The sequence below is a fragment of the Prionailurus viverrinus genome, chromosome B4 (assembly GCF_022837055.1).
Source record: "Prionailurus viverrinus isolate Anna chromosome B4, UM_Priviv_1.0, whole genome shotgun sequence".
In the NCBI taxonomy this organism is placed as follows: domain Eukaryota; kingdom Metazoa; phylum Chordata; class Mammalia; order Carnivora; family Felidae; genus Prionailurus; species Prionailurus viverrinus.
Window position 1 is genome coordinate 86,079,627 of NC_062567.1, and position 72,089 is coordinate 86,151,715.

General features: G+C 38.9%; 2 pseudogenes; both read right to left on the reverse strand.

Annotated features, from left to right (window-relative positions):
- Positions 1-18,537: 18,537 nt before the first annotated feature.
- On the reverse strand, positions 18,538-19,352 carry LOC125170646 (60S ribosomal protein L7a-like; annotated as a pseudogene).
- Positions 19,353-28,546: 9,194 nt separating this feature from the next.
- Positions 28,547-28,941, reverse strand: LOC125171172 (40S ribosomal protein S24-like; annotated as a pseudogene).
- Between the last annotated feature and the right edge of the window lie 43,148 nt (positions 28,942-72,089).

Genomic DNA, 72,089 nt, shown 5'->3' on the forward strand with positions numbered 1-72,089 from the left:
ACATTTGCAAACTCTTCTTAAACATATTGAATAAATACTAGGCCAAGTAAGATAGTAATAAGTCTGAATACATTAAAATATTTAAAGGAAAAATATCTCACTCGGAAGAGAGCTAGGATAACAATAGAATCAAGAAAAATGTCATAAAAAAGGCACGGGCAGTGCCTACCCAAGCATTTTTCAGGGAATGAGTTATGCTGACCCAACAATAAAGTCTGTCCATATCCTTTTATTCATTCAGTCGAAATAATTTGTTGAATACCTACTATGTTGCAGGCTCTCTTCAGGTTCTGCAAATGCAACACTGGGAAAAAAATATATACACACACAAAAACCAGACTCTAAACTGTGGCTTCACAGGGCTTGCATTCTAATGGGAACATGAAAACTAATTTTTCCAAACGGTTCCCCAGTTTCTGAACCCAAGGCCACCATACAATCTCCTATGTTTAAAACTGATTTCAATGTAGTTTATCCAGGAGAAAGTAAGCTCCAACTAGATTATCCAGATATCCTTGTTAGCTTTAGTTCTCATTGTAGTAGCTACTACTTTCCGAGCTAATAGTGAGCTGATCCCAATCCTGGTCTAACTGATCTCTAAGCCCATTAACTATATACTATTCAACAACCTAATGAATGGTAACGATCACATCTCTATAGCAGTGGTTTTTAGGGAAGTAAGGTGTTGAGAGTTTTTGTAAGAATCATTTAGAAAACTTATTTTCTGAAATACCTGCATGCTCTGCTCTTTCCTCCTCCGTGATCTTCTCTACCAGGGTGGTAGTTCATTAGAAATGTAGACTCTTCTTCTTGCAGTCTACAGATAGACTTCCATTTTTCGAAAGGAGTTCCTATATGTTGGACACTGGTTGGGCACTCGATATAATCATGATCATACTTATACAGAAACTAGTACGTGCCAGGAACACTATTCTAAGCACTTTGCACGTATTGATTGGTTTAACCTTGAAACAACTTGGTGAGATAGGAGCTATTATTATTTACTCTTCCTGGTTGAATAAACTGAGCCTTAAAATTTTTAGGTGATTTATCCAAGATCACATACCTAAGTAGGAGAGGCAGGATTTGAACTCAAACAAGTCTGGCTCTAGGGTTCTTGCTCTCTGTCACTAGCGTCCCTGCCTCTTATTATTGTGTCATTTCATGTAATCCTCTAGTTCTGTAAAATTAGCCATCATTATCTCCATATCACAGATAGGGAAATGGAAACTCAGACAGAAAACCTTTTCTAATGTAATTCTAACAAGTTGTGGAGATGGGATTTGAACCCAGTTAAGTTTTCGTCCAGAGGATGTATTTAGCATTCTTGCTTTTCTATCAGTCTCACGTGAATTAGGTCAGTATGTCAACTCTTGCCAGTCAAATAAACTCTGGGTACTGATAAGATTAAGTCTGTGGACTTGCAAGGCTGTGCATTATATGGAATTTGTACTAGTAACTTGGAGCATTGAAGGCATCCTCAAATCAACTTTGTAAATTTCAACTTGTTATTGTTGTTACAGGTGGGTATTATTAACAGTGATATTTTAAAAGATATACATATTTTTAACTGTGTATTCCTTATAGCTAAATAGTAAACTCTCATGTTTTTCGAAGGCTGGAAAAGTGCTTGACTATAACTTTTAAATGTTAAATGTTCTTAAATTTTACAACATGAAGCAAAATTGAAAGATTTAGTATTCTAGGGGCGACTGGGTGGCTCAGTCAGTTAAGCGCCTGACTCTTGATTTCCATTCAGGTCATGATCTCACGGTTCATAAGTTCGAGCCTTATGTTGGTGGCACAGAACCTGCTTAGGATTTTTTCAGTCCCTCTCTCTCGGCTCCTCTCCCTCCCCAAATAAATAAATAAACATTAAAAAAAAAAAGATTTAGTGTTCTAGCCATCATAAGGTAATTGCTCAAGATTGCTCCCTGTAATAAACAACTAGAAACCTGGACAAAACACCAGAAACAACTATTTCTGGACATGGGACAATAGGCAATGTAGACCTGTGATCCAGAAGAGAAGGGGGGAAGCAAATGAGGTGAGGCTTACCACTGTCCAGGCTTTCTGCTTGGAAGTAATTGCTGGATTGTGTTGCAGGGGCAAGAAATGAAAACAGAGTCTAGAAGTTATTTGAGGAGAGATTGGAGAATATCCTGGAGAAGCCAAGGTGGCTAGGATTTGTGGGGGGAGTACCCAAAAGGAGAAAAATACGTAGAAAAAGACAGTTACAGCAATCTGTATATGGGCCACCTTGAGCCTCTGGTTGGAAATAGTCTGCATACATGTGAGGGAACTCTGTTGCCTTGAGTAAGAACACTTTCAGGGAAAAAACTAATACCAGGGAGCTGTAGGCTAAACAGTTGTCAGGTTAACACCAGGCAAGAATCATTCAAGTTTCCCTCCCAACCATAGTGGAGAAACATTTTGAATCAGTATGATTACAATACACTGGCAATGACCACTTTTACAACAGTATGTGAAAACATGAAATACTGAAGGATAAACTCATCAAAATATATGTAAAACTGTGTGCAATGAAGACTATAAACACTGCTGAGAGAAATTAAAGGACACCCAAATAAACAGACAATTGTTCATGAATTGTAAGACTCAATTTTGCTAAAATGTCAGTTCTCCCCAAATTGAGTTTAATCTATAAATTCAATACAATCCCAAAGAAAATTCCATCAAGAATTATTTGTAATCATTGGCAAGTTGGTTCTAAAATGTTTATGGAAAGTAAGGATATAGAATTGTCAAAACAATTTTGTAAAAGATATCAAAGTTGGTGGAGTTATACTACCTGATTTTGAGGCTTACTGTAAAGCTACAATAAACAAAATTGTGTGGTATTTGGCATGAAAGTTGATACATCAATCAAGGGAACAGAATAGAATAGCCAAAAATAGATCGACAGATATATGGTTAAACGATTTGTGACAAAAATGCCAAGTCAACTTTATGAGGAAATAATAATTTTTTAAAGGTAACGGTAACAACTGGATCCAATAAAGAAAAAAAAGTTCTTATCTGACATCATACCCCAAAATTAACTGAAAGTGAATCATAGACCTAAGTATAAAAGCTAAAACTATAAAACTGTTAGAAAGACAAATACAAGAAAATTTTGTGACCTCACTGTTGGCAAAACTTTTTACAGGGAAAACAAAAAGCATAAACCTAAAAGAAAAATAAATTGATATATTTCACTCACACAGCCCTCTACCCCAAAACCAACAACTTCTGCCCTTTGTTCAAAAGAAACCACTAAGAAAATAAGAGTAAGTCCCTGGAAAAAATATTCACAATTCATGTAACTTGTAAAGAACTTGTATCTAGAACACATAAAGAAAATTTACAACTCAATAACAAGAATACAAATAATGCAATTTAAAAATTAAAAGCTTTCAATCGAAATGACGCAAAACATATTCTGAAGGGCCAATAATCACATGGAAAGATGCACAATATCACGAGCCATTTGGCAGATGCAAATTAAAACCACAGTGACAGATCACTCCTCCCACTAGAATGGTTAAAATTAACACTATAGACAATACCAAGAATGTAGAGCAACTGGAATGCTCATACTTTGCTGGTAGGAATGAAAAATGCTACAGGCACTTTGAGAAACACTTTAGTCATTTCTTACAAAATCAAACATGTCCTTCCTCACCATATAGACAATAGAAAATAGAAATTCCATTCGTAGGTAGTTATCCAAATGAAATGAAAACTTATGTCCACACACACACAAACTCACACATAAATGTTCATTTCAGCTTTATGATGAATAGCATAGCCCCAAATTTGAAATACCCCAAAGGCCCATCAACAGGTTAATGGATAACTAAATTATAGCGTATCTCAAAAATACATAGAAAGAAAAAGTTTCAAAAACATTATGCCGAACAACAACAACAAAAGACACAAAATAATAAATACTGTATTACTCCACTTATATGAAATTCTCAAAAAATAAATCAAATATTTTCATTAAAAGTGGATTCGTAGGGGGGCCTGGGTGGCTCAGTCGATTAAGTGGCCATCTCTTGGTTTCAGCTCAGGTGATGATCTCACAGTTCATGAGTTCAAGCCCCACTTTGGGCACCACACTGACAGTACAGAACCTGCTTGAGATTTGAGATCCCCCCCCCCCGTCTCTGCCCCTCCCCGACTGGCAAACACACACACACACATGCTCTCTCTCTCTCAAAATAAATACGTGAACTTAAAAAAAAGTGATTAGTAGAAACTGGGACTGGAGATGGGAAGAGGATTGAAATGTTCTGTCTCCTTTATTTATTCCTTTATTTTTTTATTTGTTTATTTTTAGTGCTTACAATTTTTTTTTTTCTTTCCAGGATTTTATTTAAATTCAGGTTAGTTAACATATAGTGTAGTGTTGGTTTCAGGGGTAGAATTTAGTGATTTATCACTTACATATAACACCCAATGCTCATCCCAACAAATTCCCCCCTTAACGCCCATCACCCATTTAGCCCATCCCCACACCCAAAACCCCTCCAGCAAACCTCAGTTTGTTCTCTTATGGTTTGCTTCCCTTTCTGTTTTTATCTTATTTTTCCTTCCCCTCCCCTATGTTGATCTGTTTTGTTTCTTAAATTTCACATATGAGTGAATCATATGGTGTTTGTGTTTGCTTAGAAATTTTTCAAGAGGGCAGGCATTTACAAAGCCACTGTTCTGTCTAGTGAGAAGTGGGTTCATAAGTGAATCAAAGTGACTCTGCTTCCAATAACAAATTGTTTGCTTTAATTTTCTCACACTTTTCACAAGCCAAGCTTACCCTTCCACTTTCTATTAGGGCTTTTCCTTACCAGCTCCTACCCTTATAATTTCCTAGCTTCTTCCTGGGGAACGTATTTACCAATGAGGAAGACTGATTCGTCTGACAATCCAGTTAGGTTTCCCTCTGTTTATTGTTTTTCTGTATGCTCCTTGGATCTGGTTTTTTGCATGCTTGCTTTTTTTTTTTTTTTTTTTTTTTCCCTTAGGTTAGACTTAAACTGAAAGGAGGCAATTGGACTGTGCTCTTCCTAAAACCTTCTGACTACACATTAGATCTGGGTGAGCAAACAATAGCTCTGGGGCCAGATAAGATTTCAAAACAGACCTATCAACTGTTTTACAAGTAAAGTTTTACTGAAACACAGCCATACCTGTCTGTTTATATATCGTCTATGGCTGTTTTCACACTACAGAGCTGAGCAATTGCCACTGACACCACATGGCCTCAAAGCCTAAAGAAATGTCCTGTCATTGAGTTTTGCCAAACTCATAAAAGTGTACCGTCAAAATGTATTTCTTCTGTGAGTTTGACTGTTTTAGATTTGGCCTGTAAGTGGTACCATGTATTATTTGGGCTTTTGTATCAGGCTTATTTCACTTAGTATAATGTCTTTCAGCTTCATCCATGGTGTTGCAAATGGCAGGATTTCCTTTTTTAAGGCTGAAAATTATTCCATTGTATGCATATTCCACTCTATGTGTATACGCATAATTTCTTTATCCATTCATCCATCAGTGGATGTTTCCATCCCTTCCGTGTCTTGGCTATTGTGAGTAATGATACAGTGAACATGGGAGTGCTAATTTCTCTTCAAGATCCTGATATCAGTTCCTTTGGATATACAGTAAAACCTTGGATTGCGAGTAACTTATTCTGTGAGTGTTCTGAAAGATAAGCAAGCATTTCTAATAAATTTAACTTGATAAACAAGTGATGTCTTGCAATACAAGTAGTGCGTGATGCTGAACATCACATGATCACAACTGAGCCAATGGTTCTTCTCTCTCTGTCTTGCTGTGGGATTCTGTGTGATCGTCCCCATGCTGGGATGCTTCATCTCAGGCTGTGGTGTTTGGCAGAAATCAATGTTTTTTCAGAATGTTGGAAGGTGCCCACGACTGGCACTAGTGTATTTTTTGTCGCTTCAAAGCACCTTTGCTTTTCCATACAACAGCAAGCTTAGAAATGCTTCACCTCTTTCTAGATCAGGCTGCCTGCATATATAGACCCTTTCCTCTGCTGCCTTATTGCCAGTTACATTAAATACAGTATACGAGAAGAGTTTATTAATACAGTAGTAGTCAACATCCGTGTGATCATATACAACGGCCCCCATGCAGAAAAATGTTGAAAAGAAAGGTGGTAAGGAGATGATTATGGTGGAAGTCAAGAAGGAAATCATCGAGAAGTACGAACGAGGTATGCAAGTGGCCAAAACTGCAAAATTTTGTAAGAAGTCTACGTCTGAATCTGTCTGCAAAGGAAGAGGAGAAAAACATGGAGGAATCCCTCACTTCAAATGAGATTAGGGAGATGTGTAAAATGTGGGAAACAGTGCAAGATTTTGTAGAAAACACCACCCGAATAAGACTGTAGCAGTGTAAGCAATAAATCTGTTTAATGACCATGCAATGTCACATTTCCACAAAATCCTCAAAAGGAGGCAAAAGCAAGTGACATTGGATAGATTCCTTGTTAGAGTTGCACAAAGGAAGAAGATTCCATTGAGCCAATAGATAGCAGTGATTCCATTAGTGATAGTGAAAGTCGTCCTACACAATAGCCCTCCTCTCTTGTTTCCTTCACACCAGCCACAAAGGTTTTCAAAGGTCAGTACAAGCTAATTTGTTTATTTTTCTTTGTTAAAATTTTACCTTTATTTTTTAAAATGTTTATTTATTTTTGAAGGAGAGAGAGACAGAGTGTGAGCAGGGAAGGGGCAGAGAGGGAAACACAGAATCTGAAGCAGGCTCCAGTCTCTGAGCTGTTAGCACAGAGCCCCACGCTGGGCTCGAACTCACAAGCTGTGAGATCATGACCTGAGGCAAAGTTGGATGCTCAACAGACTGAGCCACCCAGGCACCCCTACATTTTGTATTTTCTTTATTATTTTGTATTGTATTACATTATTGTAATCATTTTATATGACTATTTTGGGTTGTGGAACAGACCATCTGAGTTTACGTTATTTCTTATAGGGAAATTTGCTTTGATATACAAGCACTTTGGATTACAAGCATGTTTCCGGAATGAATTATGCTCACAAACCAAGGTTTTACTGTCTATCCAAAAGTGGTATTGCTGGATCATATGGTAGTTCTATTTTTAGTGTTTTAAGGAATCTTCATACTGTTTTCTATAGTAGCTGTACCGATTTACATTCCCACCAACAGTATACAAGAGTTTCCTTTTCTCTACAACTTCAGCATTTGTTCTTTTCTTGTTTTGATAACAGCCCATCCTTACAGTTGTGAGGTCGTTTTGATTTGCATTTCTTTGATGGTTAGTAATGGTTAGCATATTTTCATATACCTGTTGGACATTTGTATGTCTTCTTTTGGAGGAATGCCTATTCAGTTACTTTGCTATTTTTAACTGGGCTTTCATTTGTTTGTTTTTTGCTATAGAGTTGTAGGAGTTCCTTACATATTTTTTTTTTCAACGTTTTATTTTTTATTTTTTGGGACAGAGAGAGACAGAGCATGAATGGGGGAGGGGCAGAGAGAGAGGGAGACACAGATTCGGAAACAGGCTCTAGGCTCTGAGCCATCAGCCCAGAGCCTGACGCGGGGCTCGAACTCCCGGACCGTGAGATCGTGACCTGGCTGAAGTCGGACGCTTAACCGACTGTGCCACCCAGGCGCCCCATACATATTTTTGATATCAACCTTTAATCAGATATATGGTTTGCAAATATCTTCTTCCATTCTGTAGGTTGCCTCTTCACTATGTTGATGTTCACTCTGTAGTTAGTGTGACATCGACTAATTTGCTAAACTTCTAGGAGATTTTGTTTCCTTCTCTCTTACATAAAGGGAATTGAAATAGATCCAAAGGTCCTTCTTGGTGTTAAAATTTTGTTATACAATTTAAAATGTTGCTAAATATTGGAAAATACCCTTATGATTAAAACACATCATTAAGTCTATGGTTCATAAATGATTACACTTGAAACCAAAACACCATAATTTAATTTAGCACTCATCCAAAATCTAGGGAGGAGGTTGGAAATGACAAGAAATATAATTAAAATATATTTCTATTTTACCCTGGCAAATAACAAAAACAATCTTTATTTAAAATAATAGAATAATAAAATCTGAATGCAGTAATATTCTCATAATTTCTTGGACAGAACATGGTTTAGAGAATGTCTATTTGAAGACTACATGAATATTTGAGTCGTATACAACTCCTCAAACAACTTGAAAAATTTTAGACAATTTCATGAATGAGTATTTAAACTTATAGCAAGCCAAGGAAAGATCAGACATAATGTGCAACTAAACAATTTGATAAGACTCGTGTTCTCTCTCTCTCTCAAAACAAATAAATAAACTTAAAAAAAATAGAATAAGGCTGAAAAATACTTAAATGAGGCATGATAGTAAATGTGTTCTAAAGTTTACCTTAAATACACTACTTCACAATTTTTAGAACACTTAGAGAAAGAGACATTTTTTGTTTTTATGCTTTCATGAAATTAAAAGCTTGATAACACTGTAATTGCGGTCTTAGTGGCATACATCTTATTCTTTTGTCGTATCTTCATTAATAAATTTCAGAGTCGATAATTCTGGAAATAAAACAAAAGTAAATTACCTATTTTCCCTCTTAGATTCAGCAGCAAACATTAAAATGAAAAAAAATCCTAAGAATAATTACTGGATAACCTAATTCCATTTCTTGGAAGAAGTTGCTTTATGCATTCTTGAGTGTTCTATTAATCATTGAGTAGCATAGGAATGGAGATAAAAAATGATCCAGAATTGACAACTAGGTGGTTTTTTTTAAGTTTATTTATTCATCTTGAGAGAGAGCACACATGAATGAGTGGGTGAGGGGAAAAAGAGAGAGGGAGAGAGAGAATTCCAAGCAGGCTCCATGCTGTCAGCACAGAGCCCCATGCAGGGCTTGATCTCACAAACTGTGAGATCATGACCTGAGCCAAGATCAAGGGTTGGACGCGTAACCAACTGAGCCACCCAGGTGCCTCTCAACAACTAAGTTTAAGTGTGTATTTGGGGGTCTCTTTGAATGCATTAAACATGAGATAAATTCTGGTAGAGTTTACAGGAAAGTGCTTTTGATGTGCAATTGTACTGATGGGGGGATGGGAAACCCATTATAAAGGCCATGAATATAAAATCATTGAATCATGCCTTGGTGATTGTCTTTCTGTGTGACCTTTGTCTTAATCTCTATTTTCCAACAAGAAATTAATTATTAATTCACTTATCCACACACATGTATTAAGTGTTTACTAATAATTGTGGTCAACTTCTCTCCCAGCATGCTCTGTGGCTTAATAACTAACCTAGTGGTTATAAAGGTCTGAATAGAAGTTATATGTAGGAGAAAAACCACAAGGGAGAAATTGAAGGTGAGTCATCAGGAGAGGCTGACTGCCTTTAAGGCCTCACTGGGTGAGGTGAGCCTGGTGATACTATCAAGAGTCTAGCATGTGGTCCCTAGCATTTCATGCTCTAAAACTAGACATTTCAGCATGAGTTGATAACCAATCTCTGGTCAATGGACTGATGCTAACCAAACCTGACTCCAGACTTACATGTAAACCAGAATGCAATTATTTCTTTTGTATTGAGGCTGGCAATCTTTTATCAGTGACCAATTATACAACTCCAAGAATCTCCTTCCCCACATATTAATCAGAATGTGGCTCTCTTAGCAAAGAATAAGGCAAAAGGGCTTAGATATTCCTGAGGAGGATTTGACTAACTGAAATATGCTAATCTCACAGCAAAACACGCTGTAGAATTCTCAAGTTCTCTAACATCAGACACTGCTTCATTTTCTTTGCTTGTCCCAAAGTTCTACTGATGCTCTTTTATTTAATATAAACACAGGTATTCCCTACTCTTTGAAAGTTTGTGTTATACCACTTCTTTTATGAAAGAGTACCTGTTCTCACTAACTGAAAAAAATGCAAAGAGGGTTTTTGTTTTTACCAAAAAAAAGGTGAAAAGCAAAACTAGTTATATCAGCATTTGTTGTACAGGGAGAGCCATGACAGAGGCAGTGTGCATCCCCAACAGAACAGCAAGAGGATCCCCCAGGGTTTCCCCATAACAACACTCAACATCTCAGCATCAAGTGGCCATAACTTTGAACGGTATCTGTGAGCATCTGCCCTTTATCGCAATTTATATTCACTTAGCAAGATGTGTCCTATGGTATCAGAAAAGCCTAAGAGAGGGTATTTTGGGGGGAATGCTCAAAAATTTTTTCCACATACATTAATGGTAGTTGCTTCTTTGCTTTACATCATTTCAACCTATAAAAGGTTTCATGGGAATGGTATACTTTTGGATAGCAGGGAAAACTGTATTTTGGATTAAGCCAAATTAGCTGTCCCTAGTCAAGAAGATGATCTGGGGCTAAGAAACATTCTGTCTCTTCCCATCATGTTCTGATTTAAGGCATTTATTTTTCAGAAGACAACCTTGTCTCCTTTATCCCTACCTAAGTTTTGGGGGCATCTCATTCTTCTCTCATGTAATGTCTATAATAGCTCTCAGTATACCGTAGGAAAAAGTTTAAAGTATAATTTTTCTAGAATATTTTTAGAGCACCAAATTATGTAAAAGTATAATTTAGACAGAACATAACATTTTGTGAAAATAACCACTAAATAAAAATCAAATAGTTTGCAAACTGGTCTAAGTTTGTTGGAATACTTAAATCATGAATGAAGGTAGAAAAATATCTGGATTTAGGCTGGGCAATAGCTTTCAAATATTTCAGGACTGAGCTTTAGAAGCATAGGCATATGGTACTATTACTTCTTGAGACCATTTCTCTTAGTTGAAATCAAAAGCACAATCTGAATCAAGTAAACTAAATGGCTTTTGCACCTTGTGATTAGAGTAGGACTCATGAGTATTGGATTATAGTTATATTTTTTTGTATTAGGAAAAGTTGTAAGATCCTCCATCCTGTAAGGATCATGTTGCCTGATTGTCTTTGGAATTTCCATATCCGTGTGGATTCCCGCACATATGCTATTAAATTTGATTTTTCTCCTATTAATCTCCTTCATGTCAATTTGATTCTAAGTCCAGCTGGAAGGACCTTGAATGGAAGAGGAAATTCTTCTTCCCCAACACTAGCCTACTCTTTCTCCCTTGCTAATTACATTCAGTCTCAAAACTTTAAATGTCTGTATGCTGATGGTTCCAAATTTATATCTCCATCACATTTTTCACTCCTATCGATTTGTATATCCAACATTTCTATCTGTATTGTCTAGTTGATGTCTCAGCCTTAACATGTGAAGGGGGGTTAGAACAAGCCTTTCCAAAATGTGCCACTTTGGCATATGAAATAGTTTGAGCTGAAGTCAATAAAGGCCCAAAAGACTCAGAAAGAGCTTTTACTTTCCCCAAAACTACCTGAAAGAATCGAGAAAGGGAGCCCAGACTAGAAAAAGAGCTATTACCAGAGATAAATTTTTATCTAAAAGACCTAGCTTTTAGGGCAAACACCTAATTACTAATTAAACATCTGCTCTTTTTATCATCCTATGAATTACCCTCCTCTGCTTTGATGCCCCAGGCCCCTATCCCATTCCTTAACTCAGGGTGGCATATAAGTCTCAACTGACTAACCGGTCCTTCAGTCTCATATTCCTAAGGGGCTCCTGTACATACATAATTACATTTGTGTTTCTCCTGTTATTCTGTCTTAAATCAATTTACCAGCCAAAGAACCTAGAAAGGTGTAGAAAAAAATTTTCCCCTCAACACATGGGTACAATGGTTTCCTGATACACTGCCTCCCCACAACCAGCAATTTTTTTCCATTTTCCTATTTCTATAAATGGCAATTTCATTCTTCTAGTCATTGAGGTGAAAAAAAAAAATCCTTGATATTATCTTGGTTTTCTTTCACACTCCGAATCTTATCTGTAAGCCAGTTCTGTTGGCTCCAATTTCAAAATACAGAATCCAACTATGTCTCATAACTTCCAATGTTACCAATCTGATCCAAACCACTATATGTCTCATGTACATTATTGCAATAGCCTCTTGACAGATTTGTCCTAACACAGTAGCCAGTGATCCTATTGAGGAATCCTGGTTCATTCATTATCCTACTCTGCTATATGACTATTTCATACCTTCATCTTTCTCCTCATACCTCCAATATACCCTCTTACATTATAACTCCTTCCTAATGACCCTGCATGTTATTAGATCATGTCACTCCTCTTCCCAAACTCTCTAATGGCTTTCCATCTCATTCAGAATAGAAGTCACAGTCCTTACAAAGACCTACAGAGCCCATTTCCTCTCTGAGTCCATCTCCTGTGATTTTACCTCCTTACTTATAGTGTTCTAGCCACCCTGCATGCCTTCTTATTCCTCAAAAATTCTATGAAAGCTGCTACCTAAGTCTCCTTGTACTGGTTGTTCCCTCAACTTGGAATGTTTCCCTGCAGGTATCTGCCTGGCTCACTTCCTCACTTTTTTCAAGTCTTTAAGTGAGATGACGCTTTTGCAGTGAAGCTTTCCCTGAGTGCCCTACTTAAATTGCCCTACTTAAATGCCTTTCACTTTTTTGTCTTTGTTTTTCTCCATAGCAGCTGTCACTCTCTGACATACAACTGTAGGCGACGAAAAAAATGTCTTAGGTTCTCCAGCTGTGGCCCTGTAAATTAGACTGGCCAAGGACACATTAACAAGAGTAAAACAGAAGTTTGTTATATGTGCCTTATGCATGTATACATAGGAGCACCCAGCAATGAGTAACCCAAAGGAGTAGTTAGAACTTGGGTTTATATACCATCTTACACTGAAAAAATGGGAAGGAGCTTTGGAGCTTCTGAGTGGAGGGGGACTTGTTATGGGAAGGTGACCAGGGAAGGTAGAGTAAACAAAGGTTTTAAAAGGAGGCTTGTTATGCAGATTTAAGCAATGTCTTCTCCATTGATAAGAGTTGTTAAGAATCCTCCTCTTTCAGGTACAAGAGAGGGAGGAATCTTTACAAATGGAAATATCTTTTATCAATGTAAATTTCCTTTACAAAAGGAAAACTTTTGCCCTGTTTTTAGAACTTTTCTTGCAGCTGCTGCTTCTCAGTGGACTTTAGCTCAAAATAATCCTTATGCCAAATAGGCATCTTTAGGGTGGCATATTTTGGTACCCTTCACAACATATTGTCCTTATTTATCTTTTTAAATACCTAAATGATCTCTGGAGCATAGTAATTCTTAACGAATATCTGCTGAATGATTTAATAAACATTTATTATCCAGCAACAATGGAAAATGCAGCTTAATGTTTCATATTATTTTACCCTAGAAACATTATCCTGGAAGAACCATGCAGAGCACATTATGTTCATTTTTTATTTTCAGCATTTTTGTAGGTTTAGATTCCCCAAATCCATTATTTTTCCCCCTAAGGGTAGAGTCTAGTTAATGTCTCTTATGACTCCTTCAATAAAATTATGCCTGCACTGATTGACCCAATTCATTTTCCTATGCTGAGGACAGAGAACATACTGAAATACTTGAAAGCACTGAAAGCATTCTCCAAGTCAACAAAAATTCCTGGAATGCAAAGATTTGGTAAGAGGCATGAGGCAGCTTTATTGCTGTGTAGTTTGCAAACTGAGAGGGACTCAGCCTTTGGCTACAAATCGAAAGTACTCCTAAGGGGAAGGTTTAGACTCTGGATTAAATAGGCAAAACCCACAAGTACTGTGCCCTTTATCGAGATTGGTCAGACTCAGGTCCCAAACTGCAAACTTCAGGAGCAGAGTGACAAGCAGGATACAGTTTGCTATTTCTGGTAGCAGTTTCAGGATGTGGCAGCCGCTGAAGAGCATGATAAGATATGTTGCAAGGGTCTTTCTGCAAATTTGGCTGAATTTTGTGCAAGCTTATCACCTCAGGCTGCGATGACTGGTTTTATTCCCCATAGTCATTCGGACTGATTAACCTTTCAATTTCTCGCCCTTGAAATAAGGGAATCCATCTTGTCTGTTAGCCTTTGCTGTCTTCTGTTCTCATCCACAATCTCTTGTTTTTTATTCCCTTATAATCAGAGAAACCTCATTAATAAGGTCTCTCTAAATTAAGCCCAACCATTCATTCAACAAATATTTACCGTGTGAGACTACCCTGGGCTCTGTCATATAAATACATAAATGGATCCTGCCCTCAAGTAACTTACACTCCAATGGAGGAAATGGGATATCTATACATTAGAAAGAAATACAGTATCATCTGCTACAACTCAGCAGATGGTATCTTGAGGGATGTAGAGGTTAAGCAAATATAAGCATTAGAAAATTTGGATCACAGGAGAAAGAAAAAAGAGTAGGATGAATGCAATATGCGCTAGTTGATTTTTAGAAGCACATTCTATAGCAGTTGAGTTTAAAACCAGGTAACTTAGCTCTTTATTTGTAAGATGCTTCCCCCATGGAACTGGTAGTTTATATTATAAAAGTTGGGCCATGTAAGTTGTATTAGGATTCAGTCTTTATATGACAACACTAGAGAAAAAAGTTCTATTTCTGAGGAACATGCTGTGGCTGATTAAGGAAAACAACTGCAGCCACTCAAGATTATTTTTGGTCTCATATTTCTGAGGGGTTGACAAACTCTACATTGAGACTCGAATACAGCTAACTACTTGATTTTGTAGATAAAGTTTTATTGTAATACAGTCATGCCCATTCATTTACATATTATCTGTGCTGCCTCCACACTACAACAGGAAAGTCGAGTAGTTGAAATGGTAATTGGAGGTCTGATGATCCATAACGTCTAACATAACCGCTAGCCAGTTCATTACAGAAAAAGTTTGCCAATTCCTGTTCTATGGGATCGTCTCCATTTACCTACTGACTCTTTCCACTGGGGACCCAAATAAAGATCAGAAAAATTCAAAAAGTGTGAGAAACAACGACTAGTGGAATCTTACTAATCTAGGGCTTGTTAACTAATTAAAACATCTTGAGCTTTACTTATACTAATTCTAAATCAATTAATGTTGTCCTGACTTTTAGCCACATGAAAAGACAGCTATGATGCAATAAAAATGGCACTCGAGGGAAGCCTGGGTGGCTCTGTTGGTTGAGTGTCTGACTTTGGCTCAGGTCATGATCTCACACTTCGTGGGTTTGAGCCCCATGTCAGGCTCTGTGCTGATGGCTTGGGGCCTGGAGTCTGCTTCGTATTCTGTGTCTCCCTCTCTCTCTCTCTCTCTCTCTCAAAAGTAAATAAATAAACATTAATAAAAAAAAGAAAAAATTTAAAAATGGCACTTGGAATTGATTTTGAAGATCTGGACTCAAGTTCCCCTCTTCCAGTTACAACCATAGACTAAAAAATCAAAATCTCTAAAGTCAAAGGATAAATGATGGGAGAGATAGTCTTTAGGACTAGTTATAAAAATTGAATGAGATAATAAAAATAAAAGAGCTTTATGAATTAAATCATGATATCATTATCAAATATTGTTCATGATCCTAAGAACATATACCATATTTAAAAGGCAGGCTCTATCATTAGATCGATTTGAATGATTTTATTGACAAATATTTAATGAAATAATCCTCAAAAAGCATATAGCACACGACTTGGCAACATTAGCTATTATGTATTTTATTACAGTTATTATTATAAATCAACTAGCACTTGTCATTCATAGATAATACCCTTCAGTGCTGTCAGCTGTTATTCAATCTTTGAGTGCTCTAACTTGGATTAGTGAAAGGCTGAAGACCAGTGAATATAGAGGGCTAATACTTACTTCTAGAGCTTAGACCTGCTACCATTCCCTGATACTAAACATGACCTAGTAAGTCTGTAATCTTAACCTTCTGTCCACTGTTAACATGTTTCATACATTTTATTTGTGTTTATTTTTATGATTATAATATATCTCTGTTTATTATTTTTCTATATCCACTGTTTTTCATTACTACATGGGAAAAATGAGTAAATAAACTTTTTCACGCAAAGCCATATGCTATAACAATTCATAATTCAGCCTGATGCTAATATTATTTACTTTGAACAAGACTAAGGAATACATATATATATATATATATATATATACACATATACATATATATACTTTCAGCAAGACTAAAGAATATATACACACACACACACACACACACACACACACACACACACATATATATATATATTCCCTTAGTCTTGCTGAAAGTAGATACATGTATGTGTGTGTATATATATACATATACATATATATGTGTGTATATATATACACACGTACTTATATTTACTTTCAGCAAGACTAAGGGAATATATATATATATATATATATATATATATAGTTAGGATGTGGAGATACAAAAATTAGGCCATTAATTTAGGGAGAGAAAAATATATAAATATTAGCATTCTGAGGAGAACAAAAGACTATATTTTAAGCTCTTCCCTGGGAAGAGTTGCAACTGTAATGTTAATTTTAGAATTATTTTGGAATTTGTAATAAATTGAAGACTAGTATCCTTAAGAAATTATTTTGATCTTGTCATAAAAGTTGAGTTTAACACATGACATTGACTCTCTTCTCTTATTTCTGAAATATAACTTCCACTGCTTGCCACTAGTAACTTTCTATCTCATATTCCACCTCAAGGAGCCAAGGCCTCTTCACTCCCTTTACCAGGAGAACTTGAAAAGTAATAGAAGGAATCTGGCTTTGCTCTTTTTTGGCCAACATGCCCAGGTGGTCTGGTCTGACCAAACGTTAGCAACAACTATGTAAACAGAAAAAAGTTTTTGCATTTATTTTTGCTTTTTATTGAGGGACCAGGGAAATTTCATAAGTTTTATGTGAGAGAGGAACAAATATTGAGATTCTAGTTAACACACTTGTGTTAGCACAAGAGACAATTTTTTGTGTGTGGGTGAGAGAGAGAGAGAGAGAGACATGAAGAGTGAGCATGCGAGGGGCAGAGGGGAGGGAGAGAGAATCTTAAGCAGGCTTCATGCCCAGTGTGGATCCCGATGTGGGGCTCCATCCCATAACCGTGAAATCATGGCCTGAGCTGAAATCAAGAGTCAGATGCTCAGCTGGCTGAGCCACCCAGGTGCCCCTGAGATAATTCTTTTAAGACTTAGAATTTTGAATTTTGAAAATTCTTCCTCTGCTACTAGCCTGTATCATTCTCTGGTGTCCTCTACGTTAGTTAGACAAATGAGAAGTTAAAGGAAGCAGCACTGTCCCTGCAATAGGACTATTCTCTCTTCTGACACGAACTACAAGTTCAGAAGGTCCCCAAAACCACCCTCAAGATTGATAATTCACTAGAAGGACTCACAAAACTCATTGTAAGTACTTATACTTACAGCTATCATTTATTACAAGGAAGGTATACAGATTAAACTTCGCCAAGGGAAGAGTGGACTCTGGATAAGTACCAATGGTGGGGTTACCATTGTTCTCTCTCTATGCAGTCAGGACGTGTTACTTTCCAAGCATTGATGTGTTGACAATATGCATGGAGTATTGCCAACTAGGGAAGCTCACCCAATTCTCTGGGTTCAGAGACTTGACTGGGGCTCCATGACATAGACATAATTGATTGATTACCCACATGCTTAATCTCAGTCTTCAGTTCTCTCCTTGAATCACTATCTGATGCCCACAACACCCCACTTCAGGTTTTCTCTTGGATGAAAAAGATAGAGAGACTCCATCTACACCTAATTCTTTCTCTCTTCTCCCCCTGTTATGGTCTGAACTGTCTCACCTCAAAATTCATATGGTGACATCCTAACCCTAATGGGACTATATTTGGAGATAGGGTCTTTAAAGAAACAATTATGATTAAATGAGGTCATAAGAATGGGGCCCTCATCCAATAAGATGAGCATCCTTATAAGATGAAGGGATACCAGAGATCTCCCTCTGCATGTACAGAGAAGAGGCCACAGGAGAGCACAGTGAGAAGGTGGCTTTCTGTAAGCCAGGAAGAGTTGACACCAGAAACCAACCCTGCTGGCACCTTGATCTCACACTTTCAGTCTCCAGAGCTGTAAGAAAATGAATGCCTGTTGTTTAAGCCACCTAGTCTGTGGTTTTTTGTTATGGCAGCCCAAGCAGACAAATATATTCCCTCTCTCTTTCTCTTTAGGCTCCTCTTTGTAGCCAAGCAAGATGGTGGGTTTTTTTTGCTCCTGACCTTTCTGTGCCAGACACTACTCATACCATATCCTTCATTCCTTCCTATGTTATATTTAATTTTTAAGAAATCTATGCTTTAGTTCTCTACACTTTAGCTTGGTTTTTCAAGCCAGATCCCTGTGGATTTCAAAATATAATTATTTCTTCTTCTTCTTCTTCTTCTTCTTCTTCTTCTTCTTCCTTTCTCTTCCTCTTCCTTTTCCTCTTCCTTCTCCTCCTTCTCCTCCTTCTCCTCCTCTTCTTCTTCTTCGACACTGGCTGAAAGAGAACTTTTTATTAACTTTATGTACAGAAAATTCAACAGCATCCACTTTCCAGTTTGATGGCCAGTTCTTTAGCCTTTGCCTTTTCCAGATTGGCAGTGGGAGTCCTGGACTTTGGCTGTAGGACGTTGCCTCCCCAGTAGCAGCAGATCTCATGATATCTGCCATTGTCGTTAGTCCTGATGGCTTCTACCAGCTCAGCCAGAGCTCCTTTGTCTTCCGAGGCAACCTGTGTGAAGGCGATGGTGGTACAGATCTTCCTGTGGACCAGACGCCCCAGCCTGGCCTTCCCCTTGATGTTGCAGTAGGGAGCCTCTATCTTACCACACAGGACAGGCAGAGAGATGGCCAGCTCAGTGGGATCCACAGCATGTGCAATCACTACCAGGTCAGGCTTCTTGTTCTCCACTAGGGGTGACAGTATTAACCCCAGCTTGAAGGACAGGCAATCTCTCAGTGGGGACATCCTCTTTCTGGCAGCTTTCTTCTCAACCTGGGCCAACAAACTCTGCTTCTTCTTTTGCTTTGTCTCTGGTCTGTATGTGTGGGCCAGCTTAATAGTTGAGTAGCTGTTTGGCGGTCCAGGGCCTAGGTGAACTGGTTAATCATAGGAGGGACTTTTAGACGTTTATAGAGACTAGCCCTTTGCCACTGCAGCCGGATGTAGCAGGGCCATTTGACAAAACGGGTAAGGTCCCTTTGGGGCTGGATGTCCTGTCCGATGCCAAAATTCTTGGGCCTCTTCTCAAACAGGAGATTGACCACCTTCTTGTCCTCCTGCTTCTTCATAACAACAGGGGCAGGGGCCAACTTCTTCCCCTTAGCTTTCTTTCCTTTTGGCATCTGGGATGGCTGGAGGAGAGGCCTATGATCGCTTCTTTTTAAAATTGGTTCTCACAAATCAAACGCATCTTCATTTAAGATGAGTGTGCCTTCTGTGAGTTTTAAAAAAAAATCGACTAAGGACCTCAGATAAGTTCTTAGGTCCCAGACTCTATCTGACCTTTCCCTTCCCCCTTCATCAGAAGTGAGCAATGTCAATAACTCATTAGATGGGAAGAGCGCCACAGAGCAGCTAAAATAATTAGTTACCACATTAGCCGCCAAAGTTTGTTCTGACATTCTGCTGATATCAGAAATAACGCCATTCCTATGCACCAACTCTGATTAAATTATCTTTAATGTAGTGTGCTTCTAATAGAAGGGAGCAAAGAGAATTTTTCTAGTCTATCTTGTCCCAAATCTATACAAAGTTTCCCATTATCGTGGAATTATTGCAAGGAACCTGTGAATTCATATACCATTCCAAGCTTTGACTGTAGATTTATTAGCAGAGTGGTTCACACAAATGTAAGCATCTATCTTTCAAATGTATATAGGCCTCATTGCAATGAACAAAATGCTAATCATTGAAGGTATTACTGAATTCATGAAAGTTGTTTATCACAATGCATTTTCTTTTTTTTCTTAATGTTTATTTATTTTTGAGAGAAAGAGAGAGAGATAGGAAGAGAAACAGAACACGAGTCAGGGAGGCACAGAGAGAGGGAGACACAGCATCCGAAGCAAGTTCCAGGTTCTGAGCTGTTAGCACAGAGCCCGATGTGGGGCTCGAACTCATGAACCGTGATATCATGACCTGAGCCAAAGTCGGATGCTTAACTGACTGAGCCACCCAGGCGCCCCAACCATGCATTTTGTAAATCAATGGATACCAGAACTGCAATTACTGTCACATGGGAGTTCAATATTTTGTTGTTGCCATTATTACTAAAGTCATTTTCCTAAATGAAAATTTCAGTACCCTTATCTATGCTCTTTTCCTTCCCTACCTGAAGAAGCAATTCTAGATTGTGCCTTATTAGAAAGTCTCATTTATTAAATAATCTTATTAGTCCTGCATGTTACTCTTTTCTAAATCTTAGTTCCAGTTGCGTGATTCACCTTGTCTATTTTGGCAACCAGAACATTCTCTGGAAAAGCAATCTTGGAAAATTTTTTGCCCAAAAGGAATTCTAGAAGAGGCTTTTTTTTTTTTTTAAACCAGATTCCCAGTCTGCCCATTTTTACCACCAGAATGTTTTTGTATAGTACCGTTTTTATTATAAAAATAATACATTGGGCACACTTTCATGCCTTATTAAGAACATAATCTTTAGGGGCGCCTGGGTGGCTCAGTCAGTTGAGCGTCCGACTTTGGCTCAGGTCCCGATCTCACAATCCTTGAGTTCCAGCCCCACCTCGGGCTCTGGGCTGATGGCTCAGAGACTGGAGCCTGCTTCCGATTCTGTGTCTCCCTCTCTCTCTGCCCCTCCCCCGTTTATGCTCTATCTCTCTGTGTCTCAAAAATAAATAAACGTTAAAAAAATGTATAAACAAAATTTAAAAAGAACATAATCTTTAATGCCTGTGTAGTATGTTTTTGCCATATGATTAGATTTAATAATTTTTATCACTCCATTAAGCTATTTTTCAGCTTTTTACTGTTGTAAATAAATAACGATATATATCCTGGTATACAATTTTATTATTTCAGATAAATTTATGCCAAATTTACTCAGTCAAAAAATATAAACATGTTTAAAGCTCTTAATACACATTTCTAAATTAGTTTCCCAGAAAGGTGGTGCCTATTTAATTTTTTTTTTTTTTCAACGTTTATTTTATTTTTGGGACAGAGAGAGACAGAGCATGAACGGGGGAGGGGCAGAGAGAGAGGGAGACACAGAATCGGAAGCAGGCTCCAGGCTCCGAGCCATCCGCCCAGAGCCTGACGCGGGGCTCGAACTCCCGGACCGCGAGATCGTGACCTGGCTGAAGTCGGACGCTTAACCGACTGCGCCACCCAGGCGCCCCGGTGGTGCCTATTTAAACTCCTAGTAGGAGCTAAATTCCCCCTGTGAATTTTACCTCCTGAAAAGCAAAAACTGATCATTTTCCTTTTTTCAAAATAGTTGATAATTTGGTGACAATTATTTGGAAGATTGGATTTTTCCTTTTTTTATTACACATTTATATTTTATCTTTTGACAATTGTTCTTTTTAGCACTAGAATTTGGTTTTCTTTACACCACTTCCTTTTTATAGTATTCCTTGTTCCATGTAATTTGCAGCTAATTTTCTATGTACTTGCACTAAAACTATCAATTTTATCTCAATTATAGAGAGTCTCTAGTCCTTCTAGCTATAACTGCTCAGAGTTCACATATTAGAAGATTTCTCCTCCTTGCCCATACTTACGTAATTTTCATAATATAGTGCAGGATTGGGCAAATGCTGGAACTGCTCTCCAAAAATCCTTGCTGGCCCCATTTTCTCATGGAATGGCTTTCCCATCTAGACTGGATCTCTGCTTCAGGTGCCTTTAAATTCATTTAAGTCATTACAGGTGTAAGTGAGTGGGCAATTTTCCCTCTGCACAAGGTCATCAATTCTTTGTTGCTGCCTTTCACTATTTTTTTAACATTTATTTTTGAGTGAAAGAGAAAGAGCACACACGCACACAAGTGCAAGTGGAGGAGGGGCAGAGAGAGAGAAGGAGACAGAATCTGAAGCAGGCTCCAGGTTCTGAGCTGTTAGCACAGAGCCCAATGTGGGGTTCAAACCCACCACCTGCCAGATAATGACCTGAGCCGAAGTCAGACACTTAACTGACTGAGCCACTCAGGCTCGGGACTATCTCAGGCTATTAAACATACCCTCTGAAATAGTCACTTGAGGTTAGTATGTATCATTTCCTCATACGCTTACAAATGCAGTCCAACCTAGCTTCTAGCCACTGCAATTCACATTGCAGAAAGAAACAAATCTGCAACAAAAATTGCTTTAAGGCCCATCATCTCTACTTTTGAATCATCTGGCTTCTTTCAAGAAACAATAACATTTAAAACTCAAACTAATAAAGATGAAGTCAAGCTTTCACTTTTTGTGGATGACATGATATTATACATGGAAAACCCGATAGACTCCACCAAAAGTCCGCTATAACTGATACATGAATTCAGCAAAGTCGCAGGATATAAAATCAATGTACAAAAATCAGTCTCATTCTTATACACTAATAATGAAGCAACACAAAGACAAATAAAGAACTGATCCCATTCACAATTGCACCAAGAATCATAAAATACCTGGGAATAAACCTAACCAAAGATGTAAAAGATCTGAATGCTGAAAACTATGGAAAGCTTATGAAGGAAATTGAAGAAGATACAAAGAAATGGAAAAACGTTCCATGCTCATGGATTGGAAGATTAAATATTGTTAAAATGCCAATACTACCCAAAGCTATCTACACATTCAATGCAATCCCAGTCAAAATTGCACCAGCATTCTTCTCAAAGCTAGAACAAGCAATCCTAAAATTCGTATGGAATCACAAAAGACCCTGAATAGCCAAAGTAATATTGAAGAAGAAGACCAAAGCAGGAGGCATCACAATCCTAGACTTTAGCCTCTACTACAAAGCTGTAATCATGAAGACAACATGGTATTGGCACAAAAACAGACACATAGACCAATGGAATAGAATAGAAACCCCAGAATTAGACCCACAAAAGTATGTCCAACTCATCTTTGACAAAGCAGGAAAGAATATCCAATGGAAAAAAGACAGTCTCTTTTACAAATGGTGCTGGGAGACTAGACGGCAACATGCCGAAGAATGAAACTAGACCACTTTCTTATATCATTCACAAAAATAAAATCGATAAAGACCTGTATGTGAGACAGGAAACCATCCTAGAGGAGAAAGCAGGAAAAACCTCTCTGACCTCAGCCGCAGCAATTTCTTACTTGACACATCTCCAAAGGCAAGGGAATTAAAAGCAAAAATGAACGACCTCATGAAGATAAAAAGCTTCTGCACTGCAAACAATCAACAAAACTAAAAGGCAACCAATGGAATGGGAAAAGATATTTGCAAATGACATATGGGACAAAGGGCTAGTATCCAGAATCTATAAAGAGCTCACCACACTCCACACCTGAAAAACAAATAACCCAGTGAAGAAGTGGGCAGAAAACATGAATAGACACTTCTCTAAAGAAGACATCCAGATGGCCAACAGGCATATGAAAAGATGCTCAACATCGCTCCTCATCAGGGAAATACGAATCAAAACCACACTCAGATACCACCTCACGTCAGTCAGAGTGGCTAAAAATGAACAATCAGGAGACTATAGATGCTGGCGAGGATGTGGAGAAACGGGAACCCTCTTGCACTGTTTGTTGGTGGGAATGCAAACTGATGCAGCTGCTCTGGAAAACAGTGTGGAGGTTCCTCAAAAAATTAAAAATAGATCTACCCTATGACCCAGCAATAGCACTGCTAGGAATTTACCCAAGGGATACAGGAGTGCTGATGCATAGGGGCACTTGTATCCCAATGTCTCAACAAGAGCCAAATTGTGGAAAGAACCTAAATGTCCATCAACAGACGAATGGATAAAGAAATTGTGGTTTATATACACCACGGAATACTACATGGCAATGAGAAAGAATGAAATCTGGCCTTTTGTAGCAACGTGGATGGAACTGGAGAGTGTGATGCTAAGTGAAATAAGCCATACAGAGAAAGACAGATACCATATGTTTTCACTCTTATGTGGATCCTGAGAAACTTAACAGAAGACCATGGGGGAGGGGAAGGAAAAAAAATTAGAGAGAGAGGGAAACAAAACATAAGAGACTCTTAAAAACTGGGATATGGGTATTGAGGAGGACACCTGTTGGGATGAGCACTGGGTGTTGTATGGAAACCAATTTGACAATAAATTTCATATTAAAAAAAACTCAAACTAATAATGTACTTAAACTAGTTAAAGGTGTATTAGAAAGAATGAAAACTTTGGAAATAAGTAGACATGAACTAGCTGTGTAACTTTGGGTTGGCTTTTGAACCTAAATTTCTGTCTTTTCATTTACAGAATGGAATAAATGATACCCAACTTAGAGGTCGAGAGAATTAAATAGATAGTATAAATGTGCTATCATTCAGAATCAAAATGTCCAATCCAACTCACATGTAAGGGAAATATCTAATACCAATATTTGCTAATCATTTCAAAAATACTGACAATGAAGAGGCACAAAGAAAGCAGAGAGGTCTGGGGTGCACTGTGTGGTCCTTAGGTCCTTTTGTCCCCAGGCCAAACCTATACTTTCTCCCAGAATAACAGATGAGGTCTCCAAGTCAGTTTTTGTGAGTTTTTAACCTGATAGGGAACGGAGCATTTAAGTTATAAAATGTCTTCATTTTATATACCAGAGACATTGTCCAAGGAGAAGTCTCATAGATCTATAGATTCTGGGTATATTTGGTTTAATTTTTTCTAACTTTTGTGGGTTTTTTTTTTTTTTTGAGAGACAGAGCAAGAGCAGGGTAGGAGCAGTGAGAGAGGTAGACACAGAATCCAAAGCAGGCTCCAGGCTCGGAGCTGTCAGCACGGATCCCAACGCAGGGCTTGAATCCACGAACGATGAGATCATGACCTAAGCTGAAGTCAGATGCTCGATCAACTGAGCCACCCAGGCACCCCTGGGTATACTTACTTTAAAAGATCCTTTAGCCAAGGACAGACTACTGAGAACATGTTATAGCTAAGGACTCTTCTCACTAGCAAATAGCGCCAATCTATTTGTCAGGAACCCTTGGCAAGGGGACTAAATCAGTCAGCTGCCTTCTTTTCTTTTCCCTAGAAGAGTCCCTCAACCCCACCCCTCCCCATCCAGTAAAAAAAAAAAAAAAAGTGAATGGCTCACAGACAAGCTACTTTAACAATTTCCTCCAAAAAGATGTAAGTCATTGATTATAGTGCCTCACACAAAGTACTTGCTTGATAAATTAACCTAAGATTTTGAAGGCTATATGTATAAAATAGTCTTTAATGAAATGATTGATAGTCTCAAGTCAATAGCTGGTCAATTTCATCCCACAAAATAATACAAATGATCTAATAAGTCACTTCTTGATAACTGATACTTGAAATTATCTCCTTTGCTCAAAGTATTTGCTACAGCTGAATATTATGTTGGCATAAATATTATCAATTATCTGTAGCCCAGTATGAATGAGTTAATTTACCTGCACAATCATGAAACTTGGTGAATATATTGAGTAAATAACCGATCTTCCAAGCTAGGAATTAATTTGTTTTTGATATCCAGGATTTACAGAATTTTCACTAATTGTGATATGCTGTGAAACCACTTCCTTAGATGGCAATGTACCATCAAAGAGAACATTGTAGAAGTGAGTAATCTCAAGGCAAGGTTATTGGATACAGGGTCTATTAGTTAACTGTTCCCTACACAAACTGAGATCCAGAAGGTTTCCTCAGAGAATAGAAACTTTGTTGGCATTTCTAAAAGAACTGCGAGTCTTCAAATTAGGAAGACATAGGAAATCTGCTTTAGGTCTTCAGAGGGAAGTTATTAGGAACATGTAGGCTCCAGGGAAAGAGGGGGGTCTGCCATCAAGGCTATATGACTGCTCAGTGAGGCAGTGCTTAAATGCTAGGTAAAATGAAATCAAATTTCAGTAGAGGGATGACTGCTTTGGACTATACTCAAACTGACTAAAAATCAAGTGGGTTACTGGTAGATACTAGATTTCCAGGAACTCAGAATTGCCCAGAAGAGGTGAAGGTACTGACTTCAAAATAGAAGCAAGATGCCTAAGGCTCAGAAGAGGCCAGATAACAAGCCTCTTCATCACCCTGCAGTTGGGGTCCAGGCTACAAGGCAGGGATCTAAGAGGCTCCCAGCAGCTGCACAGTACAGCACAATTGGATCCAGAGAAGGTAATCTAGAAACACACAAGCTGGAGGAGAAAAAAGTAAGAAGTTTCGATGAAAGGCATAATTCCACTAGACATGAAAGTGAGGTCAGTACAAACAAACCTCGAGCTGGGAGACTAGAGCTGGACGCCTTAGTGGTTAAGAGCTTAGGCTGCGGAGGCAGAGAAGACTCAGGGTTGAATTTCAACTCTGCCCCTTCTGAGCTGAATGACTTTGGACAAGTTCTTTAACCTCTCTAGTCCTATTTCCTCATCTTTAAAATAGGGGACGTGATGGTGTTTACTTTTTAAGGATGTAGGAAAGCAAACTGAGATAATGCATATAATGTGTATGCCAGTAATATACAGGCATAGAAAATACTCTCAATAAACATTAGCTGCAATTATTTGTCTTGTTGAACACCTTTGCCCAACCTTTCATCTCATTTCCACCCTGGACAACATTAAAGAACTAAAGGAACTGGGAATGAGTTTATTGGCTCATTCAATCAGTATTGTCAAGGAGCCCATGCTCTGAGGCAGTCACTGTGGTAGGTGCTGGGATCCGGTGGTGAGCAAAGCATTCACAGTCCCTGTCCTCTGGAGCTTACAGTCTAGTGCACAGACAATCATGAAAAACAAAATCATACAAATAAATGTTAAATTCCATGGATGACAAGTGCTGGGGGTGGGGGGCATGATGCGATGAGAGAGTATACAAGGGGAATTAAATTTAGTTTCCCCAGGGACATGACTACGGAGCTAAAATATGGAAGGAAGAATAAGAGCTAAGTCGGCCCAAAGAGAGTAGAGAAATCCAAGTGGAGGCACTGGCAGGTGAACATGGTCTGAACCGGGAGAGAGCGTGGTTAGCAGGAGGCCCTGACAACAGAGCTGTGTTGCTAAAGCAAAGAGAATGAAGAAAGGAGGGGAGAGGAAAGTGAAGGGATAGGTAAGGAGAGCACCTATAGGACCTCTTAGGCCACATTGAGGGATTTTTGTTTTTATCTCAAGAGCAATCGGAAACTAAAGTATATTATTAACTGGGTTGAGGTGCCCCCCAAACACGATCCTTTTGAATATCGTCTAGCTCACCTGTTTAATGGAAGCGAAGAGACAAGTTAGGAGATGCTTGTGATTAGGGGAGGTTGGATTGGGGGCGTTGTAGAAGTAGGGGTAAGTAGATAAATGTGAGAGATATTTAAGTGGGAGAATTCACAAGACTTTAAGGTGGATTACATTGGGAAGTGAAGGAAAGAGGTGGTGTCCAGAACGAATCCAGAACTTCGGCCTTACCTAACCGGTCGGATGGTGATGCTCTTGCCCAAGACAGGAGTATGCTGAAAGGAGACTGGTTTCAGTGGGGGTGGGGAAGGTAGTGCTGAGCGAGTGATAATTCAGTTTTGAGGGGTGTCTGAGTAGCTCAGTCAGTCAGACTCTTGATTTTAGCGCAGGTCACGATCTCGATTCACGAGTTTTAGTCCCACGTTGGGCTCTGTGCTGAAAGCACGGAAACTGCTTGGGATTCTCTCTCTCTCTCTCTCTCTCTCTCTCTCTCTCTCTCTCTCTCTCCAAAAATAAATAAATAAACTTCAAAAAAAGAATTCATTTTTGAAAATGTTGAGTTTGAGATACATTAGAGATATAAAAGAGAACATGCCAAGCATTTGTACATCAAATCTGGAACTTTGAGGAGATATCTGGGCTGCACATATAAACCTCTGAGTTATCTACCACATAGCAATGAATTGTGAAGTCTCAGGAAAGGAGCGGAGGGACCCAGAGCAAGTCTTGAGCAACGTCTGCATTTATGGGGGGTACACCCCCTCATTTTACCAGCCCTGGTCAGAGACTTGACTTCAGATAACAGAGTAAGAAATCAGCACTAGATAACCAAATCCATTTGTATAACTTTGCATTTCTTTTCTTTTTTTTTTTTTAATATTTTTAATGTATATTTATTTTTGAGAGAGAGAGACAGAGACAGAGTGCAAGCGGGGGAGGGCATTCTCTAGTTTTGAGAGAGAGAGAGAGACAGAGACAGAATCCAAAGCAGGGTCCAGACTCTAAGCTGTCAGCACAGAGCCTGATGTGGGGCTTGAACCCATGAGCCACGAGTTCATGACCTGAGCCAAAGTCACATGCTTAACCGACTGAACCACCCAGGTGCCCCTTATTTTCTTTTTTTAAAAGGTCTTAGTTTATTAATCCTCTCATGAAATACCGGCACGATTAATCACCACGGATAGTTACCGCAGAATTATTACTCCTTCTTTTTGCCGGCACCAACATTGGCTTGTGCAGTCCCCCTGACTTTCTTTACTCTGTTCTTGCATTCCTTTTGCTGTTTTCTTGATGTCTTTTTCTTCTCATACAAGCCATGTCCTGCAAGTCGATGTCTGGGTTCGTTTTCTGTACATAATCTGAGGAATCATAAATCATGCCAAAGCCAGTTTTGCCGCCACCACAATGGGTTCTGAATCCAAATACAAAGAGGACGTCTGGTGTGGTCTTGTACATTTTGGCTAATTTTTCCTGAATTTCTGTCGTAGGTACTGTTGCCTTTCTGGGGTAAAGAACATCACTGACCCTCTGGTTCCACTGAGGTAGTCGGTTGGTCATGAACTTCCTGGTCCAGAAAGTTACTGTGTGGATCATGATGGCGACCAAGCTTCTAACAGCCAAGGAGGTAAAGAGCTGTTTTATTTTCTACTGAACATTTATATAAAGAAATTCCAGCTTTATCTTAGCTAAACTAAGGGTTTGAAAGAGAATTTTATATATTTCAGTCAAACAGAATAGGCAGGGACTTCAGTGCCCTTTCAATTGCCTTCAATTACCTGGATGTAGTGGCTAAAGCTATAGACCCAACGGGGGAAAAAAAGCAAGGAGAGTTGACTTAGCAGGAAAGATGCAATCATCCAGGAGAGATGGTTTAAAGGAGAAATTACCAATTGTGTATCCATCAGAATCATCCAAGAAACTTGGTAATATGAAAGTTCTCAGGAGTTACTTAAATTTTTGATTCAGTGGGTGATTCTTGGAACCTGTGTTTCAATATGTAACTGATCTTTCTGACGAAATGGTCTGAGGAACACATTTTAAGAAATGTCTCTTTAAAAGGTAACTGCTCCCAGGGACTTCTAGTTTTACCAAAATCCAGCCAAATGTCTCAACAACATTTATTTAAAAGTTCTTCCTTATCTCGCTGATTTTGTTTGCCGTCTTTATTACATACGAATTCCTTATACATATTTGGATCTATTTATGGATTTTATGTCCTATGCTATGTACTGTTCTATTTACAGGTCACACGATGGTAACTATTGAGGCTTTGTAGTATGTTTTAGTACCTGATACTTTCACTGCTCTTCTAAGAGATATCCTGGCTATTTGTTTCTTGCACCATTTTTTTGTATGAGCTGGACGATCTATATGTTTTTTCCTTCCTCATTCTTTCTCTTCCTCTCTCTCTTTCCCCCACCTTCTTTCTTTTTTCATCCTTCAGTAGAGATGTGCTCATTTTCTTGCCTCATGTTCTTATTAGCCCAGGTTCTCACTCAGTAGAGGGAGAGGGGAAAAATTGGAGAAGTCATTATCCTTTTTGTCAAGACAAACTTGATTTGCTTGAGGACCGGAGAAAGGCAAGCCAAAGGTTTTATGCTCAATATTTTAATGGGAACCACATTAAATGCATATTTTACTTTAGGTAGAACTGAAATCTTACGATTTTGAATCTTGCTATTCCAAATAATAGTACATATAGCGTTGGTGGTATAGTGGTGAGCATAGCTGCCTTCCAAATAATAGTACATATACTAAAAATCTTGTGTGTGTGTACGTGTTCTTCAGGAACATGTTAATGTTTCTCATAAAGGCTTTATCCGTTTCTTGTTAAATGTATTCCTAAGTGTTTAATCATCTTGTTGCTATTGTAGGTGAGATTTTCTTCCATTATATCTTTCAGTTAATTGTTAGATGTATTTTAGAAGGCATTAGTTCTGCATATTTTTATTCCACAATGTCTTTTTGAAGTCTCTTGTTACTTGAACTTTTTCAGTTGAATCTTTAAGAATTACCTGCTTAATAATCAAGATATCTGGAAATAGTAATAAATTTATTACTTCTCTAAATTTCATGCCTCTAAGTTATCCACTTATTAAGTTGTATTAGATAATACACATTAAGATATTATCATGTTAAGAAATTGTTCATTTTGTTAAGTGTTGTTATCAAGACTGGGCGTTGGATTATGTTAAAAGTCACTTTGAGGAGCACCTGGGAGGTTCAGTTGGTTAAGTGCCTGATTCTTGATTTTGACTCAGGTCATGATCTCACGGTTCGTGAGTTCGAACCCCACATCAGGCTCTGCACTTAGAAGGCGTAGCCTGCACTGCTTGGGATTCTCTCTCTCTCTCTTTCTCTCTCAAAATAAGTGATTAGAGAGGATCATATATATTTCTTCTATACTGTGTTAGTACTCCTTATAATAAATATATTATATTTCTTAATATTGAACAATATTTATGTATTTCTGGCTTAAACCCTATTTGGTCATGATGTACTATCGTTTTTTAAGGTGATGCTGAATTCTGTTCGCTAATATTTACTTAAGATTTTGTCTTATTTTCATAAGTATATTGCAATGTAAGTTTTAGAAATTTGGCAATGTTTAAGGATAATTTGACCCAGACCGTAGTTGGTTTTCTGTCCTCCTCCTGAGAGCCCTACCTGTTGGTTCACCATAATCTGAGCCTAGCTCTCTTTCTCGTCAAAACATGAACCTGAGCTAGACCTTGTCTCCTGACCAACTTGAATTCTGAGTCTTACACATGTGTTTTGGAACCTTTTTGCTTTTCTTTTTACAGACTTTCTGGTCTGCCAACCACCAGGTTGCCCCCCCCCCCCCCCCCCCCGCCATTTGATGGTCATCGTATGGTTGGTTTCTGTTCCAGGTTCCTAATCCTATTTAGGCTGAATTCCAAATAATTCCTGTTTGTCTCCTTCCCATCTTCTGCATTTAATTTACTCCCTGGGGACCATGTGACAAATCTTTAAGGACTAAATATTAATTACTTCTGCTGGTGGACATTAAACAACTAGTCCTTTACTGCCCCCTTGAGGACCTTGGCCACCACACACCTTGTGACCCATCTTGTGGGGAGAAGTGTTTATCCCTCCCCATATGACCATTCTCCCCTGAACAGGAACTAGGCACAAAGAATGAACTGCACTGAGAGGGGTGAAGAAGACAAGGATGACAACCATTTCTGCCTTCGAAGAACTTAAAAACGAGGCGGACAGAGGGGAAGTAAGGCTTATCTGTGTGCATTTAGGGCTTGAGGGTGGTGAGGGAGGATGTTGTTAACCAGGCACAAAGATAGCTAAGCTGTAAGTCCCAGGAGCCCCACAGGGACAGTATAAAGCATTGCAGTAGTAGTTGAGAAAAAGGGAAGACAGAAGTCACTGTGACAGTAGAAGACTTCATGGAAGATATGTTTCATATCTGGTCTTTGAAAGGTGAAAAGACATGCACGAGCCAGCAGGACAGGTTCTCTTGTGGGGAGATGGCATGAGTACAGCCATCAGAAGCAAAAATGTGTGAAGCACAGGCAGGGGATATTCTGACTAGAGTGAAGAATTTTCATGGGGCAGCAGGATGAGAGAAAAGCTAGAAAGGTAGTTTAAATCCAAATTGGAAGGCAATTTACATTTATTTCATCACTAATGGAAGGTTTTCCCTGAAAGCAGATTTTCTTAGCAGGCGAATAGTGAAGGGCATTAAAGGGAGCGGTACAAGAAGGGAACAGGTGTCGAAGGAATAAAAGGGTTCCGAATAAAAAGGTTGAGTGGTAGAGAAATGGATAAAAGAAAAAGGTCAATCCTTCAGTTTTTTTCTAGAGTGTCCTCATTCAGAGAGTGGGGGGTACATAAAAGGGTTGTGTGCTATGTGACATAAGTGAAGATCTGTTCTGTGGAATATAACAAGTACGCTACACAAACCTTCCAGAAGAATGGCTGTGCATGCACACATTGTGTGTGTGTGTGTGTGTGTGTGTGTGTGTGTGTGTGTTTAAACCAGTAGTCCAGGGATAAAAGCTTTTGTATATAACAGTCCAGATATTTGCTACTGCTTGCCACCATCGGTGCATCACAGACATCTCCCTGCCCTCCAGAGATATGTTACTCTTTCCAGTGTTTGGTAATTTCATGAAGCAGAGAGAGTTTCTAAGCGGAGTTGAGTTTCTACAAGGATCTTGTTGTTTTAGATGTCCTGATGAAATCACTGGTTGGTTGTTTAAAAAAAAAAGGGAGGGGTGACATAATAAAATTTTCAATTCAGTGGAAGTAACAGCATACCTAACTTGCATAGTAATTGTATCATTTGTTTCTTGCTCTAATAACAAAACACTCCCAAATTTAGTGGCTTACAACAGCAATAAACATTCATTATCCCACATGGCTTTGCACGTCAGAAATTCAGGAGCAAATTAGCTCGGTGGTTCTAGCTCAGAGTCTCTCATGAGGCTATACCCATGGCAGCAATCATCCCAAGGCTTGACTGATCTGGAGAAGGCGCTTCCTAGGTGGCTCATCTATATGTCAGGCCAGACACAGAGGGACGATGAGATGGAAAACAGCAAAGATAGATAAAAAGATGTAGAGGACAGAGTGAAAAGGTCCAACTTGCATCTTGCTAGAGTTCCAAAAGGAGAGCATAAAGAAAATAGGGGAGAGGCAGTATTGAAATAGATAATGGCTGAGAATTTTCCTGAATTAATGAAAGAAATCAACCCTTAGGTTGGGGAAAACCAATAAATAAGACAAATAGAAAAGAAAAAAAAGGAAAAGAAAAATCTTCAGTTCAAAAGACTAATATCAAAGGAAAAAAAACTACACAGAAAACATAGAAAAAGCAGGAGAAATAGAAAATCCAAAATGGAAAATAAGAGGAGAGAGGTAAATCCAAGTATGTCCATAATGATAGGCAGTATAAGTGATTAAAATTAGTTAAAAGGCAAAAATTGTCATACTTGAAAAAAAAGAGTCAGGCTATACATGGCTAAAAGGAGACATATCAAAGTATAAGGACATGAAGAAGTTGAAAATAAAATAATGGGAAAAGATTTACCAGGCACAGACAGAACAGGAAGAAGAGGAGGATGTGGGGGAGGAAGAGGAAAAGGAAGCTGACCATGGCTCTAAGTCTAGCATAGATAGGGATAAAGAGAGCCAGCACTTGTTGGCAAAAGGTTTAAAGTTCCAGAAGATGGATACAGTTGCCATATTTAGCAAATAAAAATACAGGACACTTGGCTAAATTGTACCTTTAGAAAAACAACAAGTTCTCTTTATTATAAATACTTCCCAAATACTACATGGCATAGTCATACTAAAAAACTATTCATTGTTTACCTTAAATTCAAATTACCTAAGCATGTTATATTTTATCTTGCAACCCTAAAAGATGATTGTATTTCATAACAGCTTCAAAATATATAAAGAAAATATTGACAGAGTAAAAAGAGCTGAGTAGAGAAACTGAGAAATCTCCTTATAACACAGTGGGAGATTTTAACAAATCCCTCACTAACTGAAAAATATAAAAGCTTATTCTAATGAATATATGTGTAAGATGAGTGTGAATATACAGTAAAACCTTGGATTGTGAATAACTTGTTCTATGAGTGCTGCAAGATGAGCAAACCTTTCTAATAAATTTTAACTTGATAAATGAGCGATGTCTTACAATATGAATAGTACATGATGCCGAATGTCACATGTCACATGATCACAACTGAGCCAATGGTTCTCTCCCTCTCTCTCTCCCCCTTCTGTGAAGATTATGGGTGATTGTTAATGCAATATCACATTTCTGCGAAATCCTCAAAAGGAGGCAAAAGCAAGTGTCATTGGATAGGTTCCTCATTAAAATTGCACAGAAAGGAAAGACTCCATTAAGCCAACAGATAGCAGTGATTCCATTAGTGGTAGTGAACGTCGTCCTACACAATGACCCTCCTCTCTCTTGTCTTCCCTACACCAGCCACGAAGGTTTTCTAAGGTCAGTGCAGGTCAATTTGTTTTTCTTTATATTTTGTATTTTGTTTATTATTTTGTATTATATTACAGTATTGTACTCATTTTTACATGAATATTTTTGGGTTGTGGAATGAATCATCTGAGTTTCCATTATTTGTTATGGGGAAATTTGCTTTGATATACAAGTGCTTTGGATTACAAGCATGTTTCCAGAATGAATTATGCTCACAAAGCAAGCTTGTACTGTATATGTATATATAAAGTTGTATATACACATACAAAAAATAGCATACACATTTTTCTTCCATTCCCAAGTGGAACATTTACAAAATTGATCACTTACCAGGTCACATAATAAGCCTCAATAAAGTTAATCAATTTCTATCTGAAGCCTGTTATAGACTACATTCTGTGACTTCTATGCACATGAGTTAGAAATCATTAATAATAGAAAACAAATAGATCCATTAGGAAACAAAAATAAAATTGATCATCTCAAACATCCAACACCTAAGAGAAGACAGTTACAGAGAAATTAGAGAATACTTGGGATTGAAGGAGCTTTCAAAACTCACGTACCAAAACTTGTGGGATACAGCAAAAATGGTATTTCACAGGAGATTTACAGCCTTAAATGTTTATCTTAGAAAAGAAGACAGGTTAAAAAGAGGGAAGGTAGGTATTCAACTTAAGTAGTTAGAAAAATGGATTACATACAGAGAAAGGAGAAGGAGAGAAATAAAACATAAGAGCACATGGAATAAAATGCAAATCAAAGATTTGCTAGAGAAGACCAACAAGGCCAAAGCCAGTCCCTAGGAAAAGCTAATAAAATCGAAAACAACTGGCACAATTAATAACGACAATGAAGAACACACAAAAAAGTATTAAAAAAGGAAACAGACTGCAATTCTAGATAGATTGAAAGTTAAAAATGTAGTTAAGTAGTATATAGCAATCCATTTGAAGACTTAGAAGTAAGAGGAAATTTTCTCAGAAAAATTAACTTTTGAGTACTGCAGGTAAAGGAGAATATTTGAATTATATTATACCATATGGAATTATTTTCTATGAAAATTCATTAACAGTTAAAATCTTTTCCACAAAGTAGAAACTAGTCTAGGAGTTTTCTTGGAACAAAATTCAACAATTATGCCTGATAAAATTCTTAGAAATAGGGAATAAGAAGAGTCTGAAAAAGGTTGCTACCTCAAAACTGGCTGCAAAACTAGTATTTTAAAAAGTGATATAATGGAGCATATGGATGGCTCAGTAGGTTGAACGTCCAACCTTGATTTCAGCTCAGGTCATGATCCCAGGGTTGTGGGATCGAGCCCCATGTTGGGCTCCATGCTGAGGGTGGAGCCTGCTTAAGATTTTCTCCCCCTCTGCCCCTTGCCCACTCACATGTGTCTTAGAGGCCTTAAACTCAGAAGCTTTCCATAGTCCCTGAAAAGGGGAAGAAATTACCTAAGAAGAGAGTGTCTGCCTGGGCAGAGCTGAAATAAGGGAAGTCTTCTCACAGCAGAGACTGTGAGTGGATGACCCGTAGACAAGATTTATCTCAAGCCTCATCTTGGAAGATCGCAGAGACAGCCATGGTGGGGCCAATCAGCAGGAGTAACTGTATCACTGTGAGAAGAATAATTGTGTCCTATGTATGCCACCAGACCAGATGTCATGGTGCATGGACAGAAAGGGGTGGGCATAGAGGCAAAAGGCCAAGAGCCATAGAAGATCTCAGGCAAGGCCAGTAAAGACTCTGAGGACACAGGTGGACTCCCTGTCTCCACCACCGTGGTGTTACATGAGCTTTTTCTTGCCTTTGATATGCTGGGAAGGAAGATAGTAGGAGAAGGGAAGAGAAGGAGCCTAAGCAGAAATTTGATATTCGAAACAGACCAATTTAAATCCTAAATTGATTGCATAATCATTTGAGAGTAACTGTTTTAAACCAGGTTTGGCTACACAGTTTTTATCATAAAACCCAAATATGGAATCATGAGCAAGATGAATTTTAGTTCCAAAAAAATAGTTACATGTCTAAAACTGGTTTGTTTCTATATATTTAAAACTCAAGAGGGGCACCTGGGTGGTTCAGTCAATTAAGCGTCCAACTTCCACTCAGGTCATGATCTCACAGTTTGTGAGTTCGAGCCCCGGGTCGGGCTCTGTGCTGACAGCTCGGAGCCTGGAGCCTGCTTCAGATTCTGTGTCTCCCTCTCTCTCTGCCCCTCCCCTGCTCATACTCTGTCTCTCTGTCTCCCTCAAAAATAAATAAACATTAAAAAACTGTTTTAAAAAAACAAGGTGTCAGCATTATTATTGCCATTTCATAGATGAGAGAAGTGATATGCGTTCTGTCTAGATTAGAGCATACAACAGGCAAATGGCAAAGTAGAAGGTTTATCAGACATGGATTTGCTCGAAAGCTCATTCTCTTCCCACCTCAGTAGGAGCTGACTTGTAATGGGAAAATGGTAAAGTGGTGCCTCTGTTTCCACAGTATGACATTCGTTGGTGTGGGTCTTCTGCTTGTTTGTATCGCCTTATGATTGCCACAAGGCACCCACATTAGGTACAGAATGAATATAATCACAGCAACTGCCTAGTATTACTGAAACTTCATGCAAGGACATCACATTCCCTACAATTGTTATATGTGATGACTGCTTAGCGAACAAGAACATCTCATTGAAAGTGAATGTTAGTTCTGGTAAGATATAATTATTCTCTTCTACTCTGCTCAAGAAAGAACAGAAACTCTTCAGTCAAATGCAGCTTAATTTTTTCAATCCGCAGTTAACACAAATTCAGCATTCTGCTGTAGGTGCTCTCCTTCTCACAAAGGTGAATCTCAACAAATAAAAACACAAGCCCCATGGCCCCACCCCACAATACATAGCTTCTTCCTTCACTGGGGGTAAGGGCAAGTTTCCCAGCAGGGTGCCTAACTCAATATACTGCACTCCTGTAAGCCTAATTAGTTCCCAAGGCTTGTCCAGCTTTTCTGATTTTGCCTCCTATGAAGATGGAGTGGCCATATGCAGATAGCTTACCTCCAGCTCTGTGCCAGGAAGCCCCGAAAAGGACAGAGGCAGCTTTTTGGTTCTGGGTCTGCCCCTCTATCCACATGGCTCCTACTGCCCTTATGCACCCTGCCCCCACCCCAATACAATGGACGGGACTCTGGTAAGCAGACAGAGCATTTCTCTCACAGAAGAGATATGGCCAAAAGGAGCAATAACAGTTTTATCAAAAGGTGACCACAACCACACACATTTTTCATTTTCTAGAAGAATCTATAGTACATGAATCCATGTTTTCATCCCGGTTTATATTCACGGCTACATTTGCACCCATAGATACCTGCATTCCTTTTATTGGTTTCTCTATCAGAGTAGTTTGGAGTTGCCGATAAAACTGAAAGCAAATTGTACTTTGTTTCCAATAAACCCTACCCCTCCCCACAGGTGGGTTGAGATGTGTGGACTGCCCTGGGCAGGTGTAACATTTTAGTGCCCCTCAACAAAACTCCCTTACATATTTATTCAGCATTAATGTAGATGTCAGAATGAGTGCTGTTTACAAGGAAAGACAGAGAAGTGGGACTGCTAGTGGTATGGGGCTCAAGATCTGCCTTCCTGAGCAGCTCAGCTCTGGTTCCAAATTCCTGTACCTACTTAACAAAGCAAAAGCCAGACAGTTAACCACTGAAGAAATGAGAATCTGCCTTGCAGGCAATCAGATGGCAATGTTCCTAACAAAACGTGTTGTTTTTCACACAACACAAGGCCACACAGTCAATGTCACTAACAGGAAAAAAAAGAAGAAGAAGAAGTTTCTAACAGAACATGGGCAATGCTGATGCTTTAATCTTGCTTTCTCTGGACCAAAATTCTTGAGGTAATCAATCACCAAATTCCCCATATTTAAAAAAAGTTTTTTAATGTTTAATTATTTATTTATTTATTTTAATGTTTATTTATTTATGAGGGAGAGAGAGCATGCAAGTGGGAGAGGGGCAGAGAGAGGGAGACACAGAATATGTAGTAGGTTCCAGGCTCTGAGCTGTCAGCATAGAGCCTGATGCAGGGCTTGAATCCCCCAACTGCGAGATCATGACCTGAGTGGAAGTCAGACTCTTAACCGACTGAGCCACCCAGGTGCCCCATATTGCCCATATTTCTTAACAGCACCCACACCATAACTGGCCCTTGATTTCCTTTCAGAAGAAGCCACCACAGTCTCTAACCCTATAAGAAGCCCCTCTCACGTGGTCCTTACCATGGTACCTAAGGTTTCCCTGGCTATGGTTGCCATCTGTTGCCCCAAGTTAATAAACCTAACTAGGATATAAATCTGTGAATATTGGTGTGTTCCCCCAGGCCTTTAGTTGGTGATTTTGACTGTGCCTATCAATCTTAACAAAAATTTAACAATCCCTTTAGGAGACTTTAGAATCTTACCTTGTAAGGTTTCTCTTACGTACAAGGATTTTGTCCTAGGTCATGTACTCTTTGTGAGAAGAGTTCTACTACACATAATAGTCTCCATCTCTTTGTATTTCTAAAAATATATTTATGATCTTTAGAGACAAAAACCTTGGACAATTTCACCGTTGCCCTAACTCTCCCTCACCACCCCCCACCGTGTACTGCCACCATATCCATGTACAACTCCCCATAGCAGTGGATTTGAGAGATAAATGGTTCAGTGGCTCACACACTCATCCCAAAAGATAACAGTAACTCAGGGTACACCGCAGTTTCACAGCAACATGGTTGTGCTATGTTTTCTGCTGGTAATTTTTCTAAGTTCTGTCTTCTATTGCAAGTATTGGAAACCTAGAAACTGTGTTTCTCAGAATCCCTCAACGACAAGTGCTCCTCATTAGATTTTGCCGAAGAGAGGCGCACGTGTTAAATTTAGAAGGCAAAAATGAATCAGGAACAATATTGTTTCTTTCTGGCATTGGCAGACAGACATGAAGCCTTTGGCAGACAGTAGACACAAGGTTTTGAACAGGCCTCAGTCATTCTCCTATAACTCACATGTTTTAACGCCGCCAACAGCTGAAATCATTGTTGCCACTTTTTCTGCAGTTTCCGAAACTTTCTGATTCTCTGGAAGCTGGCAAAAATTTTCCCTGACCTCTGCTTCCGCAGCACTTGCAATGATTTTGTAAACAGCTAGTATTCTGCATTAAGTCTCATCTTGATCGAAATCCTACAGTGGTTCTGTTTTCCTGACCTAAACTTCCTGATTGAAAAAGCAAATAAGGTCTAAGCAGTCAAATCTAGGATCTGCTTCTACCTTGCTTTGTGATCTAGAGTCAGTCCCTTCACCTTCTAGGGGTTTGTCTAGAAAATGGAAGGTGGGCAGGCAGAGGTTAGACTGTATGCCCTCTAAGTCCCTCTGGAGTGCTAACGTTTGATGCTTCCATGTTCTAAGTCATCTTGCTGCACATTTGGTCAATACTTCAGAATGTGACACAGTGTAGAGGCATCTAAGTCCAACATGGCAGCAATAAACACAGTGCAGCCCTTTCTTAGATCTCACTGAGAACACTTAGGAGAACCCCAGAAGCCGGAAGTCTGCCTCATCTGGCAGAAGAAGAGGGAACGTGGGATACAAAATGGACTCCATAAATCCTGGACTAGAGCCAGTATTTTACATCTCCACTTTAATGTTTTGGTTTTCAGTGTGTAATGTTCCTTTTAGAAAGTTATATTAAGTACAATTTTTATTTGTTTCCAAAAGATCTACCTAATGGTTTCTGAGCTCAACAACTATACTAATATTACTAGATATTAAATTAGCTGCACCTAACTGGCTACTGCCCCTAGAACCAGAGGAGGGTACTAGATTAAGTTTTCTAAAAATAATGAAAAAAAATAAATAAATTTCTAAATTAGACAGAACTACACTTGGGGATTTTTGTGCTCTTGATGACATGTTGCTCCCATGGGTCAATTTCTATTTTTTTTTAATTTTTTTAATGTTTTATTTATTTTTGAGACAGAGAGAGACAGAGCATGAGCAGGGGAGGGGCAGAGAGAGAGAGACACACACAGAATCCGAAGCAGGCTCAGGGTCTGAGCTGTCAGCACAGAGCCTGACGCGGGGCTCGAACTCATGAACCACGAGATCACGACCTGAGCTGCAGTCAGACGCTTAACCGACTGAGCCACCCAGGCACCCCAATTTCTTTTTATTCTACAGCCCTTTGTTTGAAAACTTATGTTCGATCCCAGTAGAGTTTGTTGTTGATTTGCTGGCTAAGGCTAAAGATTCCATAACAGACTGACTATTGGAAGATTCTGGCCTCTTAGCCAAACTTCTGGAAGAATGTCAGCTGCCAACTTGACAGAAATTTCAAAGTTTTACATTAATTAAGGGAAGGATTTCGCTCTAACCCAAGATTTGAATAGTGTTGTAAAGGAATTTACCTGAGGATAAGATAAGATTGTTAGGAAGTGAAAGCCACCCCCTCTCCCTGAGAACCTTACCCTTTGGTATAATCAAAAAAAGTGTCTTAAAATGGAATACTGAATATAAGGAGATATAAGAAGCTTTCCAAAGAATTTGAGGACATGGGTAGTTTTACAGAAAACCAATTCAAGATCTTCAACTTTCAAGCGTACTTTTTCCCATAGCTGATCTGCTTGAGAATTCTCCTCTGATGAAGAAGCAATTATGTTCTCCTTTCCCACCTCCATTTTCATAATCGCTCTTTTCCTGCTTTATAAAAGCACCCATCCCTAATGTTGATATGCTATATTGCTCCATAGTATCAAAGGGTCACCTTGAAAAGTAATTCAGTATCGAGAAAAGCAATGCCTGTAAAATTAGGTAATAAATATTTTTGTGAGCCTATAGTATTCGTTTTTCTCAACAACATTTAAGAAGGACCTAACCAAGTGGTGAGCTGATAGATTGGTTAAAAATATTTTTAGTAGATCATTCATGCAATTTTTGACACGTAAGTAAAAAGTACTTTGAGAAATTTGAGTGACAATACTACTCAAAATTACTCATTTCCATCTATTTATTCCATTGAGAATGAAGTTTCTCAATGATTACAAAATTGAAACATTGCAATAGAATTGATGCTACATCCAATCTTTGAACAATAAGTAATATGTAAAAATACATGAACTATTGAGAGGGCACGCCCATCTAGTTAAGGGACGTATTCTGGTAAGTTTTTACTATAGTTAATAATTATTGCAATGTGTAATATATTTATTTTATGATCAATTTAGTGCTAAAAATAATTGTAATTATAATCCAACTCAAAATAAATTGTATAAAGTCTCATAAGATTTTAAAACACTTAATCTCAATTTATATCTCACATATGTATGTTTGTACAGGAGTGTGATGGAGTAATAAAAAAACTTTCAAATGTAAAACATATTAAGTGAAATTCTTCAGTGGCCATAGAATGGAAATATATGTTCAATGAGAAAAGGGAACAATATAAAATTTCTGACAGTTAAGGCAGAAATCATTCATGTATTCTTAAATGGGGTATGGTCAACATTAATTTGTTTAGTTACTTAGATTCCACTGGCTGCATTTAAAAGTGTGACATAACAATTTGATTTTAAAATGTCGATATTTAGGGTACCTAGGTGGCTCAGTCCATTAAGCAACCAACTCTTGATGTTGGCTTAGGTCATGAACTCACAGTTTGTGAGATTAAGTCTCAGGTCAGGCTCTGTGCTGACGGTGCAGAGCCTGCTCTAGATTCTCTCACTCCTCTCTCTCTGCCCCTCCCCAGTTTGTGCTTTCTCTCAAAATAAATAAACTTTTTAAAAAAATGTCAATATTTGGGGGCGCCTGAGTGGCTCAGTCAGTTGAGTAACTGACTCTTGATTTTGGCTCAGGGCATGATGAGCCCCACGGAGCCTGTTTAAGATTCTCCTTCTACCCCTGCCCTGCTCATGGGCGTGTGCACACATGTGTTTGCTTTCTCTCTAAAAAATACAAATTAATTAATCAATCATTAATTAACTAATTAATTAATCTCAATATGTGCAATGCATATGGAAGTATATCTGTTGCAATTATTTAAACATAGGATTAAAAAACCTTCACCTACCAATTGATAAAGATGAGTGATTGCAGTTTTTCAAAAGGCTTTTAGGCAGAACACAAACCAAAACTTTTGATGTATATCTGTGAATCTTGCCTATATCTGCCCATAAGGGAAAGGCTGCTGAAAATTATTTCAGAAGGCAAAATTTTCCTTTTCAAACATCAACAATCTTGATTATGGATTTAAGTAGATTAATATCTCTTTGTTGAGTTTCAGTGCATTTTTTCCTACCTGAGCTCTCTCCCTTTTTTCTCAAGTTCATCTCTAGCCGAAGCCTCATGCTTGACTTGGACTTCTTGTGTCAGTGCTCTGCTTGGAACTCTGGACATACCCTTCTCTAACCTGTGTTCCCCACTCAGCTTAGATCTCCTAATCCTCACCATTGCCCACCTGGTCAAAGCTCAGACATTCCTCAATTTTTTATCTGGCATGCTGTACTTGACCTATGCTCGCCTTCAGGACTCTTGATAACTTCACAGTTGGCCTCAATAAACCCATATTTACTTTGGCCTGTGTACTACATGAACTATTCTGCCCACATGTCTGGCTCCCTTTTCAATCCTGCTCCCACTTTGTATGTCTTATTTGATCACAGCCCAAAATACTTGGATCCAGGGTTAGAAAAAAAGTGATCAATTACAGCTATAGATTGATGAGAAATGTACTGCTTTATAAGTTAGACTTTGTTAGCCTTAAATTCTTTTTTTTTCTTTGAACTTCTTTTTTTTATTTTATTTTTTATTTTTTAAAATTTACATCCAAATTAGTTAGCATATAGTGCAACAATGATTTCAGGAGTAGATTCCTTAGTGCCCCTTACCCATTTAGCCCATCCCCCCCTCCCACAACCCTACCAGGAACCCTCAGTTTGTTCTCCATATTTATGAGTCTTCTGTTTTGTCCCCCTCCCTGTTATATTATTTTTGCTTCCCTTCCCTTATGTTCATCTGTTTTGTCTCTTAAAGTTCTCACATGAGTGAAGTCATATAACATTTGTCTTTCTCTGACTGACTAATTTCATTTAGCATAATACCCTCCAGTTCCATCCACGTAGTTGCAAATGGCAAGATTTCATTCTTTTTGATTGCCGAGTAATACTCCATTGTGTGTGTGTGTGTGTGTGTGTGTGTGTGTGTGTGTATACATATATATCACATCTTCTTTATCCATTCATCCATCGATGGACATTTGGGCTCTTTCCATACTTTGGCTATTGTTGATAGTGCTGCTATAAACATGGGGGGGCATGTGTCCCTTTGAAACAGCACACCTGTATCCCGTGGATAAATGCCTAGTAGTGCAATTGCTAGGTTGTAGGGTAGTTCTATTTTTAGTTTTTTTGAGGAACCTCCATACTGTTTTCCAGAGTGGCTGCACCAGCTTGCATTCCCAACTTATTGTCTTCTTTTAGAGATGTTTGCAATTATGAATGATGATTACCTAGATACATTCATACATTAATTATGATTTGAAAAAAATGGCGATATTCTTTAATTTCTTCTTCAGTCATTAACTGGATATCTACAAGGAAAAACCTCTCCTCAAATATTTGGTAAACCTGAGATGCATTTGTAGAAAAGGCAGGATAAGTGTTTCTTTCCCTTTACCAAGTTTTTTTTTTTTTTAATGTTTATTGACTTTTGAGAGAGAGAAAGAGAGTGCAAGCAGGGGAGGGGCAGAGAGAGAGGGAGACACAGAATCTGAAGCAGGCTCCCAGCTCTGAGCTGTCAGTGCAGAGCCTTATGCAGGTCTTGAACTCACCAACCGTGAGATCATGACCTGAGCTGAAGTCAGTGGCTTCACCGACTGAGTCACCCAGGCGCCTCCCCACACCTTTACGAAAAAAAAAAATTCATCTTATAAATTTATAAATTCATCTTATAATTTCCCTGTCCTAGATCTAGAGTCAGCTATTTCTTCAAGGAACCTTGATTCTTTTTATTGGAAATTGGTATTTAGAGACTCAAATGTAGGCACTGGGTGTTCTCATTGCTACTGGGTTGTCCATTGCTTCTCGAACTTTTCAGTGGACAGAGTAGAAAGTCTTTTATTTTTTAATTTTAAGATAAATTATATCATGTGCTGATAATATTTTCAATTCACATTCAGAACTGCAGCAGTTTTTGCTTTTAACCTTATATGACTTTACATTTGTATCTCCTTTCTCCAATGCTGAAATTTCCAGTTCTCATCGACAAAAACATAGTTACTCATTTGTTTTATCCCATAACACACAAAGTGTTCCCAGAATGGCACCGACAACATCATCACAACACATGAATACATCAAGAGCTTACAAATTTTCTTTTGCAGTCCTTTAGTCCTTAGGTTATAGCCATAGAAAATATACATTGAAATCACTTGTATTAAACCAGTTAGGGTAGTTCTTCTCTGAAAGGTGATGACACTAACATGATAAACAGTTAACTTCATTTTTCATTTGCTTTTAATGTTCAGGAGCTGCTTTTCTAAATTAAAATTTTCCTAATATTTATTTATTTATTTTATTCATTTATTTTTCATTTACATCCAAGTTAATTAGCATATAGTGCAATAATGATTTCAGGAATAGAATCCAGTGATTCAACCCCTACATATACCACCCAGTGCACATCCCAACAAGTGTCCTCCTTAATGCCCATACCCATTTAGCCCACCCCCCCACCCAAAACCCCTCCAGCAACCCACACTTTGTTCTCTGTATTTAAGAGTCTCTTATATTTTGTCTCTCTTCCTATTTTTTTAATTACTTTTGTTTCCTTTCCCTTATGTTCATCTGTTTTGTATCTTAAATTCCACATATGAGTGAAGTCATATATTTGTCTTTCTCTGACTAATTTTGCTTAGTATAATACCCTCTAATTCCATCCACGTAGTTGCAAATGGCAAGATTTCATTCTTTTTGATTGCTAAGTAATACTCCATTGTATGTATACCACATCTTCTTTATCCATTCATCCATTGATGGACATTAGGCTCTTTCCATACTTTTGCTATTGTCAATAGTGCTGCTATAAACATTGGGGTGCATGTTCCCTTTGAAACAGCACACCTGTATCCTTTGTTTTTTTGTTTTGTTTTGTTTTGTTTTTTTAAGCTCTCAAAACTTTTTTTTTAATATGTGAAATTTATTGTCAAATTGGTTTCCATACAACACCCAGTGCTCATCCCAAAAGATGCCCTCTTCAATACCCGTCACCTCCCCTCCCCTCCCTCCCACCCCCCATCAACCTGCAGTTGGTTCTCAGGTTTTAAGAGTCTCTTATGCTTTGGCTCTCTCCCACTCTAACCTCTTTTTTTTTTCCTTCCCTTCCCCCATGGTCTTCTGTTAAGTTTCTCAGGATCCACATAAGAGTGAAAACATAGGGTATCTGTCTTTCTCTGTATGGCTTATTTCACTTAGCATCACACTCTCCAGTTCCATCCACGTTGCTACAAAGGGCCATATTTCATTCTTTCTCATTGCCATGTAGTACTCCATTGTGTATATAAACCACAGTTTCTTTATCCATTCATCAGTTGACGGACATTCAGGCTCTTTCCACAATTTGGCTATTGTTGAGAGTGCTGCTATAAACATTGGGGTACAAGTGCCCCTATACATCAGTACTCCTGTATCCCTTGGGTAAATTCCTAGCAGTGCTACTGCTGGGTCATTGGGTAGGTCTATTTTTAATTTTCTGAGGAACCTCCACACTGTTTTCCAGAGTGGCTGCACCAGTTTGCATTCCCACCAACAGTGCAAGAGGGTTCCCGTTTCTCCACATCCTCTCCAGCATCTATAGTCTCCTGATTTGTTCATTTTGGCCACTCTGACTGGCGTGAGGTGATATCTGAGTATGGTTTTGATTTGTATTTCCCTGATGAGGAGCGACGTTGAGCATCTTTTCATGTGCCTGTTGGCCATCTGGATGTCTTCTTTAGAGAAGTGTCTATTCATGTTTTCTGCCCATTTCTTCACTGGGTTACTTGTTTTTTGGGTGTGGAGTTTGCTGAGCTCTTTATAGATTTTGGATACTAACCCTTTGTCCGATATGTCATTTGCAAATATCTTTTCCCATTCCATTGGTTGCCTTTTAGTTTTGTTGGTTGTTTCCTTTGCAGTGCAGAAGCTTTTTTATCTTCATGAGGTCCCAATAGTTCACTTTTGCTTTTAATTCCCTTGCCCTTGGAGACGTGTCAAGCAAGCAATTGCTGCGGCTGAGGTCAGAGAGGTCTTTTCCTGCTTTCTCCTCTAGGGTTTTGATGGTTTCCTGTCTCACATTCAGGTCCTTTATCCATTTTGAGTTTCTTTTTGTGAATGGTGTGAGAAAGTGGTCTAATTTCAATATTCTGCATGTTGCTGTCCAGTTCTCCCAGCACCATTTGTTAAGGAGACTGTCTTTGTTCCACTGGATATTCTTTCCTGCTTTGTCAAAGATAAGTTGGCCATACGTTTGTGGGTCTCGTTCTGGGGTTTCTATTCTATTCCATTGGTCTATGTGTCTGTTTTTGTGCCAATACCATGCTGTCTTGATGATGACAGCTTTCTGGTAGAGGCTAAAGTCTGGGATTGTGATGCCTCCCGCTTTGGTCTTCTTCTTCAATATTACTTTGGCTATTCAGGGCCGTTTGTGGTTCCATATGAATTTTAGGATTGCTTGTTCTAGCTTCGAGAAGAATGCTGGTGCAATTTTGATTGGGATTGCATGGAATGTGTAGATAGCTTTGGGTAGTATTGACATTTTAACAATATTTATTCTTCCAATCCATGAGCACTGAATGTTTTTCCATTTCTTTATATCTTCTTCAATTTCCTTCATAAGCTTTCTATAGTTTTCAGCATTCAGGTCTTTTACATCTTTGGTTGGGTTTATTCCTAAGTATTTCATGCTTCTTGGTGCAATTGTGAATGGGATCAGTTTCTTTATTTGTCTTTCTGTTGCTTCATTATTAGTGTATAAGAATGCAACTGATTTCTGTACATTGATTTTGTATCTTGAGACTTTGCTGAATTCATGTATCAGTTCTAGCAGACTTCTGGTGGAGTCTATTGGATTTTCCATGCATAATATCATGTCATCTGCAAAAAGTGAAAGCTTGACTTCATCTCTGCCAATTTTGATGCCTGTGATTTCCTTTTGTTGTCTGATTGCTGATGCTAGCACTTCCAACACCATGTTAAACAATAGCGGTGAGAGTGGACATCCCTGTCGTGTTCCTGATCTCAGGCAGAAAGCTCTCAGTTTTTCCCCATTGAGGATGATATTAGCTGTGAGCTTTTCATAAATGGCTTTTATGAGGTTTAAGTATGTTCCTTCTATCCCGACTTTCTCGAGGGTTTTTATTAAGAAAGGATGCTGAATTTTGTCAAAGGCCTTTTCTGCATCGATTGACAGGCTCATATGGTTCTTATCTTTTCTTTTATTAATGTGATGTATCACGTTGATTGATTTGCCCAGGATTGATGTTGAACAAGCCCTGCATCCCAGGAATGAATCCCACTTGATCATGGTGAATAATTCTTTTTATATGCTGTTGAATTCGATTTGCTAGTATCTTATTGAGAATGTTTGCATCCATATTCATCATGGATATTGGCCTGTAGTTCTCTTTTTTTACTGGGTCTCTGTCTGGTTTAGGAATCAAAGTAATAGTGGCTTCATAGAATGAGTCTGGAAGTTTTCCTTCCCTTTCTATTTTTTGGAATAGCTTGAGAAGGATAAGTATTATCTCTGCTTTAAATGTCTGATAGAATTCTCCAGGGAAGCCATCTGGTCCTGGACTCTTCTTTGTTGGGAGATTTTTGATAACTGATTCAGTTTCTTCACCAGTTATGGGTCTGTTCAAGCTTTCTATTTCCTCCAGTTTGAGTTTTGGAAGTGTGTGGGTGTTTAGGAATCTGTCCATTTCTTCCAGGTTGTCCAGTTTGTTGGCATATAATTTTTCACAGTATTCCCTGATAATTGCTTGTATTTATGAGGGATTGGTTGTCATAATTCCATTTTCATTCATGATTTTATCTGTTTGGGTCCTCTCCCTTTTCTTTTTGAGAAGCCTGGCAAGAGGTTTATCAATTTTGTTTATTTTTTCAAAAAACCAACTCTTGGTTTCATTGATCTGCTCTACAGTTTTTTTTAGATTCTATATTGTTTATTTCTGCTCTGATCTTTATTATTTCTCTTCTTCTGCTGGGTTTGGGGTGTCTTTGCTGTTCTGCTTCTATTTCCTTTAGGTGTGCTGTTAGATTTTGTATTTGGGTTTTTTCTTGTTTTTTGAGATAGGCCTGGATTGCAATGTATTTTCCTCTCAGGACTTACTTCGCTGCATCCCAAAGCATTTGGATTGTTGTATTTTCATTTTCGTTTGTTTCCATATATTTTTTAATGTCTTCTCTAATTGTCTGGTTGACCCAGTCATTCGTTAGTAGGGTGTTCTTTAACTTCCATGCTTTTGGAGGTTTTCCAGACTTTTTCCTGTGGTTGATCTCAAGCTTCATAGCATTGTGGTCTGAAAGTGTGCATGGTATGATCTCAATTCTTGTATACTTATGAAGGGCTGTTTTGTGACCCAGTATGTATCTATCTTGGAGAATGTTCCATGTGCACTCGAGAAGAAAGTATATTCTGTTGCTTTGGGATGCAGAGTTCTAAATATATCCGTCAAGTCCATCTGATCCAATGTATCATTCAGGGCCCTTGTTTCTTTCAACGTTTTTTATTTATTTTTGGGACAGAGAGAGACAGAGCATGAACGGGGGAGGGGCAGAGAGAGAGGGAGACACAGAATCGGAAACAGGCTCCAGGCTCTGAGCCATCAGCCCAGAGCCTGACGCGGGGCTCGAACTCACGGACCGCGAGATCGTGACCTGGCTGAAGTCAGACGCTTAACCGATTGCGCCACCCAGGCGCCCCCAGGGCCCTTGTTTCTTTATTGACCATGCATCTAGATGATCTATCCATTGTTGTAAGTGGGGTATTAAAATCCCCTGCAATTACCACATTCTTGTCAATAATGTTGCTTATGTTTGTGAGTAATTTTTTTATATATTTGGGGGCTCCTGTATTCAATGCATAGACATTTATAATTGTCAGCTCTTCCTGATGGATAGACCCTGTAATTATTATATAATGACCTTCTTCATCTCTTGTTATAGCCTTTAATTTAAAGTCTAGTTTGTCTGATATACGTATGGCTACTCCAGCTTTCTTTTGACTTCCAGTAGCATGATAAATAGTTCTCCATCCCCTCACTTTCAATCTGAAAGTGTCCTCAGGTCTGAAATGAGTCTCTTGTAGACAGCAAATAGATGGGTCTTGTTTGTTTATCCATTCTGACATCCTATGTCTTTTGGTTGGCGTATTTAGTCCATTTACACTCAGTGTTATTATAGAAAGATATGGGTTTAGAGTCATTGTGATGTCTGTAAGTTTCATGCTTGTAGCGATGTCTCTGGTACTTTATCTCACAGGGTCCCCCTTAGGATCTCTTGTAGGGCTGGTTTAGTGGTGATGAATTCCTTTAGTTTTTGTTTGTTTGGGAAGACCTTTATCTCTCCTTGTATTCTAAATGACAGATTTGCTGTATAGAGGATTCTAGGCTGCATATTTTTTCTGTTCATCACATTGAAGATCTCCTGCCATTCCTTTCTGGCCTGCCAAGTTTCAGTAGAGAGATCCGTCACAAGTCTTATCAGTCTCCCTTTATATGTTAGAGCATGTTTATCCCTAGCTGCTTTCAGAATTTTCTCTTTATCCTTGTATTTTGCCAGTTTGAGTATGATATGTCCTGCAGAAGATCGATTCAAGTTACATCTGAAGGGAGTTCTCTGTGCCTCTTGGATTTCAATGCCTTTTTCCTTCCCCAGATCCAGGAAGTTCTCAGCTATTATTTCTTCAAGTACACCTTCAGCACCTTTCCCTCTCTCTTCCTCCTCTGGAATACCAATTGTGCGTATATTATTTCCCTTTAGTGTATCACTTAGTTCTCTAATTTTCCCCTCATACTCCTGGACTTTTTTATGTCTCTTTTTTCTCAGCTTCTTCTTTTTCCATAATTTTATCTTCTAGCTCACCCATTCTCTCCTCTGCCTCTTCAATCCGAGCTGTGGTCGTCTCCATTTTATTTTGCAGCTCATTCATAGCATTTTTTTTTTAGCTCCTCCTGGCTGTTCCTTAGTCCCTTGATCTCTGTAGCAATAGATTCTCTGCTGTCCTTTATACTGTTTTCAAGCCCAGCGATTAATTTTATGACTATTATTCTAAATTCACTTTCTGTTATATTGTTTAAATCGTTTTTGATCAGTTAGTTAGCTGTCATTATTTCCTGAAGGTTTTTTTGAGGGGAATTCTTCCATTTCATCATTTTGGATAGTCCCTGGAGTGGTGCTGAACTGCAGGGCACTTCCCCTGTGCTGTCTTGAATAACTTGCATTGGTGGGCGGGGCCACAGTCAGACCTGATGTCTGCCCCCACCCCACCGCTGGGGCCACAGTCAAACTGGTGTGTACCTTCTCTTCCCCTCTCCTAGGGGCAGGATTCACTGTGGGGTGCTGTGGCCCATCTGGGCTACTTGCACACTGCCAGACTTGTGGTGCTGGGGATCTGACGTATTAGATGGGGTGGATCGGCAAGGTGCACGGGGGTGGGAGGGGCAGGCTCAGCTCGCTTTTCCTTCGGTGATCCGGTTTGGGAGGGGCCCTGCAGCACCGGGAAGGAGTCAGACCTGCCAATGGAGGGATGGATCCGCAGAAGCACAGCGTTGGGTGTTTGCATGGTGCAAGCAAGTTCCCTGACAGGAATTGTCAGGGAATCCCTTTGGGATTTTGGCTGGGGGATGGGCGAGGGAGATGGCGCTGGCGAGCACCTTTGTTCCCTGCCAAGCTGCGCTCTGTTGTCTGGGGCTCAACAACTCTCCCTCCCATTGTCCTCCAGTCCTCCTGCTCTCCGAGCAGAGCTGTTAACTTATAACCTTCCAGATGTTAAGTCCCTTTTGTGTCAGAACACACTCCCTCCAGCCCCTCCGCTTTTGCAAGCCAGACTCCGGGCTTTGCCGGCAGGCTGCCCCTCCACCTCGGCTGGCTCCTGCCAGTTCATGTAGCACGCACCGCCTCTCCACCCTTCCTACCCTCTTCTGTGGGCCTCTCGTCTGTGCTTGGCTCCGGAGAATCCATTCTGCTAGTCTTCTGGTGGTTGTCTGGGTTATTTAGGCAGGTGTGGGTGGAATCTAAGTGATCTGAAAGATGCAGTGAGCCCAGCATCCTCCTTTGCCACCATCTTCAAGCCAGCACTGTCCACACCTATATCCTTTGGATAAATACCTAGTAGTGGAATTACTGGGTCATAGGGAAGTTCTATTTTTAATTTTTGAGGAACCTCCATACTCTTCTCCAGAGTGGCTGCGCCAGTTTGCATTCCCAACAGTAGTGCAAAAGGGTTCCCATTTCTCCACATCTTTTCCATCATCTGTTGTTGCCAGGGTTGTTCATTTTAGCCCTCCTGACAGGTGTGAGATGGTATCTCATTTGGTTTTGATTTGTATTTCCCTGATGATGAGTGATATTGAGCACTTTTTTATGTGCCTGTTAGCTATCTGGATGTCTTCTTTGTAAATTGTCTATTCCTGTCTTTTGCCCATTTCTTCACTGGATTATTTGTTTTTTGGGTGTTGAGTTTGATGAGTTCTCTATAGATTTTGGATACTAACCTTTATCTGATATGTCATTTGCAAATGTCTTCTCCCATTCAGTTGGTTGCCTCTTAGTTTTGCTGATTGTTTCCTTCACTGTGCAGAAGTTTTTATTTTGATTAGGTCCCAATAGTTCATTTTTGCTTTTGTTTCCCTTGCCTCCAGAGACATGTTAAATAGGAAGTTGTTGCAGCAGAGGTGAAAGAGGTTTTTTCCTGCTTTCTCCTCTAGGATTGTGGTGGCTTCCGGTCATACATTTAGGTCTTTCATCCATTTTGAGTTTATTTTGTTGTATGGTGTAATAAAGTAGTTCAGGTTCATTCTTCTGCATGTTGCTGTCCAGTTTTCCCAACATCATTTGCTGAAGAGACTGTCTTTTTTTCCATTGGATATTCTTTCCTGTTTTGTCAAAGATTAGTTGGCCATACATTTGCGGGTCCATTTCTGGGTTCTCTATTCTGTTCCAATGGTCAATGTGTCTGTTTTTGTGCTAGTACCGTACTGTCTTGATGATTATAGCTTTGTAATCCAGGCTAAAATTCGGAATTGTGATGCCTCCAGCTTTGGTTTCCTTTTTCAGGATTGCTTTGTTTGTTCAGGGTCTTTTGTGGTTCCATACAAATTTTAGGATTGTTTGTTCTCGCTCTGTTAAGATTGCTGGTGTTATTTTGATAGGGATTGCATTGAGTATGTAGATTGCTTTGGGGAGTATCAACATTTTAACAATATTTGTTCTTCCTATCCAGGAGCATGGAGTATTTTTTTCAGTTTTTTTCTGTCTTCTTCAATTCCTTTCATAAGCTTTGTATAGTTTTCAGTGTATTGATTTTTTTCACCTCTTTGGTTAGATTTATTCCTAGGTATTTTATGGTTTTAGTGCAATTGTAAATGGGATCGATTCCTTGATTTCTCTTTATGTTGCTTCATTATTGGCATATAGGAATGCAACCGATTTCTGTGCATTGATTTTATATCCTGCGACTTTGCTGAATTCATGGATCAGTTCCAGCAGTTTTTTGGTGGAATCTTTTGGGTTTTCCATATAGAGTATCATGTCATCTGCCAAGAGTGAAAGTTTGACCTCCTCCTGGCCGATTTGGATGCCTTTTATTTCTTTGTGTTGTCTGATTGCTGAGGCTAAGACTTCCAATACCATGTTGAATAACAGTGGTGGTGGGGCACCTGGTGGCTCCGTCAGTTAAGTGTCTGACTTTTGCTCAGGTCATGATCTCACAGTTCATGGCTTTGAGCCCTGTGTCAGGCTCTGTGCTGACAGCTCAGAGCCTGGAGACTGCTTTGGATTCTGTATCTCCCTGTCTCTCTGACCCTGTTTGTTCTCTCTCTCATCCTCTCTCTCTCTCTCTCTGTCATCCTCTCTCTCTCTCTCAAAAATACATGAACATTAAAAAAAAAAGAGGGGCACCTGAGTGGCTCAGTCACTTAAGTGTCCAACTTTGGCTCAGGTCATGATCTCATGCCTTGTGAATCCGAGCTCTGTGTTGGGCTCTATGCTGACAGCCTGCTTCTGATTCTGTGTCTCCCTCTCTCACTGCCCCTCCCCTGCTCATGCTCTGTCTCTCTCTGTCTCAGGAATAAATAAATATTAAAAAAAAAAAAAGAATAACAGTGGTGAGAGTGGACATCCCTGTCTTGTTACTGACCTTAGGGGGAAAGCTCCCAGTTTTTCCCCATTGAGGATGATATTAGCATTGGGTCATTCATATACGGCTTTTATGATCTTGAGGTATGTGCCTTCCATCCCTACTTTCTTGAGGGTTTTCATCCAGAAAGGATTCTGTATTTTGTCAAATACTTTCTCTGCACCTATTGAGAGGATCATGTGGTTCTTGTCCTTTCTTTTATTGATGTGATGAATCACATTGATTGTTTTGTGGATATTGAACCAGCACTGCATACGAGGTATAAATCCCACTTGGTCATGGTAAATATTTTTTTAATGTATTGTTGGATCCTGTTGGCTATATCTTCTTGAGGATTTTTGCATCCATGTTCATCAGGGAAATTGGTCTGTAGTTCTCCTTTTTAGTGGGGTCTCTGTCTGGTTTTGCAACTAAGGTTATGCTGGCTTTATAGAACGAGTTTGGAAGTTTTCCTTCCATTTCTATTTTTTGGAACAGCTTCAAAAGAATAGTTGTTAACTCTTCTTTAAATGTTTGGTAGAATTCCCCTGGAAAACTATCTGGCCCTGGACTCTTGTTTTTTTGGAGATTTTTGATTACTAATTCAATTTCTTTACTGGTTATAGGTCTGTACAAATTTTATATTTCTTCCTGTTTCAGTTTTGGTAGTGTATATGTTTCTAGGATTTGTCTGTTTCTTCCAGATTGCCCATTTTATTGGCATATAATTGCTCATAATATTCTGTTATTATTGTTTGTATTTCTGCAGTGTTGTTTTTGATCTCTCCTCTTTCATTCTTGATTTTATTTATTTGAGTCCTGTCCTTTTTCTTTTTGGTAAGTCTGGCTAGGGGGTTATCAGTTTTGTTAGTTCTTTCAAAGAATCAGCTCCTGGTTTTATTGATCTGTTCTAGTGTTTTTTGTTTTTTGCTTTTTTGATATCATTGATTTCTGCTGTAATCTTTATTATTTCCCATTTTCTGCTATTTTTGGGCTTTATTACTATTCTTTTTCCAGCTCGTTAAGGTGTAAGTAAAGTTGTGTATCTGAAACCTTTCCTTCTTCTTTAGGAAGGCCTAGATTGTTATATGGTTCCCTCTTGTGACTGCCTTTGCTGCATCCTGGAGGTCTTAGACTGTCATCTTATCATTTTCATTGGCTTCCATGTACTTTTTAATTTCTTGTTTAATTTCTTGGTTAACTCATTCATTCTTTACTAGGATGTTCTTTAATCTACAAGTATTGATGGTCTTTCCAAATTTTTTCTTGTGATTGGTTTTGAATTTCATAGGGTTGTGGTCTGAAAATATGCATGGTATGATCTCGACCTTTTTGTACTTGTAGAAGGCTGATTTGTGTCCCAGAATGTGATCTATTCTGGAGAATGTTACATGTGCACTTGAGAAGAATGTGCATTCTGCTGCTTTAGGAAGAAATGTTCTGAATATATCTGTTAAGTCCATCCAGTTTAATGGCATTCAAAGCCATTGTTTCCTTGTGGGTTTTTTTGCCTAGATGATCTGTTCATTGTTGTAAGTGGGGTGTAGAAGTCCCCTACTATTATGGTATTATTATCAATGAATTTCTTTATGTTTGTGATTAACTTATATATATATATTTAGGTTTCCCATGTTGGGGGCATAAATGTTTACAATTGTTAGCTCTTCTTGATGGATAGACCCTGTAATTATGATATAATGCCCTTCTTCATTTCTCATTATGGCCTTTAGTTTAAAATGTAGTTTGTCTGATATAAGTATGGCTACTCCAGCTTTCTTGTGACTTCCAGTACCATGATATATGGTTCTCCATCCCCTTACTTTCAATCTGAAGGTGTCTTTAGGTCTAAAATAGGTCTCTTGTAAACAGCAGATAGATGGATCTTGTTTTCTTATCCATTATGATATCCTAAGTCTTTTGATTGTAGTATTTAGTCCATTGACATTTAGAGTGAGCACTGAAAGATAAGAATTTATTGCCTTTGTGTTGTCTGTAGAGTTGGAGTTTCTGGTGGTGTTCTCTTCTCCTTTCTAGTCTTTGTTGCTTTTGGTCTTTTTTGTTTTGTTTCATCTTTTCTTCCCTCAGAGAGTCTCCCTTAAAATTTCTTGCAGGGCTGGTTTAGTGGTCATGAACTCCGTTAGTTTTTGTTTGTCTGGGAAACTCTTTATCTTTCCTTCTATTTTGAATGACAGCATTGCTGGATAAAGAATTCTTGGCTGCATATTTTTCCAATTCAGCACGTTGAATATATCCTGCCACTCCTTTCTGGCCTGCCAAGTTTCTGTGTATAAGTCTGCAGTGAACCTGATCTGTCTTCCCTTATAGGTTAAGGACTTTTTTTTCCTTGCTGCTTTCATAATTCTTTCCTAGTCTGTGCATTTTGTGAATTTGACTATGATATGCCTTTTTGATGGTTGTTTTTTGTTGAATCTAATGGGAGTTCTCTGTGCTTCTTAGATTTTGATATCTGTGTCTTTCCCCAGATTAGAAAGGTTTTCTGCTATGATTTGCTCACATAAACCTTCCACCCCCCTTTTCTCTCTCTTTATCTTCTGGTATTCCTATGATTCGGATGTTATTCCCTTTTTAATGAGTCACTGAGTTCTCTAATTCTTGTATTGTGCTCTTTTGCCTTAGTTTCCTTAGTCTTTTCTGCTTCATTATTCTCCATAATTTTGTCTTATATATTGCTGATTTGCTGCTCTGCTTTGTCCATCCTTGCCACCATGGCATCCATTTGAGATTGCATCTTGGTTATCACATTTTTAATTTAATTCCGACTAGATTTTACTTCTTTTATCCCAAAGAAAGGGATTCTATGTTTTGTTCAACCCCAGCTACTATTCTTATTATTGTCATTCTAAATTCTAGTATAGACATCTTGCTTATAACTGTTTTGATTAACCCCTGGATGTCATTTTTTACTGTTCTTTCTTTTGGGGTGAATTCCTTCATTTTGTCATTTTGGAGGAAGAAAAGGAATTAATAAAATAAATTTAAATTTAAATTTAAAAAATTAAAAACAACACAAAAAATCACATAAAAAGCTAGATCCTAGGCGTGTTTTGGTCTGGTTGTTGAAAGAAGCTTGATAGAATAGAGGGGGGGAAAAGGGAAAGAAAAGAAAAAAAGTAAGAAAAAGCTTAAACATGTTTAAAAATGTATACAATAAAATAGAATAAAATGAAAGGATGAAAGTGAAATTAAATTTAAAAATTAGAAAAAAAGTAAAAAACATAGTAAAGATAATTTAAACATTTTTGGAAAAAGGAAAATAAAAATAAATTTTTCCCTTTCTTTATCCAATAAAAAGAAAAGGAAGGAGAAAAAGAGGGGGAAAAAACTGAATAGATAGATCAGCAAACAGAATGAAACCCAAATGAAGTTACATCCTGTTTCCCCTAGAACTCAAACTGTGAAGCACTTATAGTCTGTACACTAAGGAGGCAGAGACACTTGTGATGGTCTTCTAGTGTATGTGCTTGGAGGGAGCAGTTGGGCGGGGCTTGGTGTAAAGGCTCTGTTCTCCAATAGGTGGTGCTGCTTAGCTTATTGGGTTGGATCAGTTTGGCGGGCATGGGCATGTATGTACATGCGTAGGAGGGGTGAAAATGGCAGCACCCAGCTTCCTAGTTTTTGGCACAGGAACTCTGTGCTCTCACTGACCCACAGTCAAGCACCCTCCTTTGTCTCAGGCTTCCGTCCACTCCCCACTTCTACAGTGTCCTCATCCAAGCTTTCAGCCTGCCAGGTGGCACCTCCCTCCTGAATTTTATCTCCGGTGGGGTTGTGTTTTCAAACCCTTCACTTCTGAGAACCCTGAAGCTTGGACCTGCTCCTACCCTCTGGGGGAGGGTCTCACTGAGCAATGGCTGGGTGCCAGCTTGCACTAGAGAACCTTCATGCAATTGCGCTGCAACAGAGGTTCAGAGATTGTGCTGGGTGCCGGCTTCCCCAAGAAAAACTTCATGTGATCATGCAGTGGCAAAGGTTCAGAGATTATGACAAATCACAACACACAACCAACACCAGATTTCACCGCACTCTGGAGTCTTTGTTTCAATACCAGCAAATATCGCTGTTCTCCAGGGTCTGCTGGGACCTTTGCCTGTGTGGAAGCCCTATGGCCTCTACCAAATGCCCTCCAAGCAGAGGAACTGCTTGTCCCCCATGTGGTCCACAGACCCTTCAGACTTCACTGCCTGCTCCTAGGGATTCACCCTTTCTTCCCACCAGAGCACTGCCAGATACTAAGCTCCAGAATTTCCGACTCTGCACTCCCCTGTTTATAGAGTCCTCATGGTATTGAAACCCTCTCCTTTCTCCCTGTAAATGGTTTTGGGGGAAAAGATTTCTTGTTCAGTCCCTTGTGAGAGTTTCCACTCTTTCCCTTTCTCTCCAGCTACTTTTGGGGGGAGTGCTTTTCCTGTACTCTCCTGATGTGCCACACTCTCCCACACTCTCCCTGCCTTTCTCTGTCCTTTCTCCAAAAACCAGCTCCCTACACTCCGCGGCTTCTCTCTCCCCCACTTCACCTCTCTGCACCATATACCTGCTGACTTCTATGGCTCAAGTTATGCAGATTGTTGTGTTAATCCTCAGTCAATTTCTTAGGTGTGCAAAATGATTTGGTGCTGATCTAGCTGCATTTCAGGGATGAGAGAAGCCAAGAACTTCCATGCTGTTCCACCATCTTGGCCCCACCTCTAAGCAATTCTCTGTAATTATTTCAAAGATTTACATACTCCTAAAGCCAAACCTGCAAGCAAAGTACATTCAAAAAATTCTAATTTCTATCTTTGTCTTCTCTATCCTATTGCCTCCTTCCCCATAGTAACTTATTTTTAGGTTGAAATTTTATCATTTATCCTTTTATGGTCCTCACTTAGGTAAACAGTAGCATTTAAATACTTATGCTTTTAAACCTTCTAAGTGATAAAGTTACTTCTAATGTACATTCCCATGTTCAACTGTGGTTCACCAGGCCTCATCACTGAAACAGAATGATTGGGGCTTAATTTAATTATTAAAACTAGAGCTGCACCCTCATGAACATCACAGACCTGTCAGTGTTCTATGACACTGACCCTTCGTCAGGATCAACCTAGTTTATTCCAAAAGATCTCGTTAAACCTTGAATCTTAGGAAACAAGTTTTGGGCTCCTGAACATTTCCCTCATATAAACCCCCAGCGTCTCCTACTATAAGTAGATTTACCCCACCTACTCCCTATTCAGAGATCTGCATACCTAAGAGAAAGAGAGCTTTTATGTAGTCTCACAAAACAAAGAAAGAAAGAAAATCCTGTCAGGATATACATTTCTGTCAGGATCTTAGTTCTTCTTGCCTTCTTTCAGTATAATTGAAATGTATCTAGCTTTGCAGGACTAACAGTCTTTGGAAAATAGACCCCAGTGTGCTAGGCAGTGAACCAAACAACTGACCCTGAAGGTAATTCACCCCAAGGTTGAAATGAATGTGCCTTCCTTACAACCTATGCAGTGAATAGAAAAGGCCAAATGGCATTTTAGAATCTCATCACTAAGAAATATATGTTGGCCTAACAGCTATAATGAAGAAAAATTATTTTCTTCAAATGGAACATAAAAGAAATTCAAAATTGAGGATTTTTTTTAAAAGGTCATAATTTCATGAAATATTTTCTACTTGTGGTATCTATGATTTTATATTCTCAATAAAGCCATGCTCTTTTAATTTAACCTATCATAGCAAGGTTAATAATTGGAAAATATTGATTTTTTTATTATTATCTGTTCCTAATGGTCAGAAGTGTCCACCTGAGAAGGGTCCAAAAAAATTAGAAATTATTATACAAGATGGGCAGGGACAAAGAACAGGGTGATATCAGTGCCTAACATTCAAAATAGAATCTTCCAACAAGATAATAGCTTGGAAGATATGGTTTGTTATGAAGAAAATATTTCCTAACTTAGTTTAGTGGTTCTTCCTGTACACTTGTGAATGTGCCTTTCTTTATTTTTCCTTATATAAGAAATTTTCTTTTTCTATCAAACATGCTTACCTAGCATTTATGTGAGATGGAGAAGGGGACTATCATAAAGACTAAGTTCAGGGACACGTGGGGCTGGCTCAGTTGGTTAAGCATCCCACTCTTGATTTTAGCTCGGATCATGATCTCATGGTTTGTGAATTCAAGCCCTGCATCAGTCTCTGTTCTGACAGTGCAGAACCTGCTTGAGATTTTCTCTCTTTCTGTGCCCCCCGCCCCCACACTCTCTTTCTCTCTCTCAAAATAAATAAATAAACTTTACAAAAAGACTATGTTCAGAGACAAGCCATTGAAAGCTTTTAAAAAGAGGAATGAAATGATCCGATTTGCATTTTTAACACATTACAGTAAAACCTTGGTTTGTGGGCATAATTCATTCTGGAGACATGCTTGTGATCCAAAGCACTTGCATATCAAAGTGAATTTCAGTTGTGGCAATGTGACATTGGGTGTTACATACTACTCATATTGCAAGACATCGCTCATTTAAAAATTAAAGTTTATTAGAAATGTTTGCTCATCTTGCAGAACACTCACAGAACAAGTTACTCTCAATCCAAGGTTTTACTGTAGTTTTATTGCTTTAAAGAAAATGGATGGTAGAGGAAGAATAGGGCCAGGAAATCATACAGGGAGCTATCACATTATTTCCCGGAAAAGATGATGGAGACTTGGACAAGAACAATAATTGGTGACAATGGAAGCAGAGGTAGATTCATATGATTCCTGACATTCCAGCACTTGCTGACCAAATTTTGTGCATGAGAGAAAGAGAGTCATCAAGGATGACCTCTGGAACTTTGACTTGAACAAACAGGGCGGTGAATGGTGGTGTGATATGCTTCCTGAAGTACAGGTGTGGAAATGGAGAATCAAGGTTCCATTTTAGCCATATTGTTTGAGATACATGGCAGACATCCAAGCAGAGATATCAAGAACAATATACTGAATATACAAGCTGACCCCTACCTACCTCTAGAATTGTATCTCCCTCATCACTTTGCTCATTGCTGACAACACTCTAGTCACATTTGTCTATCTTCTGTTCCTCAGACAGGCCAAGCTTCTTTCTGTCAGGCTTTTGTATTTACTCCTTCTACCTGGACTCTCTGTCTTCAGATCATCTTACTGTTAACTATTTTTGTTAGCTCCCAGCTTAAATTAAACACCATCACTGAGAAGCTTTCCCCTAAGCACCCAACTAAAATAGCATCACTACCACCCCTCACACTGTATAACATGATCCTATTTTATTTCATGACTCACCAACTCTCTGAAATTCTCTCTTCATTTATTATTCTCCACATCCCATACTAAATATAAGGTCTATAATAATGAGACTATTGTCCACCTTATTCATCAGTAGATCTTCAGTACCTGTCACATAGTAAGTGCTCAATAAATTTTCATTGAATAAAAGTAGAAAGTAAATACATGAATGCATTATTTTGTTATTGGTGTTATCAGAACCACCTCCTGTGATAAATATTATTCAGTCCCCATCTCATTGATTTCCCATCACAATGTCCAGCTATTTCTTTCCTAGCATGTGCTCAGGGGAGAATTCCTCAGGTATTCTCAGGTATAAGTTCTTCAGATTTGTAGCCTCCGGCATCTTCAGAGTAGTAAAGTCACTCTCCCAAGGCCATAGTCATTTGGTGTTGGTACTAGGGTTAGAGTTCAAACTTGAGGCTTTTTTAACTACAATGTGTTCCCCCATGGCAAGTATTCAGATCCTATAAAATTCTAAGAATGGTATCAATCGATAAAAGGGATTTTTTCCCCAAGAAACATAAATATTCCCAAAGCATTTTTTGACTTTTATAAAAAATATTCAATTACTACTTTCCAACTCCTCTGACACATTATGTTAAAGAAATGTCTCTGTAGTTGGAAAGTACCATTCCTAAAATCTAAGTAGTAATGACTCTTAAAAATGTTCAGGACAGTAAGAACTATTACTATGTGGTATTTATTTTGACCCTTAAAAAATAATCCACATGATATAAATGTAAGGATCAAATCAAGAATAAATTTACATTGGTCACAACAAGCAATGAAAGAATTTTTATAGGCAGAAAATTAGTATCAGTGTAGACCATGAGTTAGGACTCAAGAGTGGAATCCAATCCCAAATTTTAAAAAATATTGTGAAAATGGAAAAAAGAAAAATATTGTCGTGTTGTGACATGAGCCCAAGTAGGTAAGAAATTCACACTGGGGGAGGCTTGGTCAACTTTTAAAGGACTTGTTAGTTTGCCTCGTGTTACAAAATATGTTAAAGGTCCTTTTTGTCTTTTTTAGGTCCTGATGATGTGAGTGATATATCTCTCATTTTAATAAAAAACACATTAAAAATGTATAAAAATCTCTTCTAATGACATCTAATAAGGGCTATAGTAAAATTCTATTTTTAGTTTCATCCGCAGTATGCCCCACACTCTATCAACCTGTGACTAGAGAAGAAAATTATTCTGCCTTTTATAGTGCAGAAATCATGATGGTGAAAACCTCTCTCGGTCTAAATGTAAACAAATTGTCCTTCAATTGTTCTCCAGCTACTTCTAAGGGTTTCCCCAGGATACTTTCTCATGGGTGTGCCCCCTGGGTGACCTGTTACCTGCTACCTTTCCAACCATGGACTTTTTTTCTCTTTGTCTTTTTCTTGGAAAAACACAAATTTATTGCCTTATAGTTTTGTAGATCACAAGTTCAAAATGGGTGTCACTGGGCTAAAATCTCAGTGTTGGCAGAGCTTTGTCCCTCTATGGAGGCTCTAGGGAAGACTCCATTTCCTGCCTTTTCCAGCTTCTAGAAGTTGCCCACATTTGTGGTGGATGGCCCCTTCTTCAAAGTCAGCAGTGGCCGATCAAGCTCTTCTATAGACTCACCCTGACTTCCTTATCTGTCTCCCTCCTTCACTTTTAAGGGGACTTTGATTGCATTGTGGAAGGGTTGAAAATAGAATTAAAGCTATTAATTTGTTAGTTAACCTTCATATGGGGACATTATCCTGCATTGTCCACATAGGCACTCATTTCTCACCCAGTAAACTTTCAATATCTGAACACCCAACCAAGTTCCAGATTCATTCCATGCCATCTCTAGCTTGGAAGGGTAATTAAATATCTTCTAAGGCTTTCTCTTTCTGTTGCTCTTTCTATACAAAAAAGAACAAGATTCTGTGTCCAACAAAGGGTTTCCAAATTTATAGTTAGTGAAGGTAGCAGCTCAAGTCTGTTTGCCCACCATGGGTGTTGTTGCTGCACACTTAATTTTTTCAAGTGTTAGAAAAAGTAAGACAGCAGTTATGACATAGGTTACATGGTAGAGTTATTATGACATAGATTTTCTGGATAAATGTTCTTCCTTGCCTTTTGTGTTTCCCTAGTGTCTTAGCACAGAAACCACGGAGTTGAAATTAGCAAATGAGTACTGAGAACCACAAACTGGCACCAAGTCAGTTAGAAACAGTGCTATCATTCATGACGTATAAGGATCATCACATTTTTCAGTTAACTAAGAACACATTCACCAGCAGCAAACGTTTTTCTGCCTGCTTTTGAAGTCATATGCAGTCTGGTACATATGGGCTTCGTTAATACAGAATCCAATAGGACACGGAATGCAAGTGTTTTCTAACCAAAGGCTGAGGTTAAAGAGAGAAGAGTGCCCTGAATTCCCAGAAGTTCCAGGCTCCAAAAGCGTAATTTGGCACCTCTGAAAGTTGTGTGAAACAGAAGTGTCAATCATCTCTTCAGGCATAAAATAGCCAAACTCAGTGATGAATCACTCTTCAGGCATGGATTCACCCTCTAAGTCCTGGGGAATTTGCCTTAGAAGTTATCTATTCTAAAATGTGCTATAATTTCTGGAGTGTTATATGTTAAATAAATGATGAGGGACCTCATTAGGAATTTCCAGCTGAAAACACATATGGAGAAAGTTATGTTTCTGTTCTGTATTTCCAGTCATTAAGTGCCCTGACCTCCTGATTTCATGAGTATGACCAGGGCGTGCAGTAATGAAAAAAGGATCCTAAAGATGATACAGATATTTCTCTTATTAATCAGATCTCGAAACCATATTTTTCCTGTCAAAAATATTCAAATACTTCCCTAAACAATTGCCATTGCCATGTGGGATAGATTGGGGGAAGTTTATTCTGTGTTTTATTTCACACTTAAAATATGATTCGAATATGGCTGTATTGGGGCACCTGGGTGGCTCAGCCCAGTAAGCATCGGACTCTTGATTTGGGCTTCGGTCATGATCTCACGGCTGTGAGATTGAGTCCCATGTCAGGGCTCTCTCAAAATAAATAAATTTTCTCTCTCTCAAAATAAATAAACTTAAAAAAAATATTGCTGTATCTTAAATCATATTGTTAAATACATGTTATTACATAAATTTGATAAAAACCTAACTAATAAGATACTTTGCTTATGAAAAAGGCTGCTTGCCCCCCAATGTTAGACTTAAAAATAACTAAAATAGTTGTTTTTATTCTATTTATTTACGCAGCGCTTCTTTGTGGAAGTAGAGTTGACACAACGTTACATTAGTTTCAGGTGTACAACACAGTGATTTGACAACTCTGTACATTATATGCTCACACATGTAACTACCATCTGTCACCATACAACACTATTATAATACCACTGACTGTATTCCCTGTGCTGTACCTTTCGTCCTTGTGACACACTCATTCCATAATCGGAAGCCTGTACCTCTCACTCCCCTTCATCATTTTTCCCATCCCCCAACCCCCTCCACTGTGAAACCATCAGTTTGTTGTCTGTATTTATGGGCCTGTTTCTGATTTTTATTTGTTTTGCTTTTTAGATTCCACATACAAGCAAAATCATATGACATTTGTCTTTCTTTGACTTATTTCAGTTAGCATAATACCCTTTAGGTCCATCTATGCTGTAGCAAATGGCAAAATCACATTTTTTTTCTTTTTTTTATGGCTATATATATATATATATATATATATATATATCATCATCATCATCATCTTTATCCACTCGTCTATCAATTCTTGCTTCCATATTTTGGCTATTGTCAAAAATGCTGCAATAAACACAGGGGTGCATACATCTTTTTGAGTTAGTGTCTTTAGTTTCTTTGGGTAAATACCCTGTGGTAGAATTATTGGATCATATGGTATTTCCACTTTTGATTTTTTTAAATGTTTATTTCTTTTTGAGAGACAGAGAGTACCTGTGTGCAAGAGGGAGAGGGGCAGAGAGAGAGGGGGACAGAGGATCTGAAGCGGGCTCTGCGCTGACAGCAGTGAGCCCAATGCGGGGCTGGAACTCAGGGACAGTGAGATCATGACCTATGCTGAATTGGACACTCAACCAACTGAGCCACCCAGGTGCCCCCTCTACTTTTAACTTTTTGAGGAACCTCTGAGTACTATTTTTCACAGTGACTGGCCCAATTTATGCTCCTACCAACAGGTCCTTTTTTTCTCCACATCCTTGCCAAAACTTGTTATTTCTTGTCTTTTTGATTTTAGGCATTCTGACAAGTGTGATGAGGTGATATCTCATTTTGGTTTGATTTGCATTTCCCTGATGACGAGTGATGTTGAGCATCTTTTCATGTGTCTGTTGGCCATCTGGATGTCTTCTTTGGAAAAACGTCTATTCAGATATTCTGCCCATTGTTAATCAGATTATTTGCTTTTTTGGTGTTGATTTCTATAAGTTCTTTGTATCTTTTGGATAGTAACTCCTTATCGGATATGTCATTTGCAAATATCCTCTCTCATTCGGTAGGTTGTCTTTTTGATTTGTGATAATTTCCTTTGCTGTGCAAGAGCTTTTTATTTTTGTGTAGTCCCAGTAGTTTATTTTTGTTTTTGTTTCCCTTGCCTTAGGAGGCATTATCTAGAAAAAAGTTGCTAAAGCCAATGTCAGTGTTAAAGAAACCACTGCCTATGTTTTCTTCTAGAATTTTTATGGTTTCAGGTCTCACATTTAGATGTTTAATTCATTTTGACTTTATTTTTATGTATGGTGTAAGAAAGTGGTCCAGTTTTATTCTTTTACACTCTACTCTGTGTTTTTAAATTTCTTTTTAACATTTATTTATTTTCAAGAGACAAAGAGAGACAGAGTGCGAGTGGCGAAGGGGCAGAGAGAGAGAGGGAGAACGGACTCTGAAGCAGGCTCCAGGCTCTGAGCTCTCAGCACAGAACCTGACATGGGGCTCGAACCCACCAACCATGAGATCATGACCTGAGCTGAAGTCAGACACTTGATCGACTGAGCCACCCAGGTGCCCCATTCTACTCTGTGATTTTGAGGAAGAGCTAGCACATTAAAATTATACAAAACACTTTAACATAAATTGTAGTTTATTGCAAACTAGATAATTGTAGTTTTTTGTATATCCTTGAAATAGTTTTTTTTTTTAATTTTTTTTTTCAACTCTTATTTATTTTTGGGACAGAGAGAGACAGAGCATGAACGGGGGAGGGGCAGAGAGAGAGGGAGACACAGAATCGGAAACAGGCTCCAGGCTCTGAGCCATCAGCCCAGAGCCTGACGCGGGGCTCGAACTCACAGACCGCGAGATCGTGACCTGGCTGAAGTCGGACGCTTAACCGACTGCGCCACCCAGGCGCCCCTAAATAGCTTTTTAAAAAAAAAGACTTTCTATATACATATCATATTAATGTCAGTCAAATAAAATTTCGTTACCTAAAATTTCAACATCTAGGTGAAATGATAGACATGTGGAGGAAAAATACTTCATCCAAATTTAGTACATAGCAAACATGATTTTCCTCGGAAAGAAAAAAAAATGTCACTGTATTTGAATTATAAAAAGGCTTATTGAGGGGCACCTGGGTGGCTCAGTAGGCTGAGCGTCCGACTTCATCTCAGGTCATGATCTCCTGGTTCATGAGTTTGAGCCCCACGTCAGTCTCTGTGCTGACAGCTTAGAGCCTGGAGCCTGATTCGGATTCTGTGTCTCCCTCTCCTTCTGTCCCTCCCCCACTCATGCTTGCTCTCTCTCTGTCTCTGTCTCTCTCTTTCTCTCTTAAAAATAAACATTGGGGCACCTGGATGGCTCAGTCAATTAAACATTCAACTTCCACTCAGGTCACGATCTCACAGTTTGTGGGTTTGAGCCCTGCGTCAGGCTCTGTGCTGACAATTTGGAGCCTGGAGCCTGCTTCAGATTCTATGTGTCCCTCTCTCTCTCTTCCCCCCTCCACCCCCTCGCCTCTCTCCCTCTCTTTCAAAATAAATAAACATTAAAAAAATTAAAAAGTTTATTGAGCTTTATGAGCAGAATAATATATACTGACTTAGAAAACTGGATGTGCCAGAATTCCATGAGGAGGATTTATGTTTATTACATATATTAACTATGAGGGAATATAACTACCACTTTCTAAAGAAAGACAGTTGTAAATCAAGTTGATTTATATATCATTGGGTAAGAAAAAGCTTAATATGCTAGAAAGTCTAGTACAGTGTCTTATTTTTATTTCCAACTCTAGCAGTAACTCATAATGTCAAATTGAGCAGTCATATATGGTCTATTTTTCAATTTTCCCATCTGCAAAATGTAGGGAAAGACTATGTTGTCTCAGGGGCATTGTGTTGCTTCCTCTCTAGTGCTTAAAACAAAGACTGAAACTAGGGCTGTTTCCTGCTTCATGTGACTTGTGACCCGAACAGTTTTGCACGGGCACCACACCCTAGAATATCTCTCCTGTTACCACAAGTATCATTCCCAGGGGTGCAAAGCAAGTAAGTTATGTGGAGCTCTCCCCCATTGTATCACCATGAGCTGCTCTTAATTTACCAAGAAACTGCTTGGGAGAAATAGTCCCAGGGACAGTGTTCCAGTGAAAATGCAAAATCTCAACCAGAGAACAGTAACATTATCCTGGCAGGTAGGATGTACACAGGACAGGGACAGTCGGTGGATTTTGGAGGTATCTTTTTCCACTTAACAATCTGACTTCGAGATGTTCATGCTTGAAATTTGAGCTTAAACCCTAGAGGTCTGTATGCTCCATTTGACCAAATTGAGCAAATGAAAGCAACATCTGTGGAGGCTCTCCTATGTGCCGGTACCCTGTCAGGCTATGTGGAATTAAAAACAAAAAGAAAAAATGCAGTAACATGAAGATAAAGAAGATCAACGAGATGTAGTGTTTGCCCATGAGGAACTCATAATATGATATAATAGTTCAACTTGGGAATATTTGAGAAAAAAATATTGTTTCTTCATCTGAGATCATTCAGAAAGTTCTTTTGGTTAACTTAGCATCTGTTAGAAAAATGAAGGTATGGAAAAGCATTTCCCAACTTAGCTAAGATCTGGGCATTCCCTTTTTATTGCAATTTCTAGAAAAAGCCCTCTCGTTCTATTTCTTCCCTTAAAAGTATTATATTTTCAAAGCACAATTTTGCAACAAAATGAGAACATGTGATTAATTGGTTTTATATTCAATAAACAGCACAGCATGACACACAGGCAAAATGCATGATACAGATGTGCCCCACCCCCTTTAGCCCAAGACAAACTTGATTCCAATTCACAGTAGACTTCAGAGCTGGGAGAGGGGCATGCCTGTCATTTCTCATGTGACCTAAATCTGTGGAGAAGTTGATGACGTGACCCACCACCCCTGCCAGGTAAATACAGAAGTAACACGCTCTGCAGTCCAATGCCTGGATCTGGCTTCTTTGCTCCTACTGCTCCTGTTAACTTACTGCTTCCCCACGTGCAGTCACCCACCTTGCCAACGTGAATATACTCTTAAGGGATTATTAGCCATGGTGTGTATTATGTAGATAAATAGAATATGGAAGTCTAATGTGGGTCATGCCTTTAAATGTTGATTTATGTATGTTCTGCTTCTTAGTACTCTAGGTAGACTCTATGCAAAAATAAATACATTAGTTGCTTTTTGAGAGAAACCAGAAACATATTCTGACTTAGAACTACAAGCTCTAAGGAGGCTGCTCCTTCAAATTTGTCAGAAATCAGTGTCACTTAATTCATTGTCAGAAAAAAAGAAGTTAACTCAAAAATAGGGCAGCCCCGAGAAATGCCAGCATTGTTGGGAGGGATGATTGCTTGAGCAAAACTCGCTTTATTGTAAGCTTCTTTAATGCTGGGATTTCTGTAGCGATCTAAGGCTGGGATGTATCACAGAAAGTCTCTTATATACAGATCCTTGTCAGCCCAGAGACTTTCTTAGGATGAGGCAGAAGAAAAGATGAAAATAATAAATGAGACAGTCTTGTGGGATTTTCAGTTTTTCTTGGTTTCTTCTTGATCAGAAACCTCTCTGGGCCTCCCTTCCTAATGTTATTTCAGTATAAGTATTTCCACATCCAGTTCCAGCTGGAAGCAGACCCTGGGGACCATGTGAAAATTCAGCAAGAACACATAAAATTAGCCCTTGGTTTCTGAACCTTAAAATGGCCTGGGTCAGGGCTGAGTTTATACAGAATTATTTACAAGTCTGTAAAGATCAACTGTGTCACTCTCCGACAGAGTGTCCGTAGCCCCAAACTTCTATTTTTCACATTCAACCACAGCTTTGTGCTCTCTCTCTCTCTCTCTCTCTCTCTCTCTCTCTCTTGCCTCTGGCCCGATGATTCTCGAGAGCAAAGGGCCTTTGGGGACTTGGATATATTTTAGATGCAAACTAAGAAATACAAGATCCTAGAGAAACCATTTCATTAAAATATGATACTGAAGCCCCTAGGTACCTTGGGTAATTTCAGGGAGAGGGAGAGTGGGTGAGAAGTGTAAGAACACTTCGAGATCAATTTGGCCTGAGAGCAAAATCAAAGCAAACGTTTGCTGAAATCTTCATAAAATCATATTTCAGTGTGACTCATCATTACAAGATACATTTGTAGCCCTCAACTTCCCAACAGGCTGGCTTCCAAAAGTTTGTCAGTTGTTTATCTGGATCCCTTATAAACAATGTTCTAAATTAGTAGTTCATGGGCTTTTGTGTCACAACCCCGTTGAGGATCTATTAAAAGCTCTGGACATACTTCCAAGGATGATTCTTCATGCTTACGTGCCTGAATTTTTCATACATGTTGAGTGGCTTCACAGAGCCATTGAAGAAGCCCTTTCCAATTAAGAGCTTCTGTTCCAGGTGCCAGTCCTGCTCAAATGCTAAAATTCATAGCCACAGAATGAATTAAATGGACTTTTGGGCTCTGGTCAGAAGATGGAGCCACCATTTATAGCAACGTGTTAAACAATGCCCTGCTAGTTATGCTTCTGGACACCAGCACCACATCAGCTGCAGACTCACATCCCTGGCAGCTGCCACAGTTAAGCTATGGGTTCCAACATGATAGTCGTCCTACCCCAACGGAGTACAAGCCATAATCTTTGGTTTTCTGAGGTTGGGGATGAAGGATGTATATTCTGTAGTGGGGACAGATATTTGCCTCATTTCTGAAGGACTTGTTGCTCTTTGAGACGAGCATCCACACTTGTATCCACAAAAAGGTGCTAAAGCTAGAGACATTTGTGTGGCAATTCAGTGATTTATAAATCAAGGGTGCCTCTACTCCAGGTCAAACTACATACAACGAAGCACCTTGACTATGTAATCATTCCCTTTGATTTCTCCTCTGTTAGTAATCTGAGAACCAAAAGAAGTTTCTATTATAAAAGCAAACCCTCATTCAAGGGCTTCTGAATTGCAAAGTTTACATCTCTTCATAGACAGTGTAGGTAATTGTTACACCACTGTGTCCTCCTCATTGTCCTCCCAGGTTCGCTTTTTCTCTGTGGTGTAGAGAGACCGTGACGTATGATGAGTCACCCAGCTCTCCAAAGAGGTCCTCCCAGTATATTGAACAATAGACCCACAGACACACGATCTCCTAGTAGGGTCCAGATTCAGAAAACCTGGCAGCAACTTCAAATACATCTTTCTCTAGCACCCACACAGGACACCGAATCAGAAAGACAAGTTGGGAAACTGAGTCCAAAGGGTAGCCCCCAAATAGATTGGATTATGATTTAGCAAATCTTCGCACTCCTCTCCCTGGTGGTGGAGTCCACAACCACAACCATGTTCACTGACTGAGACTGTGTGACTTGCTTTGATCATTGGAATGCCTGGAGAGCAGTCCTTAATGGGCTGTGTGCTTTGTCCCTCTCTTGTGCTCCTATGATCCACCATGAGGAGACCATGCTTGGGGGGTTGCTTTGATCCAAGAGAAGGTGGAGAACGGTGGAGCAGACACAAGTCCAAAGCTTGGAGGCTAGCCTTAGCTGACCTGAAGCCTGAAACCCATCCACTCAGCCTACTCACGGGCCTGTAAGTGAGAGAAAAGGCTTACTGCTCTAAGCCACTGGGTTTCAGAGTTGTTTGTTATGCAACATTGTTTTGACACGTGCTGACTAATTCATGTATTAACTCACTTAATTCCCACAACATCCTGTGAGGTAGGTAATGTTACTATCTTCACTTTACAAAGAAGGAAACCATATACTAGGTGAGAGCAATATTTTCTAAAATGTGTTCCGATGGATCATGGCCAGCTTCAAGATTATGCAAGTACACGGTCACATAGAGCATCACACTCAGAAAAGCTCCGCACTTGGTTTAATATTCTGTTGTTTGCTTCTTCATATTCTTAATAATTTAATCTTTGAACTTGTGTTTTGTATGTGAAGTCCAAGGGGACAATGAGTATGCATGTCAGCAAAGGAAGTATGAACGAAATGGGTGTCCATCCCATTCCTTGCCACTTCATTTGCATATAGCATTCATCATGGCCCATGAGCATAGAATTCTGGTGGACCCTCAGTGCATGGGAGTTCAGCAAGGTGCAAAGAGTACCTAATTGTGAGGTAATCATCTTTCCTCTACATCTGAGTAAGTCAGGGTTCTGGCAGCCCTGAAAAACAAAATGCCCTGGGTTCTGTTCGAACCCAAACTTGCTTTAAACACAGAAAGGAGACAATAATGTTCTAAGAAACACAATCAAGAAACCCTATCATGTCCTTTTCTTATTCGTGTTACTTCCCTGTATCAGCTGACCACTTATGCTAAAAATGACAACATAAAAGGAAAAGGAAAGACTGGGCAGCCCATGTTTCCTTTTCCTTTCAGTTTTCCTTATTCATCTGTATGCCTAAGGTAGAGAGCAATGGTAAAATGTGCACACATCAAGTGAAATAAAAGTGCTTCGATAAGTTTTGTGCAGAATTTCCACTGTTCTGATAAGAACAAAAAAATGAATGTAGGTAAAAGCTATGAGCTATGAATTATGAATTATGCAATTTTAGAGAT